At 45.6% G+C, this 72,089-nt stretch overlaps 1 protein-coding gene across 1 annotated transcript; it reads right to left on the minus strand.

Moving 5' to 3' along the window:
• Positions 1 to 8,003: 8,003 nt before the first annotated feature.
• On the minus strand, positions 8,004 to 49,103 carry LOC142578397 (uncharacterized). The gene is made up of 7 exons (XM_075687789.1): positions 48,926 to 49,103; positions 41,186 to 41,224; positions 34,921 to 35,004; positions 17,136 to 17,231; positions 13,554 to 13,592; positions 9,150 to 9,272; positions 8,004 to 8,242 (listed from the first exon to the last, which is right to left on the minus strand). The coding sequence occupies exons 1-7, from the start codon at positions 48,972 to 48,974 to the stop codon at positions 8,004 to 8,006; spliced, it is 669 nt and encodes a 222-aa protein (XP_075543904.1). The 5' UTR covers positions 48,975 to 49,103.
• Positions 49,104 to 72,089: the final 22,986 nt, after the last annotated feature.

Consider the following 72,089-nt stretch of genomic DNA (forward strand, 5'->3'; position numbering starts at 1 on the left):
TGCAGAACGAAGGGTAAGAAAGTGTCCAGAGGGCTTCGCGGTAACCTTGCATACAGGAGATAAAATGGGCTATAGTTCGTGGTTTCGTGCTTCGCCGTGTTGTATGCATAAGTGATGAAAGGCAGCACGTCGTCCCAGTTCTTATGATTGGAGGAGAGGTACATGGCAAGCATGTTAGTCAGCGTTCTGTTTGCCCTTTCAACGAGGCCATTGGTCTGTGGATGATACGGCGTGGAATGACTGAACTGTGAAGTGCACAAACGAAGTAACTCTTCAATGGCATCAGCCGTGAACTGGCGACCATGGTCGCTGATGATGACACGTGGTGGGTCATGACGAAGGACCACGGAATGGAGCAGGAAGGCCGCCACGCAAGCAGCGGTGGAAGACGGTATGGCTGCAGTTTCTGCATACCGTGTAAGATGGTCTACGCAGACAATTATCCAGTGGTTCCTGTTGTTAGATAACGGGAATGGACCCATAAGGTCAATGCCTACTTGCTCGAACGGCGTACTGGGCGGTGTCAATGGCCGAAGGGGACCCGGGGCTGCGGTGGTCGGTCGCTTGTGACGTTGGCACGTTTCACAACTAGCGACATAGCGCTTGGTTGTTTCGTACATCTTGGGCCAGTAAAAGCGCTCCTGCGTGCGGTGCAGCGTTCGTACGAAGCCGAAATGGCCGGATGTCACATCGTCCTGCATGGCGCGTAGAACGTCGGAGCGGAGACTCTCGGGGACAAGAAGCAGAAAACGCGCTCCATGCCCGGAGTAATTAGTTTTGTACAGCAATTTATCACAGGCAGTAAAGCGACCGCTGCCTTTAGAAGTACGGGCGGCGACAAAAAGCGGATCAAGGGTAACATCATTCCTTTGTTCTCGCTGAAAGTCTGCAGCGTCAGGGAACGTAGGAGTAACAGCAGCGAGACAGTCGTCAAAATTCTCAGCATTGCAGTCGGTAGTCGCAAGAGGAATCCGAGAGAGGCAGTCTGCGTCAGCGTGACGACGGCCACTCTTGTACGATACCACAAAGTCGTATTCCTGGAGGCGCAGCGCCCAACGTGCGAGGCGACCAGAGGGATCACGCAAACCGACCAGCCAGCATAAAGAATGATGGTCGTCGATAATCTTGAATGGTCTACCGTAAAGATAACATCGAAACTTTTGTACGGCGAAAACGGCTGCCAGGCATTCCTGTTCCGTAACCGTATAATTCCGTTCATATTTGCTCAGACAACGGCTGGCATATGCGACATGTTCTGCGCCACTGTGACGTTGTACAAGCACCGCTCCTATCCCGATTCTACTAGCATCAGTGTGAACTTCAGTCGGGCAAGATGGATCGAAGTGACGGAAGAGGAGTGCTGACGTTAGTATAAACTTCATTTGAGAGAATGATGCGTCACACTCTGGTGTCCAATTGAAGGATGCATTTTGTCGCAAAATACTTGTCAACGGGTAAACGATGTCGGCAAACCGGGGAAGAAAACGACGAAAATACGAACATACGCCAATGAATGACCGGAGTTCTCGTGCTGACTGCGGTGGCTTGAAGGGGCTCACTGCTTCAATCTTACGAGGATCGGGTCTGACGCCATCCTTGTCGACTAAGTGTCCCAGGACCAGTGTTTGACGTTCGCCGAACCGACACTTTTTTGAGTTTAGGACCTGTCCAGCTTTCTCAATGCAGTCGAGAACGAGGCTGAGGCGTTCGTTATGTTCTTCAAACGTGCGGCCAAAGATTACAACATCATCGAGGTAACACATGCATATCTCCCACTTTAGACCACGTAGTACTGTGTCCATGAATCCTTCAAAGGTTGCAGGAGCATTGAAAAGGCCAAAAGGCATAACATTAAATTCGAATAGGCCATCTGGAGTCACGAAAGCGATCTTTTCCTTGTCGGCAGGGTCCATAGGTATTTGCCAGTACCGCGATCGCAAATCAAGTGTTGAGAAGTAAGAAGCAGCGTGTAAGCAATCAATGACGTCATCGATTCGCGGTAGTGGATAGACATCCTTCTTCGTCACTGCGTTTAGATGTCTGTAATCCACGCAGAATATCCAGGAGCCATCTTTTTTTCGGACCAGGATTACTGGGGCTGCCCATGGACTAGATGACTCTTGAAGGACACCTTTGTTCATCATCTCCTTGACTTGCTCGGCAATAACTTTGCGGTCGGACGATGACACTCGGTAGGGCTTCTGGCGGATGGGGTGTGCTGAGCCGGTATCTATTCTGTGACGAGCGCAGGACGCGGTATGACGGTAAATGAAGGGGTGCATCTCCATGCGTGAAGTCGAATGCGGCCTCATGCCTGGCAAGGACTTGTACCAGTGCTTGCTGTTCCGATGTACCGAGAGCATTGCTGATCGTGCCAAGCATTAGCTCTTCAGAATGGCGATTATCGCAAGGAAAGCAAGCTGTAGAGACGTCCGTAGTTAGTGCCGCTCTTGAACTACATGCGGCATCATCGAAAAGAGCGATTTTCATACCGCGAGGAAGGACAACCGGCGTGGCGGAACAGTTCAGCGCCCACAATGTGGCGACTAATTTCGTCATTCACACGACAGAGCAGGGCACAAGTGTATATTTTTAGCACAGTTTATGCGGAGAGGCCTAACTACAAGGTCAACACAATCAGCATCAACAGTAGTTGTAGAAACACGAACGGGCGTCAGGCATCACGATGGTACAATCACTTCATCAAGAACACTGAGTGTGTCTGTGTCCCCGTCTTGACCACCCAAGCTTTGTTCGGAATGTGCTGATATAAATAACTTGTTCAATGAGATTTCGCCACAACCACAGTCCACGGAAGCGCCGCACTGTTCAAGAAAATCGATACCAAGAATAACGTCGTGCGAACAAAGACAAAGAACAAGGAATTCCGACACAAACACTTTCCCAGCCAACAAAACACTCACAGCACAAACACCAAGGGGATGAAGCCACTCGCCGCCTACTCCACGAAAGGTAGTACCGTCGTTCCAAAAAAACAACTTTATGGCCTAGCCGGTTTTTGAAAGCGAGGCTCATCACAGACACAGTCGCCCCAGTATCAACTAACGCCATGGTCGGTATTCCGTCAATCGAGACATTCACTGTGTTTTTGAACATCACAACAGGCAGAGGTATTTCTTGCAAAGACCGTCCGGCGACCACACATCCACTGGCCGCGGATGCTAGTTTCCCGGGGGCGGTGAGGAAGAACGGCGCCGAGGGGACGGAGAGCGACGGGGACGGTTATTTGGTGGCGTCAAACTCCGCTCACATGCTGGCGAATCGCTGCGTCTGGTCTCGTGTGAGAAGTGATCCCTTGGAAGCAAATCGGTCGTCCGCAGGTCATATGAAGTACGGGTTCTGAGTGGTGAGAACATCGATGGTGTCCTACGTGATTGACGGGCTTGGCGACAATACCGAGCTATATGGCCTGTGGAACCGCAGTTGTAGCACACGGGAGGGTCGCGGTTCACAGCGTCTTCCTCGAAACGAATGGTAGACGGCTGCGGGCGGCGAGAAAGTTCGTGGTCATGTGGATAACGTGTCTCTGCTGCTTGCTGAAATCCGTTATATCTTTCATAAGTCGCGTCGTGGTAGTAGGGTAGGTGCTGTTCTTGTCGTGGCCTGACAGAAGTCGCAGGGCCTCGGGGGTAAAAACGCGGCTGCTCTCGTTGTGGCCGAGGGTCGTAAGTAGCGCCTCTGTCGTAGAGACGTGGCTGCTGTCGGGGCGCGAGTTCATAATCCTCAGTGCCCCTTGCCGCAGGATACGGGGAGAAGGATGTCACGTTTGGCTCAAAATCTGGTGGTAGGCGGAAGCTATGAGTGCCTGGATGTGTCACTTGCGCGTGCAGGCTGAGCTCTTCCCGAACTATTTGTCGGATCGTTGATTCAAGATCAAGGGGCTGGTTGCTGTCCACGCTTGCACTGTCGTTACATTGGCTAGCCTGCCAAACTTCGGCGTTATGCGCCTCGTCTTTAGTTGCTCGAAAGTGCGACAGTGCCGAATGACGTCAGCGACGGAAGCCAGGCTGTCTTTTGCAATGAGGAAATTGTAAACATCCTCGGCAATTCCTTTTAAGATGTGCCCGACTTTGTCTTCCTCGGACATTCCAGAGTCGACCATCCTACACAGTGTTATTACTGCCTCAATGTAGGTCGTGCAGGTTTCGCCTGGTACTTGCGCACGTTGCAGTAGCGTCTGTTCTGCCCTTTTCTTTTTCGTCGTGGAGTCGCCGAATCGCTCTTTGATTTCCGAAACAAATCTTCCCCATGTTGTGAATGTTTCCTCATGGTTTTCGAACCACACCAACGCAGTATCCGTTAGAAAGAACACGACGTTCGAAAGCTGAGAAGCGCTGTTCCACCTGTTGGCGGCACTCACCCGGTGATAATGGATGAGCCATTCCTCGACGTCTTCGTCCGATCTTCCGGCGAAGGGACGCGCATCTCTCAGTTGCAGAACAGAACTCGTCGGGGCAGCAGTTGGAATGGGCCGTTGTTCTGCGTCGAGGGACATGTTGAGCTCCGGTGAATTCGGTGGGAGTCCAGCAAGGCGACGGCTCCGTCGAAGAACTTGTGGTTCAGCCTCCGTCTTCGGGTGTCGATTACGCAGCACCTTCCACCACAACTGTTACGAGGAGTTGCGAAGAAATGGTTCTATTTACAGGAGAATTGGACGATGATGGTAGCGTGATCGCAGCGCAGCCCGGCCTCTCTAACTCCTCGTTTTCTTCGTCCTCTCTTTCTTCTCTTCTTGTCCGTGCCTTTCGTATCTGCTAAAATATGTTGCGAGAACTGAAAAACAGTCGCTTCCTGTTTTCTTCATTCAGTAACCTGCCGCGTGCATCGGCACTGTGAAGCCCTTTCGTCGATACGTGGTGCCGGCCCGTACTGACACAACGACATGACCACGAAATGTAGTATCCTTATGCCATTTCTTAAAAAGATCACTATTCGTGTAAATCAGGGTTTTGGTTGAAACCAAGAAAACAAGAAAAAATATTCAATGGTAGGTATCATTTTTGTCCGGCATTTGAGTTCTAGCTGAAAAGAGTCGGTGAAAGCAAATTTACAATAAAGCTAAGGCGACCCATAATCTGCACAGAGCCGCAAGCCTACATGCGCTCCAATGAGAATAACCTGCCAAAGTTAAGGTCATGTGTCAGCTGGCCGCTCAAGCAATCTTTACTTTTTTTTCGTTTCTGCATACATTCTGCCTGCGTCTGCGGCAAAAACGTGAAGTGGGATGGTGGTGGTGGTGGTGGTGGTGAATTGTAGCAGCAGGCGGGTTTAGCCTGGCAAACAAGTCCGGCAATTGCTCCTGGCAGATAGATAAACAGAAATTGGTGGAGGCAGGTGGTAGCGTAATGGTTAGCGTGCCCATTTCCCAAATGCAAGATGGAGCATTTGGGAGATGGGCTCGAATCTCGGTGGTTTGTTTGTGAAGACAGCTTTCTGTGTTCTCTGGTGACTGCGAAGCTCAGAATGAGGGGGCATCCTGACGACAACGGTCGCCGTCAACGTAACAGAATAAGCGGGCGTGCAAGGTCACGCCTAAAGTCGAAAGCACATTCAGAGGAAATACACTATACTCTTGCCGACAAAAAAAAAAGAAACGTGATGAGTAACAAGCGGTGTTGTTGAGCGAGGCTGTAGACGGATAATGTCACCATAGACAGGACAACGCTCCAATCCCGGTGTTCAGCGGAAATATACGTCGACAGTGTGTCAACTAGCGTGTAATTGATACTTCATTAAGGTCGTTGCGTGTTTGTGTTGTGTCTAGCGGGAGCGAGTAGCGTAAGAGATGACACTGGAGAGAAGGCAGTGAGCGAAGTCCGCGAAAAGTAATTGGGGATAGCCATATTGAACGTCGACGCCATGTTGAATAAAGCCTGCGACTTCAGTTGCTCAGCCGCCAGAAAGGCTTGTGTCGTAGCATACCGCTGGGCGTATTTGGTAACCACAGCGATAAACACACATTTTGCGGAAGTAAACAGAGGTAAGGGACGTAGTTAGTTGGCCGCCCTTTTCAAGCTCTGGCATAGTTTGAAAAATGAATGTGGCGAAGTATGACGCACAAAATAGTATATGTCAACCCAAACGAATCAGCTTGGTTATACTTGCGCGACACGCCATGGTGGCCTGCCACCAATACATCATGAACTTGCAGCGATGAGAGTTTTCATTGCGTACTTGAGAATAAAAACGAGCACATCAGAGACGTCCGAGGGACATTTCTAGGGTACAAGAGCATAACCCCCCCCCCCAAAAAAAAAATCACGAATATAAGCTTACGAATATGGGCGTCGTAAGATCGAGCACTACGGCGCTTGTTGATCTTCTTTAGGATCACGTCAGCATTTCATTCAGCGTTTATTTCTGAGAAAAAGAGTTGAAGGCGCCCGTTTATTTGCATCACAATGACAGGCGTAATCAGGCAAACATTGACAGCATTTCATTAGAGAGTGCCTATCTACTCTGTGGAGATTACGCATGACAATGACAACAAACGCAGAAAACTGCTTACATCGATTCGCACATACATATGATTCGCATAATTTTTTCACTCATTGAATGCAGTGCATTCTACGGTGTCATTCTTCGACAGATGGTACCGATTTTCGCGCAATGAGGATTGGAACAAATTGTCTCACCTTCCGGCTGTCACCTTCCTCCTACTGCCAACATTCCTTCCCCTCCGTAGTTGCTTAGCTTTTATTGGGTTCGGCTGCTAATCACGAGGTCTCGAAATCGAACCCCAACCACGGCAGCGGTATTTCAATGGGTGTGAAATGCGAAAACCCGCGTACTTAGGGTTAGGCACACGTTAAAAAATCCCAAGTGGTCTAAATTATTCTCTAATCCTCCACTATGGCGTGCCTCATAATGAAATCGTGGTTTTGGCAAGTAAAACCTCATAATGTGTTATGTAACATTCGTTAAGGATGTCCTGGGCAGTCGCACAACTCTTGAATACAATTAAGCGTCAGGAGTTGTGCGCGAGGTCTTTGAGTATGTGGATAGCCTTTATGGCGCTACATTGCGGCTATATAATAAAGGCGGAACGGCAACATGATAGAGAATGTGGAGAACACACAAATCCCGCATATATTACTGCACAATAATTTTAAATATCGTTCTTGCTTCACGCACGTGGATAACCGCCATAGGAGACTACTTTGGAAACTAACTGCAAGTACTGTATATGTCGTACCCAATGGTGTACCTGGCCTGGTGGCCAGTAAATGGAGACATAATATTGCGAACAGCTTCGGCTATAGCATGCTAACGGACGGCGACACAAACTGAAGTGACTAGTGCACGAGTGGAAAAGGAACACTAAAGACGCTACAAGGACAAGCGCCCAGTTGGATGTTTGCGCTTATCCTTGTCGCCTCTAGTGTCCCGTGTCCACTCTTGCGCTAGTCACTTTAGCATGGAATACCAACTAGCGCGGTCTCACACCCTGCGACGACACAGGAACAGTTTGCTCAACTCTTGTATCGTGACTTTTGTGTTAAGGTGAAAAACCAACTTATCCATGTATATGTCTTAATGCTTAAGCACATCTAGATTTGCAGCTGCGGCGGTAGCCCATGAGTGCGCATTGTAATGTCGCCAGTGAAATAATTGTGTGCACCTTAACGAATTCGATAGTGGAAAATCAAAATCCGTCCACGACGGCGTCTCTAGTAGACGCTGTGCGATGTTCGGACGTTAACAATGTGTGCCGACTGAAGAAAGGCTGCCCCGAAGTAATTCTGACGATTAGGCTAGCTTCTTTACTCCGTAGAATGAAAAAAAGGAAAAAGAAAAGGAAAAGAAAATAAGAAAAAAAAAGAACTGCATCAAAAGCCCAGAATCAACCATTGCTCGTCGCGACTAAACACTCTTAGGATGACGAGTAATTTCTAGGCGACGAGCGAATACGCTTGATCAAGAACACTGATAACACCGGCGGGACAAGCATTGTGGCGAAGTTCAATGCCCAGGGATAGCTTTTATTTTTTGTTTGTTCGGTTGACATCATCACGCGTCACCGCGGGAAGTTTGGAAAGTTTAAGATTAGTACGCCACGTGGCACTCACGCGAACTAAACCCTCCTGTCCAGAAAGGTTGTTGACGGCCACGCAGCACTTCTTGAAGAAATTTGTGCATTTGACGTAACGATTCGGAACTTCATTTTTACGGCATTTTTTTCGGCATTCTCCTCCGATTTTGGTGCATGATCTAGTTTTACCTGCAATGTAGAAATACTCATTTAGTTAAAATCACACTTAACTATTTAGGATACAGATGCGTGGGTGTAACTCAGAGTCTGCAAGTCACTCGTAGTGTATAAAGGCTCTCACGAATTTGCCGAAAGCGGCGTGGAACTGCGGATTTTTCAAGATGTGTCAGGTAAGGCAGTGACATATCGTGTAAGCTTGCGGCACAGGAACGTTCCACAATTGTATTTTGGTTTCATTATTTGCTTAAATGAGTGACCCGTAGATGACATCAGCAAATTTCGAATGGTTTGTGTACCTCTGACGACCTTCAAAAACTGTGCGCTTAGAGTTGACTGCGGCTGCAGTTTAAAGGTGAGACAATTTCTCATACGCAGTCAGCGCGCGCCACGGTTTGATCTGCAGAAGTCTTAGGGAAGAAGTAAATGATGCGAAATTGTACTAACGCTAATCGCATATTATGCAGCCTAGAATCCTCAATACCGCGCTCTTAAGCTGATAAGCAACTTTTATATACTGAAAACAAATATATGTTTATATTGTAATAGTAATGTGTTTCTATGTTGGGGGGCATGACGATTCTTAAGATAAGCAAGTATATAAAAGGAGAAAATGTGGCGCCCTTGTCTCTTTGCAGCTATGTGAGTATTCAGCGATATCTCGCCCGAAAACTCCAGCGTCCGCTTTCTCTTCTGTTCCTTATCGCCATTGTAAAATACTGAATGACCCTCTAAATCAACACCTTGTTATGACGAAAGAAAGAGCGTCGGAAAGAAGAGGGTCGCCTGGCGGGAGTAGCAGAGTATTAGTGACGCAATAATGGCGAATTAAACAGTGATCGACTGGGCGCCTGGCTCAACGGGACGCGTTTTCGTACTATTCACTTAGTGTCTTGAGCGAAGAAGAACCTGGACTTACGGACGTTGCAGCATACATTACTGTCTTCGCAGCCACCGAGTCGGAGCCGATATTTTGGTTCACATTGATCGAACTTAATGCATTCATGCCCCAGGAACTGGCACCCTTTAGACACCCAGGCAGCTGTTAAGAGAGACAAGACGTCAATTAGAATATCAAACAAAAAAGGGCCGGATAATCCTGATTATTCTACTATTAAATCAGCCTAATGCATTTCTTTGTGACCTTAGCTGTCCATATTCATATTTTGGGAATCACTATATGTAGCTTTTATGGGTTACAAATTAGAACGAATAAAGATGCAACTTTTAAGCACTTCTTTAAAATTGCGTTAATGACAGTCAAGTGAGAACCAACGACTTTAATAGGTTTTTACCACAATAAACATGAAATTTCACACTCTAAGATTGTACTAAAAGCGCGCAGTCTGTTGGCCAAACTTGTGTAGTCTTCCGTCGTAGATGCTGAGCAAATGAACTTACTTAGATTAGCTTTCCAGTTCATTAGGCGAATACTGCGTTCAACGGTGTTTATTTTCGGTGGCCATTCTTGCAGAGGTTCGGTAGTTCACGCGTCGCATATGAGGGACAACGTTCTGTAGCGCTGGGCGTATTTAACAATAATTTACCGAGATGTTTTTGACTCAGAGTAAAAAAAAAATTCTATGCGGGATATCATAATCAAAGGCAACCAGTTAATATTGGTCACTACTTTGCGGCCGGCAAATTATGCACGTAAACTTGGACGTAATCTCCAAAACCAACACGTCGCATAGTGGTGCTGTCCTGATGATTCCGTCGTTGTCATCACGTCGCGTTCATTCATTGTGGTCAATGCTTCGTTCAAATGCAGTCGTCATCCTGCTCACGTATTGACGGTGTAGACGTCACTGTGTATAGGTGTCAACAATGGTCGTCAAGCAATCGTGCTCATACTGTTGTGATGCCGTCGTGGTCATTTCATATTCGTCATCGCAATGTCTTCACGACGCCATCGTTGCACGAGCGTCATCATTCAAGCATCTTAATGGCACAATCATCAAGCCGTTGTCACGCCGCCGTCAGCATGCCTTCATCGTCATTGCACTGTTGTACAGCCACAGCCATTATACAGTTGTCATTCTAATGCCCGCGTTTCTTGGTTATCATACACTCGTCGTCAAGCCGTCTGAGTCGTTCCTTTGTGATGGTGTCTTCGCCGTTCTATAATTTATAATCGCTCGTCGATTTCCAGATTTTTCATCGCAATGTGGTCAAGCCTTCGTCTACCTATAGTTTTCGCCATTCCAGCGCTGTCATCTCGTTGTAATCATTCTGCTATCGTCATACAATTATTGTCATTCTCTTGTCGGCAAGTCATCTTCGCCAGTGCGTCAACATCATAAATTCATTGTAATTGTAAGGACTGATGTGGAGGTAGTTGCCACGGCGCTAGAAGTGATTTCAGGCGCCATATAAGACACGGGCAGGCGCACTGTGCGCCAGTCCGCGTCTATTTGTAGTCCATGTCATATTTTGCGCCAAAAAGCATTTTTACTCATCGTCAATGTGTAGCAGTCATTCCGTCACCGTCATTCCACCGTGATTATTTATTCGTTGGCATAATGTGAATCTGCACGACCTACAGCTACAACTTTAGGTTGAGCGAGGGTTGTCCTAGTGAATATGATTGAGCGTGGTCTTGCATGTATAATTGCAAATGAATGTTAAACGAGAAAAGCATCAGACGTAAACAAGGCCGCTATTGTCTGGATACCTAGAAATTCTCGCGATACTTGTCTATGCGCTAGTATAGTAGCCCGAAAGCTCCCTAGCCCTACCCCATTTCACGGACGTCATAGGTGAACTTAGGTCACCGTATTAGGGTCATAGGTCACCGTAATGTTCAATAAGAAGTTTGAGGGCAATAACATCGTGCCAGCGCACGGTATGCTGTAGGTGCGAGCGAAGACTTCCGATGGTCTGCTGAGGACTGCGGCTTGCGGCGGTAGTGCCTTCTCGAGCTCAGCAGGAAGAAAGGTGGGGGGTTTCGCAGAACTATTACATCAAAATCTTGCCTTTCCATTGAGTTGGAAAATTCGACTTCGCCCGGCCATCTGCTAGCCGCCTGGTTAGCTGAGATGGTAGAGCGGCTGCACCGGAAAGGCGGTGGTGACGGGTTCGGGTCCCGGACCGGGACAAATTTTTCTTTGCTAGCGAGGCTTCTTTTTTGAGGAACCCGTATGGGTTTCCTTTGTAGCAATTGCTACGAACAGGTGCATGTTTGATTTCCCCTTTATTAGTTACTTCTTTCCACCTTGCAGGTTTCCGCTTAATTATTAGATATCATAACGTGGGTATGACGACGACAGTATGGCTACGATGGCGTTCCAGCGGCATAAGGATCGTGGCATGGCGACGAATGTATGAACACAGCAGCGCAAAGATAGCAGTACCATAAAACATGTATGAAGACAACGGCGCTACGACGACGGCAAGACTAGAGTCGGATGACAAAGCTGATGTAACGATGATTAGAAGGCTACGGAGGCATGACGATGACGGTCTTTCAACGGATGCATGATAGCGACTGTCTTACGACGACGGCATGAAAGAGTCGGCATTATCCTTATTGAATGACCTCCATATAATTACAATGGGAGGAAGAAGAAAGGCTGATGTCGGTCGAACGACGAAGGTATAACAGATATGAAAGGATGCTACTGAAGCGATGAAAATTATAAAACTACTGCCTGACGAAGACAGCTCGACTACGACTCTGTGATGACGATGGCGAGATGACCACAGCATTCACAGTCGGATGACAAATATGCTACCACTACGATGCGACGACCACAATGGCATCACATCTACTAAGAGATACCTAGCGGATCAAGCTATTATAAAAGTTGAACTGGGTCTGAGTTGAAAGTGTAATAATGACAGTATGCTGACAGTGATACTCCGAAGCTGGAATGACGATGACTGAACGGCCACGACGGCATGACTAAGGCGGTGTGACAAGGAATGCATGGCGACAGTATGGCGACGATGGCATGACGACGACGGCATGACGAGTGTCGGATGAAAAAGCTGTAATTACGAAGATGTAACGAGACTGACGGCATCACGACCACGTGCTCGTACCTAGTGGTCGAAGATGCTAGACAGCTCAGGCCACTGGGTTCGGGTGAAAGGCGTGACGATGACAGAATGCCGAAAGTAAGATCACGAAGAAGGAATGGTGCCGATTTAGCTACTACGACGGCGTCACGATGGCGATGTAAGAAAGAACGCGTGATGACTATATGACTGCCATCACCTGACAATGATGGCATTTTATCTAGCGGCCAAAGCAAGTAGACAACCTGGGTCAATGGTTCGGCGTGATAGATAGATAGATAGATAGATAGATAGATAGATAGATAGATAGATAGATAGATAGATAGATAGATAGATAGATAGATAGATAGATAGGCTCAAAATAGCTGATGTAGGAAAAGAATGCTATTCGCATTAAAACAGAAAATTAGACCTCTAAAATACTGCAGATGAAAACGGAAGCTTTTTTCTGAAAAAAAGAAATTTTGACATAAATCATCGTAGATGACTGTCGAGTCAGCCACAGTTTTCTAGCGTAACCAGCTAGATATCTATGTGCCATCAGCAGACAGACAATGTGGCCATCTCGCTGCCAACCATAATGCAACATGATACCAACACATAGTATATCGGGCTGTCTTCACTTCACTTGAAACCGCGGAGCAAATCCCACTACCTCGAGCGCGCTGGTTGCAAGTTCGTTACGTCAATCATGCGACCGCATTCGACAATGAAATGGGTGTGGGAGATGGGGCCCCATTGCTTTAATATATTTAAGGCTACATAAGACATCTGACATGGCGCGTTCATTCTCCGGGATCAGTCATCTATGAAAGCACACTATCAGACAACGTAGTGCCGAAATTATCTATCGACGCATACAGCCAATGCCACATACGCACTGCCGTAAGTTGTAATCTAGGCTACACACAAGCCAGCAAGACCTATATTCCAGCAATTCACAATCACACAATCGTCCATATTTTCTACTCGCCAAGACAGCGATCAGCAAATAGCTCGTGGCCGCAGCCGGTGAGATACATAGGTCGCTGAGGATGTAGCGCTGTCTGCTGTGCAAAATCATCCAACTATCCATTGTGACCAAACTAGCTAAGAAAAGTGAAAAGCCTACTCATTTAAAACTTACGTGTCACAATCGACAATTATTGTGGACGACAAAGCTCATCTGTCTCTAACCCTGAAAGCTACGGCATGCTGTAGCAATATATCGTATATGAAGTTTCAAGTGAAATGCCGCGAAAATTGTACATTGATTTTGCCATTGTAATCGCTGTCAAGTTGAATACAGGTCAATGTCACTCACGTGACGCAGGCTGCGGAACCTTCCAAGCTCCTTCTGTTCCTGCAAGTATGTTACATGAGAAGAATTTTAGCACCATGACCTTATTTGCATTTTCTTTCAGGTAAACAAGAAATAAAGAGTGGGTATAGACAAGGCATCTCTGTGCAGGCCCGCCGCAATTAGCAATCTAAGCGCTACAAAGTACGTGCAAATCTTACGCGATCGATAAAAGCCTGCATGCTGTTTGTTGCCGCTATTATGAACTCGCCTTGTGGTACTAGAAAATTCCTTTCATACTGGCAGCAACATGTGTCACTTAGTCAAAATTTCAAACGCATAAAACAACGGAAAGAGAACTAGTACAAGATGAATGAATGGCTTTTGGTGTGAATGACGCTTGTTGTTAGGTGAGTGGGTTCATAAAGCTTAAGAAAAGATGTGCTCGTCGGTGTCGATGCCCTATCGTCCTTGTGTTTCTGTGGCACAACATCTTAACATTTTGGTGCGCTAGGCCCCTCATATGTCACGCGGTATATTTAAGACTTTCAGATATTCAAACGAGATTAGAGCTATTTCGTATCTCTAGACACCGCAGGCTCTAACTGATTCCAGAACATCTGTGCTACATTGACCGTCATCAAGTACGACAAACCCTTTCATTTGGTGCACGTCGGCAGGACCCCCATGTCGGAAAGCCAGATTCACCCCAACCCCGGGACATGCCGTTTACGTAAGCTTGTTGCGCTACTTTTTACAGGTGCTAGGGAGCACAGGTAATAATACGGGAATAAACGTACTGCTAGAAAGGCGCGGTAAAGGTAATTATATAAATGACCACGCTGTGGAATAGATGTGACCATGATGTAGGCGTTCCAGTGGAAGTAAGGACGCGCAGCTTGTTGTAATTTGCCATTGTCCAGTCTAAGTGAGAAAAAAGATTTTTCCATGTCTAAAAAAGATGCTGCATGCAACAACAAAAAAAGCAGGTGCGACGGGGAATTCAACGCGAGACAACAATGTGACTAACAAAGGCGAACATGCAAGGCCGCCGCAGGAGCTTGCAAAAATGCTTCTCCAGATGGGATTGCCTACTTCCTGGAAACTGTTTGGGGGTGTGGCACATCATTTTTGGTGACACCTGCGTAGTGAAGGCCGATTCTCGCACAGTTTACGTACATTCTGCTCCAACGTGTGATGCTTAACGTATTTAACGCCTTGAGCTACTTCAAAACGCCTCATTCATTAGAATGACCAGCCCTCAGCCTCGCTAGCACTGATTTCCGTCGTTACAGCACGTTTGTTCTCCCTCAAGCTTGCGCAGAGTTCCACGTAGCACATTTGATAAAGGGAAGGTGTGCCTGCATGATAAAAAGCTATGAGCATATTCTCACCGCTGTATTCTGAAGGTGGCGCGGAAACTTGTGGAATTAGGTCGTGTAAGAGCTTTCTCTATGCAAATCCGCCATGTCTTGAAGAAGGCAAAGTAGATTGTGGTCTTCACAGAAACAACCAGTATATTCAGAAAAGCTTGTGTTAGTATATTTGCCGGGGGTTTCATTCTGTATTTTTTTTTCTCATTCAAGAGGTGCACATACACTGTGACACATCCCTAGTTACCCAAGTTGGTGCACCGGTTGGTTTAAGACACCCTTCCCACAGCACAGCAGCCTCGATGCTGTTAAGCAGTTACGGATGCAGAAAAATGTGCTCCTAAAAGCGCGTCAATTTCCCAAAGATTCCTAAACGCACTGAAAACATGACCTTTCTGGTGTCCGTGTCATGCATGTGAGGTATGCAAGGTTTCAGCGCCCTTGCTAGCCCTGCTTGCAGCGTTGATTCTTGTCGTTCTACATTAATCATTAATATGCGTTGAAGCTTTGGTAGTGGTCGTCGAGCACAATTGCATTCCCGATTTTCACTCTTGAGACGAGCTAGATTGTGCCGAACAAGCGACCAAAGCTGGGAATTTTTTGAATGTATAACTGCTCTAAACAACATGAAAATGCCGAATTCTGAATGTAGAATGTGGGCCAGACATTAAAAATTGTGGGTGAAAGTAATAAATACACTCACATTAGAAACCTAAACATAACGCTGAACAGCTGGTAAAAACCGTGCAAATGTTCACCCTTGAATGTAGTGCAATGTGTCCTCTGACATAATGCTCGTGTTTTCATTGCATCACAAATTTTTGTTTCTGCGCCTTATTCCCAAATGGCATGCTTCTATTTCTTTTTTTTAAGCGGTGACGTGCGGGGAACGCGAAACTATTTTTGCGCAACGTAGACGCCCTAGGCGGATGTACAGTGTACCAAAATGGGTGTCAAAAATCAGTTTTATCGCAGTTACAAGACGAAAGTGATTCTAAATGTCCTTGATTTTCGAGTGTTACCTAATAATTAACGCCATGTATCTAAAGAACTGTTTAAACGCACTGAACTTGACAAGAAGAAATCATCGCTCGCGGGTGAATAATTTACATATAAAGGTGTGTTCACAAAACAGTGAACCCGGAAATATATGTTTTGGTGAAGTTTGAATTTGTGGGCATTACCTCAGAGCGCTGCACCTTGGCATTCTCACGGCGTATGAGTAGCAGCGACTCAGTTTTTCTTCATGATGTTTTGTTATGACTTGATTTCTTGCTTTGTTTTTTGTGTCGATATCGTAGTTGTGAAATGTATGTACCTTGTTTAGAATGGGAATTTATTAGATTTTCCACTCCTGTAATAGCCTGAGAAAGGCTGACAGTATCAATAAATGAATGAATGAATGAATGAATGAATATACGCAGAAATTGCCTTTCATGGCCGGATTGATGGGCAGATATTTTCAATTTTTCTTTTCATGTTCGTGCTGTGAGTAATTTGGGGACGGATGGCATTAAATTACAATTCTTACGTGCTCGAAGGGATATGATTAGTTTAGAGAGCGTGGGTTTTTGAATTCTTTTATTTTGTTCTTCTGATACAACTTTTGTTAATGGCTTACCGATTGAGGCATTGCAAGTAAAAAAAAACGCGCAAATAAATTACCAAACCAATGCTCATTGCATCGAACAAAAATGGTCAACATCTATTTGAAGTGAACTTGGAACTTTCGCGTAACCAAAATGATTGAATACTATTCTTCAAAGTTGTCAGCATTTCTGGTGTCATGGTCAAGTCATAGATGAGTAAAAGTCCTGGTTTTGGTCTGAAGATTTCACAATTTGTTGTAATAAATATTTAAACAAGTACACGCCACATGGTATCGCAGAAAAAGTGGGGTTCCTTTATGTAGTAAATTAGAAAATTCACTTACTTTTATCAGCGTGAACACAGGAGGCAGAACAAATAAGAAATGTCATATATCGAATGCGGGGAATCTGTTTAGGTCCATGAATAGTGAAACCATGTTCGAATGCTCCAATCTACGATACGTGTACCGAGCTGAGCAAAGACATGTGGTAGAGCACATTACCATTTTGAAATCACGTCTCCATTCCCAGAATACACGGCCGTTAAGGATTCCGAATACAAGGTTCCGAAATAATAAATGCATTCACTGGTGGTAAGCTCGAAAATTGCTTCTCGAAGGAAATTATATAATGACGTCACTTACCAAATGAGGTCGTTGGTATTTCATTTGTTAATGTAGGTTGTCCCGATGCGGCGCCTCCACTTTGCTTTATTGGTGCACCTTGAGGTATTTCATTTCCTGCAGATATGACGACTCCAAATTCTCAGTAAAGCACGTATTTTTTCGAACGTCATAAATATAAGAACAATCCAGCTAAATCTATGTCGCTTCCCATTGCACTAAAGGGCGCTAACGGCGGCTAAATATTTTAGTATATATGAAATTTTTATTCTGTGATTGAAATCGTTGTGTTTACAAACATACCCCTTTGCGCACACACACACACACACACACACACACACACACACACACATATATATATATATATATATATATATATATATATATATATATATATATATATATATATATATATCAGTGTCTGCTTCAATGGGTTGGTAGGGTAAATGGGTCACGCCGCTTTGAGCATTTCCTTGGTTTATTACTACATATGGCATTTCTTAGTCTTGCACACTGTATAAGGATGATGTTTGGCCTAACATAAGGCATCATTCTCGACGCAGAACTGTAAATATATCTTGTAATTATCAACGAATTTTTACATTTCAATGTTGTTTCAGTTTTTTAAGTAAGTGCGCCTGTTCTCAGATATAACATAAAGGGGGATAATTTCATTTGGTGATTGTATTTCAAGTATTGCTGCCTTCAAACGGTAGGTAATAAATGTTTATTTGTGCAAAGATAACCCCAGGAAAAAATTTCTTCTGCCTGAATGGATGTTTAGTAACACTTTTTCCGCAAATGTGGATGGAAATGTGCTAATGGTTCACATTCATACTGTTCGCAATCCGATGCTCTACAGTCTTCAAAAGGTTCACTTTAATCTGGCGAGTAGTTTTCAGTAAAAAATATATCAAAATATTTAAACATGGAAAAATTTATATTGGAAAAACAAAATTTGAATTTTGCACGTTCACCACAGCCGTTAAAAGCGCTATAAACTCATGCACAGTTTGAGTTCTTTCTACTTCATTCCAGAACCTTTTCATGAAGTGTATTTTCCTTCGAAATTCAGTGCTGCCTATGGTGCTACAGAACTCTGCTTTGTCATTCCTGCCCTTACCAAGACAGGCGAGAAAGTTCTCATGGAATACACAATGTTCGATGTTACTTGCACGCGGAATTGCACATTAGGCCGCATTTTGGAAACTGCCCACTACACATAGAATTTCGGCAATATGTGTACACAAAAATAAATAAAACAGGAATAAGCAGTGAAAATACTACAAATATCAGTCAAGCAGTCACGTTGAAGCAGTAAAATGTAGCAGCCCACTTACAATAAATACTAGTAAACATATTAAAAATATTAGTAAAAAATATTAATGTAGCAGCCCACTTACAATAAATATTAGTAAATTTATTAAAAATATTAGTAAAAATATTAGTAAATAAGAAAATAAATAGTAAACTATCGCAGGAGACGAAAGATCTGATCAAGAAACGCCAATGTATGAAAGCCTCTAACCCTACAGCTAGAATAGAACTGAAAGAACTTTCGAAGTTAATCCACAAGCGCAAGACAGCTGACATAAGGAAATATAATATGGATGGAATTGAGCATGCTCTCAGGAACGGAGGAAGCCTAAAAGCAGTCAAGAAAAAACTAGGAATTGGCAAGAATGAGATGTATGCGTTACCAGACAAAGCCGGCAGTATCATTACTAATATGGATGAGATAATTCAAGTGGCTGAGGAGTTCTATAGAGATTTATACAGTACCAGTGGCACCCACGACGATAATGGAAGAGAGAATAGCCTAGAGGAATTCGAAATCCCAGAGGTAACGCCGGAAGAAGTAAAGAAAGCCTTGGGAGCTATGCAAAGGGGGAAGGCAGCTGGGGAGGATCAGGTAACAGCAGATTTGTTGAAGGATGGTGGGCAGATTGTACTAGAGAAACTGGCCACCCTGTATACGCAATGCCTCATGACTTCGAGCGTACCGGAATCTTGGAAACACGCTAACATAATTCTAATCCATAAGAAAGGGGACGCCAAATACTTGAAAAATTATAGACCGATCAGCTTACTGTCCGTTGCCTACAATGTATTTACTAAAATAATTGCAAATAGAATCAGGAACACCTTAGACTTCCGTCAACCAAAGGACCAGGCAGGATTCCCTAAAGGCTACTCAGCAATACACCATATTCACACTATCAATCAGGTGAAAGAAAAATGTGCGGAATATAACCAACCTTTATATATAGCTTTCATTGATTACTAGAAAGCGTGTGATTCACTCGAAACCTCAGCAGTCATGGAGGCATTGTGGAATCAGGGTGTAGACGAGCCGTATGTAAAAATACTGAAAGATATATATATATAGCGGCTCCACAGCCACCGTAGTCCTCTATAAAGAAATATTTGGAGTTACAACTAACAAAAAAAGTCAGAAAGTGAATGGTTTTTTCATATTATTAGTAGTAGTAGTGCCGACTTTATTGGGGTCCTGAGGAGCTAAGCGGGGGCCTGCAGGTCCCTACCCAGCCGTTGGCTAGTCCCATGTCGAAACAGAGAGGCCATGCCTCTCCGCTCGTTCACGGGCCGTCTGGACAGCCAGGAGCTGGACGTCTTCTTTCGGGTCTGTGATAGCCTTCGTCCAGTCTTCTTCTCGGTTAAAATCCTGTAACACAGGGCACTGCCAGAGCATGTGATTTAATAAGCTAAATACAGTGCCACAATCTGGGAAGAGTGCGTCAATGTCCGGTTGGAGCATGTTCAATAAGCCCCTAGAGGGGTAGGACCCCGTCGGGAGCATGCGGAGCGTACTAGCTTGTGGCCTGTTGAGCTTATGGCGGCGGAAAGGAAAGCTCTGCCTATTCCTTCTGAGATTCATGAGATGTGATTTCATGAAAAGTAACTAGTGGATCACTGTGGACGAGCTCTTCCGAACTCACCGGAGACACCATCCCGTCGAGGCATACTAAACCTCGCGCATGGTCGTGGGCTATCTCATTGGGGTTCAGGTGACCCGGTAATACGTCTGGTACCATGTGAGCTGGGAACCAGACTATGTGGTGAACAATGTCAGAGGGGTGTTAGCCGTTCAGAATCCTGGCTGCTTCTTTGGCTAACAATCCCGATGCAAAGGCTCTAACGGCTGCTCGGGACTCCGTGCACACCGTAGTGCGTTTCGAGTCAAGTAATGCGAGAGCTATAGCAGCCTGTTCCGCCACATGAGTCATTATTTCTCATATAACATGAAAAGATACAAACAAGAAAAGCTAAGCCGACTGGAGAGCACAAATAGCGTATTATGAGATAGCAGGATGCGCCGCTTTGGTGCAATTTTTAAACAGCTTAATGTGTTCGTCCACACGTGCGCCGTGTTTCTGAAGCTTTGCATAATCATATTATCCGGGAACCTAACAATAAACTTTTTGGTCGGCACCCCTTAGCGTTGACGCAGAGAACTTTAATTGTTGCTGAATACAGTCTAATTTTTCTTTCTACATGAAGAAAGACAATCAATAGCTTGTCACTGCTATTCACGTTCGAGATTACTGAAATAAGTACATCTTATTTTGTGTGGATCGAGAAGTAAGCTACTTGACCTGGTTTCTTCTTGCAGCATACAATTCTGACGTCATCATGAATTTGCTTGATTTTAGCAGTTTGCTTTTTAAAGCGTTAGCATTCTTAGCATGCTCCGAGAAAGTTACAGCGTGTAACCATCTATCCGCGTTTTTATGTATCTTTGTCTGTATGTAAACGTTCTCCCCCCTACCACGTTGCTGAGGGAGCAGATTTCAAGAAACCGTAGGATTAACCTCTGTGGCAGTGGTTGCATGTGAACTGCTATTCAGCGAGCATATTTCAATTTGACAAGGCTCTCTAGATGCGTAACTGGGTATGTGCCGCTGTCCGACAAGAGGTGTGTGCTGGTCTCCTACGAACTTCTCTGATTCTAACTTGGGTCACAGTTGACTTGACCAGTGGGTGTGTTCCGCTCTATAATGACGAAAAGAAATCTCTTAAATTTCTCGGATGCTGAGAGGGATCGAGCCTCCCACACAAGTTTTCCTCAAGGACAGCAAGTCGACGCTTTAGCAGGTTGCGGAGCGAATGCACAGGGTACGTACCACTTATCAATGAATGTCTTTCAGACTAGCACTTTAGCAAGTTGCGCCATGAAGGCAATGGGAACCTCTAGTCTACTTAGGCCACTTTGCGTGTGCCACAGGACCTGCGGTAAGCGAGAGATCAATTCTCAGCTTGCATACTTTCATGTGTTTAGTGGCGCATGGGCCCGCTGTAGCCATAGAGCGCCGTGCAAGTGGTGATGTGGTGCAAATGATGTGTGAGTGAAATGGACTCATGTATTGCGATAAGTAGATGTTACTTGGCTGTGAACGGTCCTTAATCCTAGCCGCTGTAAAGTGCGTAAAATGTGCAGGTATTAAAATAACCAACAAGAGAGTGACTTGTGCTATGACTGAAATATATATGCTATAAAATGATCTTTCAATAAAATTTAAGAGTATAGAACTAGCACTACCGCTCCTCGAAGGCACTTAAACGCAAATATACGGAGGCTTTTGCAACGCAATAACTACTATCGCAGGAGCAGCCTCTGATGGGAACGTGTGCCACGACATTCCTCGGATAATAACAAGTATCACTACATTTAGATAATTCAGAGCTGCTTTCACATTGACAAAATGGTTCTGAGCCCAAAAACAATGATGGATGCAGAAGGATACGGTAAGAATGCTATTTCGCAAAGTGCTTTTTCGTTTAAGTTTCTGCTTTCCTACGTTCCACCGCGGCGTGGGAGACAGTCAGCCTTTTACCACATCTTCCACATAGTGGAGCGTCGCCGCCAGTGAGGAGGTAATTGTGTGTGCCGAATGTGTGCCCTACACGCAGTCGACAAATCAAGACGTCAGTTTGTCTTGATTTTAATGTGGGTGGTGCAATGCCTAGCTATAGCGTTATCAGATAGAGCTTGTTAGTAGCTTCGGCATTCCACAAGCGTTGCAAACAGCACCTTAGTTTTCTACGAATCAAGGCCTTTATGTCTATAGCGGGTACGGCTATGGAAGTAGTAGAAGCTCTTGTTGCTGTGGATGTGGCGGCTTCGTTTCTTTCCCAATGTGCCGAGACGTGCTTGCTGCTCGTTTTTCTCAATAAATGAAGGCATTAATTCATTCATTCCTGCGTTGCTGCAGAAAATAAATAGTGTCCGAGAAAGGAGACTACGCTCCCTGGGCGGGAACCGACCTGGCACCCTGCAGGAGTGGCTCGACCCACCATCCCACATCGGGCTCAAGGACTCAGTCTAGCTTTGGAGAGCTTTTTTGGACTTTTTCAGGGACAAGGAAGGGCCTGGCCGCCTCTTTGCAGAGCCGACTTCGGGACCACTCCACCTCAAGGAAGAAGAGAGCACTGGTCCCCCTCCCCCATAGAACGCCCCTTTTCTGCCGCAAGGCTTGGCCTATTCAACGCAGAAATAAAGACGTATTAAAAGAAATAGCGTGTCTTCATCTCCATAACTACCGTGTCTCTCACCTGGACTCTCCCATCACAAAACAATGTTGCTCTGTTGGAAATTGCTGGGCGTCACATATACAATTTTCTAGGAATGGCCAGCAGTGCCGCATGCAATTTTGGGTGGGTGTCGAGACAGTATATAAAGGGCCATCTCTGCCACATCCACACTTAGCGCTCTGCTCCGTGAGCTACTATATAGCCTCTAGCGCACAGTACGAAATGAAAGAAACCTATCTGGGCTGGTCGGGGGCAGCTGATTTCGGATTCGTGATGCGTCGATTTAAAATATGTATTTCTTATCTAAGCCTAAATGACAGCGATTTCGGCGATGTGAGTTACGGTAGCTCGTTGGTTTCGACTAACGACGCTCTTCATGCAACACTTTCGTCTTACGCCTGTTTTCGAACGGGAATGAAAGACAGGAGGGTAACACGCCTTCCTGAAATGAAACATTCGGAATAACTCTTTGTTTGACGGTTGGACATATGTTAAGAGCCCGCGATATGAACCACCTGTAAGTCGGTATGAGCTTGCAAAGGGGAACTCAGATGAAACGTTGTCAAGCGGATAGGCTTTTAATTTTCACAAGAATATCTTTATTGAAATTCCTCGACATGTGGTGAAAGCTGACTAATGAGCATTTCAATTTCCTGTGCGATTAAGTCCGTTTCCCAGTATTCCCTCAATGAATATAGAGAACGTCTATACTCTCACAGATTGTAGTGCTGTGAAGAGCAAAACACTTCCAAAAGAGGGAGTCACGAATACAACATATTATAAAAGGTGAGCTTGCGCTGGAAAACACTCAAAGCACAACGATGGCAGCGCGCATAGTAGTGCTCCTCTGTATCTCATCTACGGATCAAGACATCGGTTTGTCAGATTGGAATGCCCGTACATTGCAGCGCAATCTCGGGTCCTCAAATGTGATCGACAATGCGCGTCAGTATTCGCTTCACGCGCGCAATCTGATAAGATAACGCTCTTTCACTATTGAATCCGTGACAACATACTGAATATTAGAAACACATGTATGTGCGTCTTGATCTAACCCACAAATTTGCAACAGTGGTTAGACGCTAAAAATAGCTCCCCCCCCCCACTAGAAAGAAAGAATAGATTACAGTTGCTTTTAATATTAGCTGAAGCAAAGTGCTCGTGGTAAAAAGGGCCCCCAAGCGGCGCCGACATGCAGAAAATTCAAGAGCTAAACACTTTCCAATTACTGGTATTTATCAAACCAGCATATTGTGGTTCAATGTAGCCTTGTATTCCAGGGGCCAATTCCACCCCGGGTACCGGTCAGGGATAGCTCTATTTCCTGACAGCATTAATTGTCACAAAATCACAGCATTTTTTTAGATCTGAACATTAGACAGCCAAAATAGATGCAGCGAAACCGTCTTCATATTACTTCAGTACTTTTCGTTTTAACGTACATGTCCGCAATGCTCCATATGTTACTAATTACTGGAAATGTTTCCAATGCTTTCCCCTAGGCAGCCGTTTTTATTCCTGAAGACGGCACGAAAGCGAGCCTGATGCCACCAGCGCTCAGAAATCTAAACAGGAGCGTGGACAAAGTTCTCGCACACCCTGTGTGATGTACAGTAGCGCTGACAATAGTCCATTGTAAAGGCAGAAGTGCATGGTTGGGCACATGTGCTTAAGAGGAAGCTTTAGCTTGGATGCTCCTATCTAAATACATGTAAAAGTAGAATTCCTTTTTTTCGGCAACCACTGCGCCAAATTTGACAAGGTCTATTGTATTTAAAGGAAGACTTATTTTCTAGTGACTGGTGGTTTCAAATTTTAATTTGATTGATGCCAACAATTGTTTATTAAAAATTGGCAAAGTCTAGAATTTTCAGACAACGAGGCTGTCAATTTCCAACTCCGTAACTCAGCAAATGAAACATACCACAATTCTCTGAATTGCATCAAATAGTATATCTAAAGCGGAGAAAATTGATATGTTACACATGAATCTCAAAAAATTCAGTAATATGGAAATACACCTCTTGCAGAATCCTCACACATAACGTAACAAATTCACGTAAGATATAAATTGACCTAGAAAACTTGTGTGCTCTGAATTATCTAATGGATGCTGTTTACAGAACCGCGATATCTGTTCTTGATGCAGAGCTATTAATTTATAAACTTCGTGCGTCTATTATTTGCGAAATTTTGAATTTCTAAGAATTCTTTCCACAATATTCAGACCCTAAATCGAAATTCCGCTTCCAGCCGTCGCTAGAATTGAACTTACTGTCTCAAATGCAACAAATTGCATTATAATTGGTCCAAGGGTAATCTCAGAAAAACGTTTTTGTGTTTTTCATGTACATGAATAGGCCGCGCCGAAGTTGGGCCCGAGCTAAAGCTTCCTCTTGAATTCATAAAGTTGATTTGCGCCAAGATAACCTGTGCATACTTTCATACTTATAAGAAGCCTACCGCACCACCAATATGCCGGCTGCTTCTAATTGCACTAAACAAAACTATTAACCCAATACAAGCAATGGTGACATTTTATCATGCGCGTGCTCTGACTAGTAACCTTTGGATGCGAAGTAAGTTGAGAAATTGTGTGGATAATTAACAAAGCAACGTTAACTAACTTTTCACTAATTGGTCTAACTTGGCTAAAGGAAATGAGCAGCTTGGAGCCCGTCCTCCAGATTACGCAGCCACGCGAAGAAATTTTGATTAAACATACTTCTGTCAGAGGCATGCGTACAAAAATTTTCCGAGTAAACGCTCTTGGAAGGGGTAACTGACGCAGAAAATGAACATATGTGAAGTCGCAGAACAACACTTTAAGACGGGACACAAAGGAGGAACCACACACAATCTGCGCTAACAACTTTAAGCGCTGTTCTTTCTGTGATAATGAAGCAACTAGCCCGTCAGTCATTACCTGCAAACCTATAAAGTCAACCTGACGGCACCTGGCCTTTCGTGACACTGTCATCAATAGTATGGCCCGTGAGCATGTTCTTTGTGGCCGGCCTGTCCGCTTTCTATTTTTATTCACGCGGTTGCTTCGAAGACAAGCAGTTTAAATTCTTATTGTCAATATAGCAGCGAACGTCTGCCGCCGAAAGCTTGCTTAGTCGCAGAAGCGATGTATGCCGCAACGATGGTGCAGATATTGCGCGTCGCTGGCATCAAAACAATGCGCTGCCGCCGAGGATCGAAAGGAAGTTAACAAAAGTGAACAGCTTGGTAGCTGCTCACGGAGCCGTGCCGATGGTGACGGTGCCATCGTGACGAAGTCTGGGGCGGCGGTATTGACAGCTGAGGCATTTATTTTCTTCATTTCCTTTTTTTATATAGCGAAGCCGTTAAGAGGAAGTTATAACTCGGGCCCAACTCCGGCGCGGCCTATTCAAATAGATCTAAAACGCCAAAACGCTTTTCGCAGATAACCCCTGGACCGATTTTACTGAAGTTTGCTGGATTCTAGAGAGAAAGGTAAATTCTCGTGACTTTTGGAAGCGTCTTTGCATTTAGTGCCTGAATGTTGCTAGAAGAATTTTAGAGATCCGAGAGTGCGATAAAGATAAAAGCGCGAAGTTTGCAAACTAATAGCTGCGCTTCAAGAATAGATATCACGGTTCTGTATACGCATTCATTAGATCGTTCAAAGCGGACAAATTCGATATGTCGATTTATATCTTGCGGGAATTCGTTACGTTGTGTACAAGGGTTCCGCAAAAGCTGTATTTCGGTATTTATAATTTTCTTCTGAGATTCATGTGGAATATAATTTTGTCCGTTTAGATGTGCTGTAAGATGCAATGCACAGAATTGTGATATCATTTTTCATTGCCGGAAGACTGAGTTGTAAACTTGGCTTTGTTTTCCGAAAATTTGCTATTTTTGACAATTTTCAATAAACAAATGATTACCTAAATCAAAAATTCGAAACTAACAGTCACTAGATTTTACGTTTTTCTTGAAACTGCTACAAACCTTGCCAAATTTGGTGCAGTGGTTGCCGAGAAAAACGAATTCTCCTTTTACATATATTTAAAGCAAATCACCCGAGCTAAAGCTTCCTCTTAAGGGCTACTTTCTCCACTATCGTGTCCGCGTATAGAACAAAATCCCGAAGATAGTGCAATGCCGACCCGACTCGCGGCGGCAGTGAAGCAGGCGTTAAGCACTCGCCATGCGTGGGCCGATCCCGAAGACAGTGCAAAATCGACCCGACCCGTGGCGGCGGTGAAGCAGGCGTTAAGCTCTCCCCATACGTGGGCCGATCCGAAAGATAGTGCAATGGCGGGCCCACCCGCGGCGGAGGTGCAGTTCGCCATTAAGGGGCCCACATACGCAGCTTTGCTGATCGTCCTTCTTCACAGAGTGGAAGGGCACTGAGATTTTTTTCTTATCCGCGTTTCTCCTGCATGCGTCTGCGATGAAAACAAGAAGCAGGCATACATGGAAAATCTAAGGTGGCGGCGTCAGGTGGTAGCGCACAAGTTATCATGCCCAGCCCCTGCACGTACTTATATCTGCATTCACATGGGTTCATGGTAGTGATAGCGACCAAAGCTCCTCTTTTTCTGCGCGCTCTAGCGATTGTGAAAATAAGGATGTGGTTAGCATGTCCAGCCACTGAATGCAAATTGCAGCAGTTACACGAGTGATGGAATCCAGCTAGGGCCGATAGTGAAGAACGTTTCCTTTCTCTGTCCGCTCTCGCGATAGTGAAGATAAAGATGAGGGAGAGGCCTGACGGACACAACGTTGATTGTCACCATAACATAATAGATGGACGAGCAGCGGAAAGGGCAAGGTTTCTAGCACTTCACTTCTCCTACAGTAAAGCTCTACAATGGCTAGTATGCCCTCATGGGTATGGTCGACCGAACTGCTTCTCACTGCTAACACTGGACTGATACTAAGAAAAAGCTCCGCTCGCAGACACCTCGCTACACTGAAATTAGCAAAACAATATCAGTTTATAAAAGTGCGCGTGCAAATTATTTGGTGTCCTTCTTGTGTGTGTGGAGGGCATAAAGGTCCTCGCAATGAAACGGTAGTATCGACGTTTTTGCTGCGGTTGCACACAAACAAAATTCGTTGAAGTGATCGGACAGCGATCTTGCAGGCGAGAAGACTAACCCGCAAATTAAAAACATATCTGGTTTCCATCTTCCAACTTACTTTGCGCTTAGCTATCAACTGTAATATTTTTCTTTCTATGGTCTTATGAAGAGGAAAATTCCACATTACTACAATATCAACAACAGTACACAAAATAGACTGGCTTTGAAGCTGTGACCACGCACCGCGCGTTTATACACTTAGCCCATGTAGTATTGGGGCAACACGTTTGAACAAAATGGTTAGGTTTTCGGTCAAAGCACTGTGACCGGCTCGAATAAACTGTTCTCATGCCCGGTCGAAACAATACCATCTAAAATCTTATTTGCTTATATTTTTTCTTGAAAGATCACTATAACCGTTTATACATTTGCTTCGTATGAGTTATATACAAGCTTGCCTCGTCAATCTAAAAAAATGTATTCTCTTTGCGGGAGAAGGCTTTCGTGAAAAACGACGCAACATAACAGTAAAACATCCAGCAAGGTTCCTATCCAGATGATTGGCCAAATTGTGCACTGAGAGCGTGTTGACTAGTGCGCGATTGAATGTTGAATTATGATCGTTGTAAGCTTGTGTTGCGTCTAGCACAAGCGAGTAGTGTTAGCGATGAGATGGTGTGAGAATGGTGAGCTCGGTCTGCGATGAGTTCTAGTGGATTCCCACACTGAACGTCGCAGTCGTCACGATGAGAGCACTCCTGTGACATTATTAGCCGAGTGGGCTGGGAAGGCTCGAGTGGTAGCTCACCTTCAGGGGTATTGACTAACAATTATTAATATACGTACTTTGCGACCATGAAAAGGATGCAGAAACACCACTGGTGTTGCCTAACTATTCGTAAACAGGCCACCAAATTTCAATTAGCCCACCTCCAAACATTATTTAGGCCCACCCCCAAATTGCAAGTCGGCCACGCCCGATTTTCATTTCGCCCAGCCTTAAACTTCAAGTTGGCCCAATCCAAAATTTCAATTGGGCCACCCCTAATCTCGCGTGCAAGAGGTCCGTGGTTCGAATCCCGGTGCCGGCAATTTTCCACCAGATTAAAAAAAATCCGCGTGTTGATAAAATTGCACAAACAGGCCTGGAGTGTGGCCTGATCCCGGTGACCAGAACCGGTAACGCACTCCCTCACCAGAGCAGGATTGGCCACCCTGGTGCAGTACTTGGCCACAACCTCCTATATGAACACAACAATCAAACCCCGGCCCTCAGTCCCCAGCAGCTGCGAAGCAACTGACCACGGCGGCGGTCAGACCTGCGACGCAGCAGAGGGTGCTAAGAATCACTGGCTCCGGACAGGCCGCCATTGGAATATGAACCTGGCAACGCTTAACGCTAGAACGTTATCTAGTGAGGCGAGTCTAGCAGTGCTATTGGAGGAATTAGAGGGCAGTAAATGGGATATAATTTGGCTCAGTGAAGTTAGGAGGCCAAAAGAAGCCTATACAGTGCTAAAAAGCGGGCACGTCCTGTGCTACCGGGGCTTAGCGGAGAGAAGAGAACTAGGAGTCGGATTCCCGATAAATAAGAATGTAGCTGGTAACATACAGGAATTCTATAGCATTAACGAGAGGGTGGCAGGTCTTGTTGTGAAACTTAATAAGAGGTACAAAATGAAGATTGTACAGGTCTACGCCCGTACATCCAGTCATGATGACCAGGAAGTCGAAAGCTTCTATGAAGACGTGGAATCGGCGATGGGTAGAGTGAAAACTAAATACACTATACTAATGGGCGACTTTAATGCCAAGGTAGGCAAGTAGCAGGCTGGAGACAAGGCAGTGGGGGAATATGGCATAGGCACTAGGAATAGCAGGGGAGAGTTATTAGTAGAGTTTGCGGAACAGAATAATATGAGGATAAGGAATACCTTCTTCCGCAAGCGGGATAGCCGACAGTGGACCTGGAGGAGCACGAACGGCGAGACTAGAAATGAAATAGACTTAATACTCTGCGCTAACAGTGGCATCATATAAGATGTGGACGTGCTCGGCAAGGTGCGCTGCAGTGACCACAGGATGGTAAGAACTCGAATTAGCCTAGACCTGAGGAGGGAACGGAAGAAACTGGTACATAGGAAGCCGATTAATGAGTTAGCAGTAAGAGGGCAAATAGAGGAATTCCAGATCATGCAACGGAACAGGTATTCGGCTTTAACTCCGGAACAGGACCGTAGTGTTGAAGCAATGGACGACAATCTTGTGGGCATCATTGAGGAGTGTGCAATGGAAGTCGGTGGTAACTCCGTTAGGCAGGATACCAGCAAACTATCGCAGGAGACGAAAGATCTGATCAAGAAACGCCACTGTATGAAAGCATCTAACCCTAAAGCTAGAATTGAACTGGCAGAACTTTCGAAGTTCATCAACAAGCGTAAGACAGCTGACATAAGGAAGTATCATGTGGATAGAATTGAACATGCTCTCAGGAACGTAGGAAGCCTAAAAACAATGAAGAAGAAACTAGGAATTGGCAAGAATCAGATGTATGCGTTAAGAGACAAAGCCGGCAATATCATTACTAATATGGATGAGATAGTTCAAGTGGCTGAGGAGTTCTATAGAGATTTATACAGTACCAGTGGCACCCACGACGATAATGAAAGAGAAATTAGTCCAGAGGAATTCGAAATCCCGAAGGTAACGCCGGAAGAAGTAAAGAAAGCCTTGGGAGATATGCAAAGGGGGAAGGCAGCTGGGGAGGATCAGGTAACAACAGATTTGTGGAAGGATGGTGGACAGATTGTTCTAGAGAAACTGGCCACCCTGTATACGCAATGCCTCATGACTTCGAGCGTACCGGAATCTTGGAAGAACGCTAACATAATCCTAATCCATAAGAAAGGGGACGCCAAAGACTTGGAAAATTATAGACCGATCAGCTTACTGTCCGTTGCCTACAACCTATTTACTTAGGTAATCGCAAATAGAATCAGGAACACCTTAGACTTCTGTCAAGCAAAGGACCAGGCAGGATTCCGTAAAGGCTACTCAACAATAGATCATACTCACACTGTCAATCAGGTGATAGAGAAATGTGCGGAATATAACCAACCCTTATATGTAGCTATCATTGATTACGAGAAAGCGTTTGATTCCATCGAAACATCAGCAGTCATAGAGGCATTACGGAATCAGGGTGTAGACGAGCCATATGTAAAAATACTGAAAGATATCTATAGCGGCTCCACAGCCACCGTAGTCCTCCACAAAGCAAGCAACAAAATCCCAATAAAGAAAGGCGTCAGGCAGGGAAATGCGATATCTCCAATGCTATTCACAGCGTGTTTACAGGAGGTATTCAGAGACCTGGATTGGGAAGAATTGGGGATAAAAGTTAATGGAGAATACCTTAGCAACTTGCGATTTGCTGATGATATTGCCTTGCTTAGTAACTCAGGAGACCAAATGCAATGCATGCTCACTGACCTGGAGAGGCAAAGCAGAAGGGTGGGTCTGAAAATTAATCTGCAGAAAACTAAAGTATTGTTTAACAGTCTCGGAAGAGAAGAGCAGTTTACGATAGGTAGCGAAGCACTGGAAGTGGTAAGGGAATACATCTACTTAGGGCAGGTAGTGACCACGGATCCGGATCATGAGACTGAAATAACGAGAAGAATAAGAATGGGCTGGGGTGCGTTTGGCAGGCATTCTCAAATCATGAACAGCAGGTTGCCACTATCCCTCAAAAGGAAACTGTATAACAGCTGTGTGTTACCAGTACTCACATATGGGGCAGAAACCTGGAGGCTTACGAAAAGGGTTCTGCTGAAATTGAGGACGACGCAACGAGCTATGGAAAGAAGAATGATGGGTGTGACGTTAAGGGATAAGAAAAGAGCAGATTGGGTGAGGCAACAAACGCGGGTAAACGACATCTTAGTTGAAATCAAGAAAAAGAAATGGGCATGGGCCGGACATGTAATGAGGAGGGAAGATAACCGATGGTCACTAAGGGTTACGGACTGGATTCCAAGGGAAGGGATGCGTAGCAGGGGGCGGCAGAAAGTTAGGTGGGCGGATGACATTAAGACGTTTGCAGGGACAACATGGCCACAATTAGTACATGACCGGGGTAGTTGGAGAAGTATGGGAGAGGCCTTTGCCCTGCAGTGGGCGTAACTAGGCTGGTGATGATGATGATGATGATGATGATGATGATGATTTATATGGGAAATGCGTCAAGTTTTTTGACGTTACAGACACGATCCTGCACGATTTCGCAACCAAATTGCCGGGGCACTCGCCAAAGAATGCTGTGCATTTAAAGCAAACGCACCGATCGAGGGGCGCCATATGTTGATCGTAAATGCTGACGGCTAGCCAAGCCAGCTTCTGTGTAGAGCTACCGTGGCAGACACAGCACCGGACATTTATTCAAATGTTTTCTTTTACAGCGACACCTACGGATTCATACCACTTAGCTGTAGAGAACACATTAACAGTAGCTAGCAATCCAGACGCTGCACATGTTCTACTAGTTGGTGCATTTCTTATTTGGATGCATCTTTAGAAATAATTAACGTTCGGGCAGTGACTCAGCCTAACAGACCCTTTGTTCCACACGAATGTTGCATAGGAATGGCACTAGCCGCCAGGTGGTATTGTGGCCAAGGTGGAACTGATTCGCTCAGAGTGTGTGCCATTAAGGACAGAAGAAAACGGACCTTACAGAAGAACGCAATAAGAATAGCCATTTTGTTATACCAGGTTCCACGCTACAAAGCACGAAATTTTTTTTTGCATAACACAAAGCCATGCGCAAGCTTCTAGTTATGATGTAAAATCAATAGAATCTTCATAAAAACGATGACTTAACCAATGAGCACGACACTGCTACGTTTTAGGAAGCAAAAATACAAAACGTAATATTTCAAGAGCACCACTGGAAAACCAGAACCGAAAGCAAATCGTGAATTTTGTGTTTCTGCCATCTGGTAGGAGACTATAAAGCTAAGCCCTATGTGGCTTTAAAATGCTGCGCTGCTGTAAACTAGAAGCGAAAGTAAATCTTGGGTTTTGTGTTTCTGCCATCAAGTGAGAGACTACAAAACTAATTCCTGTGTGGCTTAAAAAAAAGTTCGGAGCGGGAATCGAACCGTGGCCGCCCTGACGCGAGACTGTAGGTGCGCACGAGTCTACCACTCGGCCAGGACTTCCGAGAGTTCGGCGAACGGTAGGCTCATGGTTTTACAGAAACGACGTGAATTTTCACGACAATGTTACAAAAATATCTTTTGGGAACAGTGTTACGCCATGTGTGGAGAGTCGAGATAGGCATCAATCGAAAGCTGAATCTCCGGAATACATACACTGCATTGGGTATTACGATAGACGCCGTAGTTTTATCACAGGCATCGTTGGTGCCTCGAAAATCGAGTACAAGTATTCGTCGTTTCCTTAGGCTTCCATTGCTAAAACTTTAACCGCTGTGGGAACAAAATTCTTAAGTGCCATAGCGTGATCACTGCATTAGGCTCCTGCGGATTGTTTTACAGAACACGTCTGCCACCTGCCTTTTTCAATGATCGACCTGGAGCTTCTGGTATTAGCGAAAAACCCGCTTGCTCGATTGAAAACACGCGAGTTTCGTACCGGGCCCGCTTGGGGCGCTAGTTGGTACGTGTCCATAGAAGCTGGATATAGACAGGGATAGATCAAGATAGAGGCGGAAGAAAGAGGAATCTGAAATCTCTAATGTAGTATCAAAGTTTTTTTCTGGGCGTAATGCTGAAACGGGGGGTTATAGATTCCTATTTCTATGCATGTAATGATATCCTAAGACATAAAAGGTGTTCCTGGTCAGTCAGTGGGAAATCCTTAAAAGATACACTGATAAACGGTGACTGGGCTGCACATATTTAAATCATCGCAATAAAGATCCCTTGCAATAATTTGTGAGACAGCACAACAATTGTTGAAAGCTTGATGTTGGGCTTTCCCTTAATCACTGTTGTTACTGCTGGTATCATCACTATTTCTGTGCACGTAACAGTGCACTTGAAAAGGATGTATGCTCGCAGTGTGGCAGCCGGAAACTGTGTCGCTGGTTCACATAGCGCCAATAAGTTGTATTCTTCGTTAACACTTTGCAAGAACATGAGTTGTCTCGTCGAAATATCACCCCTATTAAAAGCCACTTTTGATTTATGTGACCTCCTAGCGCCATAACGTTCCATGACATGCATATTTAGAGGGATGGTTACATATTCTTTAGGTCATCGAAAATAATTTTTTCACGCGCAAGCGTCCGTGTCTCCTCTTCTTCTGTGAAATCGGCGAGATAAAGGTAGACCGCCAAAGAAGGAGAGTGAAGCGAGAAACGAAGGAGGAGGACACCTGGAGCTGGAGAGGGGGAGTGCATGCTGGGAAAGGTAAGAAGGAGCGCGCAGCAGAAGGGTGAGGACAAAGGAGGTGGGGCGTCGCAGAGGCGTATGGCACGCGGAGGAACGCTGGGTTCACCTCGTCTGCCACTTGCTACGGACTCTATGGGCTACGAATTTACCGGGTTTTTCGGGCGGTCGACAGCCTGATCGCTGAACGGGAAGGATGGAGCAGCAATGCAAGCGGCAGCAGGCCGTGCACGAGTCGACCAACCCCGATGTTCTTGGCAGGCGCCAGGCACAAACTCAAGAAGACCAGCGAAATATGCGGACTAGGCTTGCCCAATAGACTCCCGAAGAACCTGCTAAACGGCTTGCGACAATGCGGGTGTGTCAGGCAAGACAGCATAGGTTAGAATCTTCGGAACAGCATCCATGCGCCATATATTTTCATATATTTTTTTATTATTTCTTGGGAAATTATTTAATACAGTGTTAATCCGGAAACAGTACGTATTAGGAATTTCACATATGGTGCAATAACGGACGGCCTGCGTTCAAAATGATCTTACACATCTGAATTTACACAACCACATTAACTACGTACCTAATGTTAAGCTAATTCAACTGCTTTTGCCTATTTATTGAAATAAGGGTGTGAGGCAGCAGAGGAAATTGTGTCGCAAACACTAAGAACACTGTGCATCTTCCACATAATGTAATATAGCTCTCCCCTCTATCATCTAACTCGAAATTCATCAGCCAAATTTTATTTATATAATACTCCTAGAGTGACAAACTTACCATGTTGGGGCATTCCGATTCCAGGTGTTGGTGAAGTTGCTGTAGGAGTTTCTCCTGAAGGTGGGGGTATTTGTGCGGCAGATGCTGTAGACATGAAGCGTTGAAACCTAATTAGGACTGTTCGCACATGTTTTTTTTTATTCATGGACTGATCAAACTTCGATTTTGATAAAGTGATCATAGCACTACCTCTTTTGCAAGTGAACCGATGCGCTCATAAAGTTATGCAGAAACCATCGACAGGTATTATCGATGCAGACAATGCATGAATGATTGAACCAGTGGGCGAACAAACGAATAAGAGAACGAGCAACCGAACGAACGAACAAGCTGTCGAGCGACTTTGTAAGCGAAAAGAAGAACTTCAGGTTGGCCTTGTTGGTGTTTGCTGCCTATCATACTGACCACAAATTAAGACTGGGACAGTGGAAGAGAACACAAACACAACACGGGCGCTAAGCGAGCTAGTGAGCGATTGAACAAGTTATTTGCATGTCGACTCCAACCACCCACTATGGATACATCGTTCAGTTCCCGGCTTCTTTTGTTGCACATTCCTCAACAAAAATTTCTAGCCAAATTTCCACTGATATTGCCTTCGCAATATGGTTACGAAAAGGTAAGTCTATGAAACTAACCTTATTGCCAAGGAAAAAATTCATATTAGTCTACTAGAAAATAATGAAGGTAGCAGTACGTATATATCTTGATTTTACAAAATAATCAATTTTGTGCACAATGAGATTTTGTCATGATTTAACAAGATATCTCGTGCGTGCAAGGGAAAATGACATGTTATTCTCGAACCTACATTACAGGCCCCCAAATAACTATACCTCAAACTTTAACGAAAACACTTCAGGTGTCCGAAAAAGTAGCATAGTGGGCCTGATTTTATTGATCGTTTAAAGGAGATATATTTTCTCCCTTATGAATTGCAATCAATGGACAGGTTACGCTATGACACCACAATGCTATAAACAGGTAAGGTTGTATTTGTTGCCAATAATTCAAGGCAACAAAGAAATGGTCTGAAGATAACGATATGAGGATTTCTTCGAAGAAAACTCAACCTCTCCTTTTTTTCTACTAAACGTATTACGTTGTTTTCAAAACTAAATGTAGGGTAACCAAGAGGTAAGTATAGTAACTAATATTAAAGCTACGGGGGAAACTTTTTAAAAGAAGCCTGATTTGGACCCAGAATACTGAATACGCTTTGAAGAACCAAGTTGCGCCTTGAAAAAGAGAACCACAGGAACTTGGTTCTTCAAAGCAATGCACCAACTAGCCCAGAACGATGTTCTAAAGTACAGAATACGTTTGCGGCAAATTGGCTAAATATCAGAACAGTTCCCGCCGACATATTTTACCAAATTGGATATGTGCCTAATATAATATTATTGTTTTTAATCTGTGTGGTACTACTGACTTATGATATGCTGAAGTACATCTATAAAAAAAATTCGTCTTCATTCTACCTTTGGAACGTATATGTATAGCTATGCTATTGCCAACCTTAGACAAGTACCCCATCCCAACTGACGTTAGACGACGTTAGGTAAGCACAACCACCCCAAACGACGTACGTCACTGGCGCGAGCATGTGTGCGGAAGTGTAGCATACGTCCTCATTCTTCTAGGCCCTCCGCCAAGCACAAGTGGCTTATTGAATGGTTCAATATTTCAAAGCAAATTACGTCCAAAAGTTCGTAAATTGTGACTTGAGCACAAGCTTCAGGCATCATAGCTTCGGATTGTAGTTCAAACGTACAACAAAACTTAATTAGATTACGCGGAAGCTCAAAGCCGAAGCCCTGTCCCAAGTGCCGTTTGATGTATGCCTGAGTGGCTCAGGCCGCTAGTTGGCGGTACTGTTTCATTCGCAAGCGCAAGTGGCCACCTCTCGAAATAGGCGGTGCGTGTCTGAAGCCGTGAAGCAAGCGAAGGAGGGAGATGCGGGGTCTCCATGCTGGCTTTGGTTTGTTTACAGTTTTCGTCTGTACATTTAATTAGCCCTATCGGCAACGACAACGCAGAAATTTGAGGATAAAAGATCGCCTAGCGTCTTTTTTACTCTTTAAACCAATACTCTGAACACAGTATGACGCGCATACGCATTAAATTGCGCTGCTGAATTGTTTGCTATTAATGGATAACGAAACAGATATTCAAGAATTCATTGAGCATTCATTTGGAGGTGGTTATTCCCGCCACTATATTACACTCTGGTATGGGGGGTGGGGGGTGTTGCCCCTTAGCACCGTGCCTTACGCGTACACGAAAGCCAACCGGTACTTCGAAGGCCACTTCCTGAATCAACGCGTTCGGAACCCGGAGCATTGTTCGGCATTGCCTCTGACCGTAGAAGCTGCGACCGAAGATGCAGCAGCTAAATGACAGCGGCTCAAAGCGGTAGCTGTCACGACGGATGAATGCGAGGACGCTCCCATTACTATCGTGCAACCGTGCGCAAGCTGGCCGTGTACCAGAAGCGTGCCTTTCGTGCCACTGCAAATATACACTATGAGGTTATTGCATACCATTATTTCTCTGACTATAGAAATAGCTCCCGTTGAAACCATATACCCTTTCTGTGTAGCTTGTACATGACTATCAGGTAGCATTACATGCAATAGCAAAGCAGAAAATTGTTTATGCTGACGCGGGACCAGTATGTCTACAATACGTGTTATAATGATCTATGCGTGGTACGTTTATGTTATACCGACCCCGATCGACGGTCAGATTTCTTCCGCACTGCAAATATACACTATGAGGTTATTGCATACCATTATTTCTCTGACTATAAAAATAGCTCCCGTTGAAACCATATACCTTTTCTGTGTAGCTCGTACATGCCTATCAGGTAGCATTACATGCAATAGCGAAGCAGAAAATTGTTTATGCTGACGCGGGACCAGTATGTTTACAATACGTGTTATAATGATCTATGCGTGGTACGTTTATGTTATACCGACCCCGATCGACGGTCAGATTTCTTCCGCACTGCAACTATATAAAGCAGCTTCAATTACAATGGTCTAAATCTAAATGTGATATCCATGTGCCCCCTCTGTGTGCAATTTCTAGTCCAAAAGTTTTGTTTCTGGTAACCCTGTCGTTATTTCTCGTTTTGTTTCGTTCATGAATGTTCGTGCACCAACTTGTCTTTCTTACGCGTGCGCTCCCTCTGTGTTCTTCGGCGTTTTATAGCCACACGGCTATACAGTTAATCTAGCCTGTGAGATCATGTATAGTTGTCCGCGCCTAGGAAATAAAGTGTACTTCATTCGCTGTCATTTTCTTGCCCCTAGTTTTCATCGCAAGGTTTATTAGCGGCAATCCTCAAGCCGTATTGACTGCGTTCTCTTCTGTAACAGCTTGGAAAAACGGTACAAGTGCCCTCCTCTTTTTTTATGCCTATTCTAATCAGGGAAGGAGCGATTGCCGCTGTTTTCTCCTTCTTCTTTTAAACTTTAGTAACCGCATAATCACATACCCGTGCTCTGCGTTTGTTCCCATACTGCGTTTTCGGTTATTTTTTGTGCTTGTTACCAAAAGCACTTTTGATTTTATGTGCAAAGTGCACTACGTCTTCTATTCATGCCATTTTTGCCAGCGCAGCAATTGCTGTCGGCCTGCTTGACCATATTGTTTTGCACTTGCGCTGTAGTAGTTTCAATGCGGTCAAACTGTAGAAAGGGGCAATGCGCTTTGTAAAAGCGTTTCTGTGCAGCTTTTGCCCGACTATCGTTTTCTCCTTGGCAGATCAAAGGAAGACTGATTTCGTTCGATCTTACCTTTTTCGTGCAAAGTACCTATTTACTTGTGCTCACCGCACACATGTCCTTTAGAAGCTATATTTTTCCACAACTTCCAGCTTTTCCGTAAACCAGTTATTGAGCAAGTAGAATATTGTTTATAATGAATGAATGTGTGGTGTTTATTGGCGCAAGGGTCAGGTATGGCCAAAGAACGCCAAGCCACAGATTGTTCATAAGTAAATATATCGAAGTAAATATGCGTACTCTAAATATATGCTTCTACGTTTGGCTATTCGTTATTCGATGAAATAGTTGGCCCTTACCATTTCTATTCGGTTTGTTCGCAAAACTTGATGCTCGCCCGCCTTCAGTTTATCTTTAATCTGTACGTCGTTACTCATCTATGCGATAATGCTAATGTTAACACAGATGATACGATCACGGACCATGGTCTCGAAGACGAAGGCAATCTATGATGCTTGTTGAAGGAACGATGATAAAGGAATGTGTACACATATATTAATAAGCGCGCATAAATACTGTTACGAAGACAACGCCCGATGCACGAATGTATGCACTATATACATAGGGAAAGTTAGTAGTAATTGTGCGAGCAGGTGCAAATGTCAAAACTCCAAGAGACAGTCTAACGCTTCCTTTTCGTCTCTCTCTTGCACGCACGATCCTGCCCAAATGCAGCTTAACATAACCCCCTGGGGCTTCAGTGCCGTCCCTGCGCTTCTTAGAACGATAGCGAACAAGATGAACAGTATGACTTTAAAGGAGACACGTAGACGACGTCACTTCGTAGGTGGGACCAGGACCGCCTGTCATCAACAAGGCGAATTTATATTTTAAGAGACCTAATCTTCGCAATACAGGGGAGGGCCCGGTATAGGGCGACATGGAGACAGAAGAACGAGATTTGCGGGATAAAACTGGTGTTCCGGTTGCTACTGTAGTAGCGCATCTTTCATGATGCCTTAGCCGCTGTAGGTCGATCATAGGCAATCTGGCGAGTTTAAAGAGCCCGACGAACGGCGCCATGGGCGCATTCCGTGGGATAATTTGTTGTTGTCGTTGTCCTAAGCGGCTGTGGCATATACCCACACTGGGGGATTTTCCACGAACGGGTGGGAAATTACGTGTACGAAACAAAGGAGTTAACAATTTGAACGTTGGCGCTTAAAAAGTGAACGTTTTCTGCGTGGAGAAATAAAAATCAGATTAATACTGTGTATAAAGATATCTAATAGATAAGAAATAAAAGCTATGGTGGGGTGGGCGAACGATCAATCTAACATGGTAATCGATTGGTTTCGATTTGGTAATTTTGGATTGCCAAGCAAACATTTCTGTGACTGAACCCAATAATGGAGGCCTCAAGGATAGGATCGCCAGCATTGATAAATTTAGCCCAATTTCTCGTAGGGGGGTTTCGAGTAGTCGTTTTCTTATAATGGAGAAACGCCTGCGAGACGACAAGAAATGGTCTACTGTCTCCGATTGGCAACAGAATGAGCATCACTTGTACTTGCTACCATTTCCTCTTCGTCTCTCTCTTGCGTCACAGTCCTACCCAAATGCACCGTAACAATATATACAATGGGTTCCTTTAGTTCGACCAGGTGTTTTAAAGAATGCCTGCCATATGGTTGTAGTGCCTGTATAAGTAAAGATATGAAAGAGACAACTACCCCGGCACCTATTTCCAATACTCATATTACCATATACTCATATAGGCATATATTACCTAGTTAAATAAACACTAATTACATTTATAGTTCGTTACTTTTGGGCAGATGTTGGGAATGAGAAATAAAAGGCAAGCAGTAGTAACGTGATGCCTGCTTACAAGAAATCTTAAAAAGTGCACTACTTCAGAAATAATCGGCTTTCAAAGGCAGTACTAAATACATTGTCATTCTATTTACATATTTTGGAAAAAAAGTAATAGACGGGCATATTGGAGTTCACGATAATGCGATAGCTGATGCAGTTTCAAAAAAATTTGCACACGGATATACTGAAAGTGGTTCAATTCCAGCTTAGCAGGCATGATTTCATTGCTCGCATGTTCCAAATTTTTAATCAACACATGTGCCTTGACTTAATGATTTAACGATATTTCTTGAACGTATTTATAGAACTATCTCGCAAGTGCCGATTTCGCCGTGTAGATATTATCCGCGCTTGAAATAATAACGCTGTACCAACCAATATGCTACATAAGATTTTCCTAGTCAGAAGAGTTGTTGGAAGCATATATTGCCACACAAGCACACACACACACACACACACACACACACACACACACACACACACACACACACACACACACACACACACACACACACACACACACATATATATATATATATATATATATATATATATATATATATATATATATGTGTGTGTACTTGGTTCCGAGCCTTAGAACCTTGGCGTTAAAGTTCCACAAAACATTCTGTAAAAAAACACATGTATGTGCTTACCAGGCGGAGATGTTGCGCTTTGTCCAACAACTGCATTTGCTGCAAGTATTTGACGATAAATGTAGACATGCGAAAAAGGAAGCACACAACGTCTTCGAGAAACCCGCAAATGTTAGGTCGTATACACTAAGATATCGATTTTTTGGAGAACCGAAGTGAAAATAATGAAATCATACATTATTTCTCCAGACAAAATTCAGGGTGTCTCACGTGAATTCAGCCAAACATTAAATATATACAGTGTCCCGTAGCTGCACCAAAGCAAGGTAAGATTGTTCGCCGTCTCTTGGATTTACACATTTTTTCGCACTCGGCCTGATTAGATAACTAGTCTTAATTATTATTCAACTTCTCAATTATTATAATTAGAGCAAACGTGCTCATGAGAAAATTGCAGAGCAACAAAAAAAAAAGAAACTGCCGGTAAAGATTTCGGCTGCCCAATACGTACTACTTAAATGTGTTTTTCCGAGCTTCAAAGAAGCCCGCGAATACGCGCAAAATTGCCGCGCGATCGGCCGCTTGAGGTGCATTGCGTGTATTGGCTGGCGCGGACAATCTGTCTCATGCGGCACGTTGCAAAGGGAGCCACATGTGACGCGACCGCCTCACTAATCGGGAGATCGCGAGAGGTGGCGCGTAGGCCACGCGTGGGCGCGATCCCAGCAGTCGCCGCAGAGAGGCCGCCTCTCATGCAGCGCTTTGTTTCCATACAGAAGATGCACGCTACTCGGGCGCCATCTCGCAGCCATCGTCGCCGCAAAGCCCGTGTGGCCGCTGTACTACGCTTTCCTTCTCAAGCTTTCGCCCTACCCTCCTTCGCTTTTTTCCTTATCGTTACGCCACAACCTCCTCCTCCACTTTGCTGTTCCCGCTCTCTTGGCTATCACTGTCTTTCATCTCCTACTGCTCTCCGCTTTCCCTTTCATCCTTCGCTGTGCTCGTTCGCTCGGTTAAGAGACAAGGCCGACGCTCGGCGTAGGAACGCGCACATAAGTGCTGCGCTCTAAAAAAATTACCGAAGTAAACAATGGGTTTCGCGAAAAATTGTTCACATGAAGCCTCATCTGAAGACTCAGAAGCGTTTGGGTGCGAGCTAGTTGGTACGGTTCATTCATATTTAAAACAGCGCCAAAAACACGGGCAAGGGAGGACACATGACGAGCGCTGACTGCCAACAACACCTTTGTTGAAGCCTGCGCAAGTATATACAATTCGCAACGAGCATCATCATCATGAGCCTGGTTACGCCCACTGCAGGGCAAAGGCCTCTCCCATACTTCTCCAACAACCCCGGTCATGTACTAATTGCGGCCTTGTCGTCCCTGCAAACTTCTTAGCCTCATCCGCCCTCCTAACTTTCTGCCGACCACTGCTACACTTCCCTTTCCCTGGAATCCAGTCCGTTACCCTTAATGGCCATGGCGTATCTTCCCTCCTCATTACATGTCCTGCCCATGCCCCCACTTCTTTTTCTTGATTTCAACTAAGATGTTATTAACTGGCATTTGTTCCCTCACCCAATCCGCTCTTTTCTTATCCCTTATCGTTACACTCATCATTCTGCTTTCCATAGCTCGTTGCGTCGTCCTCAATTTAAGTAGAACCCTTTTCGTAATCCTCCAGGTTTCTGCCCCGTAGGTGAGTACTGGTAAGACACAGCTATTATACAATTTTCTCTTGAGGGATAATGGCGAGCTGCTGTTCATGATCTGAGAATGCCTGCCAAACGCACCTCAGCCCATTCTTATTCTTCTGATTATTTCCGTTTCATGATCCAGATCCGCCGACACTACCTGCCCTAAGTAGATGCATTCCCTTACCACTTCCAGTGTCTCACTACCTATTGTAAATTGCTGTTCTCTTCCGAGACTGTTAACCATTACTTAGGTTTTCTGCAGATTAATTTTAGACCCACTCTCCTGCTTTGCCTCTCCAGGTCAGTGAGCACGTATTGCATTTGGTCCCCTGAGTTACTAAGCCAGGCAATATCGTCAGCGAACCGCAAGTTACTGAGGTATTCTCCATTAACTTTTATCCCCAATTCTTCCCACTCCAGGATTATGAATACGTCCTGTAAACACTCTGTGAATAGCATGGGAGAGATTGTATCTCCCTGCCTAACGCCTTTCTTTATTAGGATCTTGTTGCTTTCTTTATGGAGGACTACGGTGGCTGTGGAGCCGCTATAGATATCTTTCAGTATTTTTACATGCGGCTCGTCTACACCCTGGTTTCGTAATGCCTCCGTGACTGCTGAGGTTCCGACAGAATCAAACGCTTTCTCGTAATCAATGAAAGTTATATATAAGGGTTGGTTATATTCCGCATATTTCTCTATCACCTGATTGATAGTGTGAATACGGTCTATTGTTGAGTAGCCTTTACGAAATCCTGCCTGGTCCTTCGCTTGACAGAAGTCTAAGGTCTTCCTGATTCTATTTGCCATTACCTTAGTAAATAGTTTGTAGGCAACTGACAGTATGCTGATCGGTCTATATATTTTTCAAGTTTTTGGCGTTCCCTTTCTTATGGATTAGGATTATGTTAGCGTTCCTCCAACATTCCGGTACGCTCGAGGTCACGAGGCATTGCGTATACAGGGTGGCCAGTTTCTCTAGAACAATCTGCCCACCATCCTTCAACAAATCTGCCGTTACCTGATCCTCGCCAGCTGCCTTCCCCCTTTGCATAGCTCCCAAGGCTTTTTTTACTTCTTCCGGCGTGAGCTGTGGGATTTCGAAATCCTCTAGACTATTATCTCTTCCATTATTGTCGTGAGCGCCACTCGTACTGTATTAATCTCTATAGAACTCCGCAGCCACTTGAACTATCTCATCCATATTAGTAATGATATTGCCGGCTTTGTCTCTTAACGCATACATCTGATTCTTGCCAATTCCTAGTTTCTTCTTCACTGCTTTTAGGCTTCCTCCGTTCCTGAGAGCATGTTCAATTCTATCCATATTATACCTCCTTATGTCAGCTGTCTTACGCTTGTTGATGAACTTCGAAAGTTCTGCCAGTTCTATTCTAGCTGTAGGGTTAGAGGCTTTCATACATTGGCGTTTCTTTATCAGATCTTTCGTCTCCTGCGATAGCTTACTGGAATCCTGTCTAACGGAGTTTTTCCCTCTTACCACTAACTCATTGATCGGCTTCTTATGTACCAGTTTCTTCACTTCCCTTCTCAGGTCTAGGCTAATTCGAGTTCGTCCGATCCTATGGTCACTGCAGCGCATCTTGCCGAGCACGTCCACATCTTGTATGATGCCAGGGTTAGCGCAGAGTATGAAGTCTATTTCATGTCTAGTCTCGCCGCTCGGGCTCCTCCACGTCCACTTTCGGCTATCCCGCTTGCAGAAGAAGGTATTCATTATCCGCATATAATTCTGTTCCGCAAACTCTACTAATAACTCTCCTCTGCTATTCTTAGTGCCTATGCCATATTGCCCCACTGTCTTGTCTCCAGTCTGCTTCTTGCCTACCTTGGCACTGAAGTCGCCCATCGGTATAGTATATTTTGTTTTCACTCTACCCATCGCCGATTCCACGTCTTCATAGAAGCTTTGGACTTGCTGGTTATCATGACTGGATGTAGGGGCGTAGACCTGTACAACCTTCATATTGTACCTCTTAAGTTTCACAACAAGACCGGCCACCCTCTCGTTAATGCTATAGAATTCCTGTATGTTATCAGCTATATTCTTAATTATCAGGAATCCGGCTCCTAGTTCTCGTTTCTGCGCAAAGCCCCGGTAGCACAAGACGTGCCCGCTCTTTAGCACTGTATATGCTTCTTTTGGCCTCCTAAGTTCACTGAGCCCTTTTATATACCATTTACTGCCCTCTAGTTCCTCCAATAGCACTGCTAGACTCTCCTCACTAGATAACGTTCTAGCGTTAAACGCTGCCAGGTTCATATTCCAATGGCGGCCTGTCATTGCAGGAGTTGATCGAAAATGACTCGTCTTCCCTTTCTTCATTCACTCCTTTTACGCCCGTTCCGAATTGTATATATTTGCGCAGGCTTCAATAAAGTTGTTGTTGGCAGTCGGTGCTCGTCTGTGCCCTCCGTTTTCCGTGTTTTTTGGCGCTGCTTTAAATATGAATGAGTCGTCCGAAGCGCATGCCTGTGAATCATAATAACAGTAGAGGAAGTGAGAAAAATCACGATGTCACGATGCTCTCTGTGATCCATTCAAAGTTGAATTGGCTGGTGCAAGAGAACGATATATGATTGAGTCGCTAACGAGTTTTATTAAAACAACACCGCAGGAATTTTGGCGCTATCTGTCCGCTCAAAAAGTTAGCAATCTTTATTTAACAAGAGATAATTGCCCTGTCACCGGTTGTTGCCAATGTTTCCAATTGTCTGTAAGTTTAGGAATTATATGGTAACAGTGTTTACGAATGATGATGACGCTCTACCGCATTAGAGACTTTTCTGGGCTCGTTTCAACCTACTTCTAAATCCAGATGATAATGAATCAGCCGGCTACGACGAAATCCGGAATGCTTTTTAAAAAGATATAATGAGTGGTGCTCTTAATGCGGTAAGGTTATAGCGATGTATAAAGATGGTGCTAAAGATAAAGTAAATAAGTGCAGAACTGTAATTATTCACTTTGTTTATTTTATTTATTTATAGCATTTATAGCAGCTAACTTTCGCCCAGTCAATAGGCACCTTTTACAAGTCAGTAGGCTATTAGGAGTCCCACTCGGCATCTCTTTTTAGAAAAGCATTCGCAATTTCTCCAAGCTGGCTGATTCTTTATCATCTAGATTTACAAGTAGATTGAAAGTAGGACCTGTATATTTGAAAAGTACACAATGTAAAACGATAGAGCATTTACTAACTAAACGCTTTACTGAATTTCTTGAAGAGCGCAAACTAATTGGCAGTCACCAACATGGTTTCAGACAACGTTTTTCAACCGCAAGTGTTCTTACTAGAGTAATATGGTAAAGTAAGCAATGCTAGACACTAGAAGGCAAGTGGATATTATTTTCTTGATTTTAGAAAGCCATTAGACAAAGTTACGGACCCCAAATTTTTATATAAACTGAACCTGAGTTTGCCAAACGATATGCGCATAAACTGGATGGCAGCTCATTTGTCATAGAGAAAGGAGGTTGTTTTCTACAGCGACGCCACAAGTACGAGACGAGCAGTCGGCTCAGGAGTTCCCCAGGGCTCCATCAAAGAGCTACGCTCTTCTCACTTTGTACTAATGACAAATGTAATGGTTTCTCGCCTGATGTTTTATTAGGCCTTACGCAGAAGAAACAGTTATTTACTTAATGGTAGAATCCATATGTGATCAGAAAATAAGCATAATAATCGTTTGGACAAAATAGGTGGAAGGAACGGCAAATGAAACTGAATCCTAGCGAATTAGCTTTATGAGAATTACACGAAAAAGCATGACCCTTTTATCTCAAGATGACACTGATAACAAACCTCTCAAACAAGTGTCCGAATACAAATACGCTGCTGTCAGCATGATGAACACCTTAAACTGGACTCGACGCGTTGACTTTGGTTGTGATACGCCACAAAAATTATATATGCTCCACCGAAAAACAGCGCGGTAAAGTACTTTTGCGCGCGTACGTGTTGGAGACTCCTCTACACGTTTGGCTTTTGTAATATGTCTTATAAATGAACTATTGAGCCATGCCAAGTGAACAACTCTTTTGTAAAAAAGGTGTTTAAATTGGAAGCGTTTACGCAGATATCGCCTATTCCCGCATTGAGACTTTGAAGCGAAGAGTTCTGTGTGGGCAAGATAACTTAAGCACAAGGTAATCATCGCTGAAGAATCGAGTTGTTCTCTTTTAATGTAAATGCAAGAATTCCTCTTTCACTCAAGACACAGCACACTCAACGTAGAAGAGAAAGTGATCATTAAAATGAACTGGAGTGGAGATGCGTTTAGCCTTTTTCCGTGATGACACCTGAAATTCTGCCAAGCACTTAGTATTGCAGACGCCTCAAATCTCATATTGAATATAATGCACGAATTCAATATCTGTTTGTGATATGTGAAAATTGTGTTCTAAATGCCAATAATTAGGGGTCTCCTGGCTAATCTTCCAGAGTCTAGCGCTGGTGCACAGGATGTTGGACAAAACTATTGCACGATCATACTAAATATTTTTGAATGAAGGTGAGGGTGTGGGTTTATTTCTGAGCATAAAGCTACAAAAGCCTGACAAAATATTTTCATCGAAATAAGATGTTATAAAATAGATGTATCCCACCCTGTTGGCAAATAGCTTCGCGAATTGAGCATGACGAAGGCGATTAGTATTCCGTACATCGAGAGAGCAAAAAAATCACACGCTAGAACTTCCTGTTGCTCACGCGGACACATGCCCTTTGAATATTTTCTTGACTTCGGGTTGTTTTTCACGAGAAACTCAATGTTACGAATAAATACGCCTCAGGCGGCCCATTGCGAAAATATGTCAGTTTGGCTAGGAATTCGGGCGCAACTGCAGCCGTCGCTAAGGAAACCGAATTTGTCACAAACAAGTTAAGTACATTGCGATATATCGCCGGCATGTCTGTGCGACTCATTATGTGGCCAACCGAATAACCAAATATTCTGACATATTGCCTTATACTCTAATATTTTCGAAAGATGGCAGGGTAGAAGTGAACATTATTGGCCACAAAAGGGCTCGGCAGACATTTTGGAAGCACAAACAGTTTCGAAAAGTTTCGTCGTTTCTTTAGTTGACAAGCCGTGTAATATTACTGAGATGAATGGCTGTAATGGATTGTTTTTCTTCTTTGACTGCATTGAAGCACGTCCGTACTTGCTCATCACGTAAAGTACAAAGTAAAACACAGAGCAGTTTGTTGCACCTGCAATACGGCTACTGTTGTCTAAATCAAGACTACAAATAAAGCTTTCCGTATATATCTACTACCTCTGCCTTATCAATGAGCCCAACATCCTCGCTTAATTATAGAACTTTCTTAATTTATTCCTTTGATGGCTGAAATGCCACGTCATCATGTCATGGTGCTACATATGAGCTCCGATTTATAAAACAAACCCATCCTCCCTCGCTATAACCACATTTTTCTTGCCGTTAAATTACGATGTACATATATTTTTACATTGTATTGGAAAGAAGTATAGTCCATACAGAGCGCCAGTGCGATTACTAATAAATGTTTTTGGAACTTCTGAATAACATCGTGCCTAAAGTATACTAACTCATTCGGTCCTTGTTAAGTTATTTCTTCGTTTAGTCAGTCCCTTTTCTTGCTATATCTGCGTGCATGTTCAAATAAGACCGCACAAAGGAAAATATTTGCGTCCTACGTTATAGCCCTTCGCATTTGTGCGTATTTTAATGTTGTTAAGGACATAACCATGAGGGAACAAAATTCAAATTACGTTTTGCATTGCTTTCTATTGAAAACACAGTGGCACCACCTTATGCAATTATGAAACTTGAACAAAGCGTAAATTTCGGCAAAATGTTTCACGTAAGTATGTGCATACCCGTTTCTCTTAAATATAAGGCAATATTTCAAGCATACACACACACCAACTGGTACTCTGAAGCTACCATGTTACAGTGCAATCGTCAAAAAAAAAACTGCAGAGAACAAATTACACTGACGTCAAGGGATACAGTGACGCCACCATATCTCACAGGCGTCTCTAACCTGGCATATCCAGACGAGGTTTTTCGAAGACGGACTCTTACTTACGAAAAACGTTTGATGCAAGGTATGCGAGAGACAAGAGAATTGATTTCATGATAAGTGGTATACTATGTTTGCTTAACTGAGTTTAGACAAAGGCGATGGTGTATGTCATTATCGAGCACTAATACTTTGCTGGTTATCAATAGGGTACACCTTGCCGCAAAACAGATGGGGAAGAGAGTGGCATTCGAAACTACGTAGCAGCGTACTTAAGTGGATCTGGTTTCACAGCTATGTAAACGAAGCTGCTGGAAGCTTTGCACAAACATGAAACAATACTCTAATCTGTCATGTTAGAAAACAGTTCCTGGTTGATCAGCAGCTGTTTCCGTGCACTTTCTTCGAAAATAAGCGCCTGACAATGCAACAGGAAGTCCAGCTGCAAGCTTTCCTTCGAAAATATCCTCTTTTGAATCCTCGCGTACCTTCTAGGACACCTGATTTGCTTTCGCCAAAATATGCGTCCCATTATTCAAAAGTTGAGGAAGCTTTCCAGGGACAAAGCCAACTTCGTGTGACGGCTTCGCAGAAACATCAATTTCTTCGTTGCAGCTGCGCACGCCAGTATTATGAAAACGTGATTCGCACAGTTTTTACCTAACACTTGGTTGTTACATTGAAATCGTTTATTTTATTGGAAAGCTGGCTTGTATGTAACCTATTTGCCTGTTATGATATGTAGGCTTTCCTCTCAACACTCCTTTTCAGGCCAGTTGTTTCATCGAGAAAGTTATTTTTGCTTGAGTAGTCTTTTGAGGGCAGCTGAACTCACGTATCTTCACTAGAATGCCACACTATAGTATGGTATAGCTTACAGCACTGGTCAAGCTGTTTGTCTTTTATTTTAAGCACTACCGATGACAGTGGCGTGTGGAACGTTATGGTGGCGGATGAGAAGGCATGGAAGTGTTGCTACGCTAGTTGCAGTACTAAGCACGTAGCTAGTTACTGGGGCAAGTATGAAGATTTAGAAGTTAAATGTATGTGAAACAAAGGTAATCAAAGGTGCTTGTTTGCAATACGAAAAATACACCTTCTTCAAGTGCCTAGGTTATTGTGATGACGATGACTATAATCATATTATTAGGCGCAAAAATAGGTTTTGTTCATTTTCATAGAATACGAGAAGGGGCTAGCCACAATGGCTTGCAGATCCGCGCTCGGCAGCTAATGTTGTCGCGGTTTCAGAAATGTACTTATTAGTCTTTTTTTTTCTATGTGCTACAGTGCTGAGAAATTCGTACTTTTGTTCTCCTTCGCGAACAAAGAGCATACTCTGTCGCAGTAGGCACTACCACGTAAAAAAGGTCAAAATTTCGTCTGGAAGGCTAATCATTCAATGCGATAACAAAGTGTTGGATCTAAAGACGCAAGCTTTTATTTTATCTGCCTTCAACATTGCAGCAAAAATTCGCTTACTTAACTAACAAGCGTGTTGTCTCGCCTGCACAGGCAAAGATAAACAGTTCACACTCGATGACCCCGATCATTTGCTGTCACAATGCTTGCATGAAAGAGATTGCCTGCCGCTGGTAGCGAACCCTTAGTGCTGCTTCTGACTTCACCACATCTTCGAAATTCATTTATGTGACCTCCAACGGTTGGCGCGCAGGCAGACAGTGCGCATGAGACACCAGGTAGTGCGGCGAGGTACTACGTGGTGTTTGCGTTTGCCGCCGTGTTTGCTCCCGCCGCGGATTACTTCCTACACGTAGCAAGCGGGTCGCGGATCTTCTACGCCGTGCGGACAGGCGTACGCAACCACGACAGTGTTTGAGGATACGCTCTCTAGGAAGGCGCTGCTCCTCAAGACAACATCCTTCTCGGCTTACCATCGCACACTTCTTTTTTTACTCAGCGGACACGGAAAGTGATCCTACTGCACTAGGATTTTATACGGAACATGACGGTGACAAGGACAATAATTCTGCTAAAATGCTCATATAATCGATGCGCATTAAGAAGTATATTGCTTACCGAAGTGAATTGAAATTTTTCGACACACCTCGGCGAATTGAACCTAAATTAGTTGTCATGTGCACGGCTGCCTTCTCTCATTGTGAGTACTCACTTCTTCTGCAATGACATGACTGAACCGTCTGACACAAGGCGTGAACAAAGGACCCTTTCCATGTGCAAAGACGTGACAATGTACCACCGAGAATGTACCGTCAACAGAAATTAAAACGTTGACAGACACCGCCTTACCACACCAGATTTCCCGCATGATTACATGAAAAGGCAAGGAATAAAAGGTCCTTAGCTCGTTTCAAAGCATAAAATGCTCACCCAACTACGTACAGAAAGCGTAATCATGTCGCTATTACATAAGAAGGAAACTGGATATGCTTGTTAGCTTAAGGCGCGCGTATTGCGGAGGTTGTGTTTTTGGCTCCTACTAGCGACACGTTATCGTTTCGTCCATTTTCATTTTTCTCTTTCACGTATCATTTGCTATATTAAAATTTCAAACATAGTTAATATCCTGGGTGCTTTCCTTGGCTTCATTGCCTGTTGTGAACATATATTGATGATTAACAAAATCGAGGCCCTCGGCTTCCCTTAATCTCTCGTTGACATAGATTGTTACGATGGTGTGCGTTTATTTAAAGATCAAGTGATGAAAAGGGTTGCCGCACTAACACTGAGCCGCTCCAAACATGAGCGCACTTCAACCTCTTCTTCCGTCTTTGCAGTCACCCTAGTGTAACATTCCCCCATTGCCAGACGAAGCCCGCACGGCTAGTAAGTGTTACGTGCACTAAGAATCATGGGATATCAGCCCTTCAGGTGGGCGACGTAAACAAGCTGCGTCTTCTTAGAATGGTTGCCATGAGACAAGAGACCAGCAATCGATTAGGTCATATCCCTTAGGTGATCGGTAATGACGAAGTGCCCGTTGTAACGAACGAGAAACTACTGGCAGAGACCGCGCTTGCGTAGTGTTGTCCAAAGTCATAATACGTCCCCTTTGTCGTAAGACGCATTCTTACGCCATGAATCGTAAATAAGCTTAGATCGCTCCTGGGACGCCAACGTACGGATCTGAGATAAGCGACGTCCTTCCTCAGCGCGGCAGAGAGCCTGGGTGATAGAAGAGTCCACATTAATAAAACGCAGAATGGTGTCAAGGAAGGTGCGGCGGGGTCTAACATAAAGAAAGAAGAGGCTGCAGCCGGTGGTTTCATGCATCGTGATGTTGTAGGCGTATGAAATATGTTGCTGGAATTGACGAAAATCGAAGGCATACCCGCCGTGGTTGCTTAGTGGCTCTGGTGTTGGGCTGCTAAGCACGAGGTCACGGTATCCAAATCCGACCAAGATGGCTCCATTTCGATGAGGGCAAATGCAAAAACACCAGTGTACTTAGATTTAGGTGCACGTTAAAGAACACCAGGTGGTCGAAATTTCCGGAGTCCTACACTACGGCGTGCCTCATAATGAGAATTTTGTTTTGGCACGTAAAGCGCCATAATTTTCTTTATTAGAAGGCATGTCAGTCAAGGATCTGTTGGACTGCTCGACAAGATGATTTATCTGCAGATGACGTGAGGTCACGTGGCGCGGTCGGCAAGGAAATAAGCGCAGCTCTTTAATTTTTACGTCGGTCGTGAGTTGGGGACCACGATGCGTCACAATAATTCGAGGGGCTCCATACGCAGTATAACAGAATACAGGAGGAATCCCAAAATATCGATAGCCGCGACCATGGGCATCCCTGCGGTTTCAGCATAACCTGTCAGATAGTCGATGCAGACCATAATCTAACGGCGGTCGTTTGTTCAGCGCGGGAATAAGCTGAGAAGATGCACTTCCACCATTTCGAAAGGGGGTGATAGTGGTGCCACAGGGTGAAGGAGTCTCGCCGGAGTAGTGTTAGAGCGCTTCAATTTTTTGTATTTTTCACAGCTGCCCACCTATTTTTTACATTCCGTCGCATAATAGGCGAGTATAGGGTATCAATGCGATGACATTTTCTGGTGAAATCCATGTGCTTAGCGTTCGGGTCATCGTGTTTAGCGCGGAGAATGCGAGTTCTCAAATTGACAGGGACCACGAAGAGGAGGCCCACACCGTCAGCCCCGTATTTTTTGTAGAGCAGTCCATCTTGGATAGTGTGGTATAATGTCGCCCTCTGAGAAAGCTCGTGTGAACTGTTCAAACATGTTGGGGTCTAGTTTGGCTAGATGGCACATCCCTTTTGGTCACGTGTTTGGGTTCGACCAATCAGGTCATGACGCCTGGCCGGGAAGTCTTCGTGGATTAAACGTCCGCTTGTCGGTCCTGTCTTTCAGTGGTTGGCACAAGAGCGGACGTCTCTCCGCCTCCCTCTTTCTTGTCGGCGTTGCCAGCGCTCCCTCGCGCTTTCTGGACGCCGGGTCCCCACCACCTGCCGTTACCGACACAACAGATGGCAAAGCAATTGTTACCTGCAGGCTGAGCAGGTAAGCCAAAGAGGACATCCAAGCTGGGGTAGTCGAACTGCTGTTTGCGGAAGGTGGCCAGGTAGCAAAAATGAGTGTCTTCGATGGCAGCCATAAAGTCTTCGAAATTATCTGCGTTGCATGCAGATTCCGGTAGAGGAAGCCTCGAAAAACTGTGGGCGTCCACATAATGGCGGCCCCTCTTATGAAGGGCTCCATATTTAAATTGCCGCAAACGTACCGCATATTGAGCAAAACGGCAAGACAGGTCGCGGAGACGATCCAACAAGCATAGTGAATGGTGATCAGTAATGATAGCAAAGCGGCACCCGTAGATATATGTACACAACTTATGGACGACAAATATGACAGCTACCCACTCTTGGTCCGTCACGATATAAATCTCTTCGAACTTTCTGAATGAAAGGCTGGCATGTAGGCAGCGACATGCTCGGCGTCACCAAAATTCTAGACGAAGATTGCGCCGAGGCTGGTTCCAGTCGCGTTCATGTCGAATTGTGTTGTGACAGAGGGGTCAAAATGACAAATTTTGTTTCCGGAAGGGAGCAGGAACTTCAGTTGAGGTAACGAGTAAACGCAATCTCTATCCAGGTGAAGGGCTTATCCTTGCGCAGCAATGAAATTAGAGGCTGGGCAGTATCGACAAATTTGGGCACTAAACTAGGGAAGTAGGAGCTGGCTCAATAAATTTCTCAGCTCACGTTGCCATTCCGGTTGCTTGAAGTCACTAACTGCAGCAGCCTTTTTTGGTCTGGTTGCACACCGCGCTTGCCCACGAGATGTATTAGTGCCTCTAGTTGGCTAAAGTGACATTTCTTTGAGCTGAGGGTGAGGGAACCTTGGGAAACGCGCGTCAAAGCAGCATCCAGTCGATGACTATGCTCTGCAAAGACCGTCCAAAAATAACTTCGTCGTCAAGGTAACGTGAACAAATCTCCCATTTCAGGCCGCGCAGTACTGTGTCCATGAGCCTCGGAAATGTCGCAAGCACGTTGTCGCGCCTCATTTCAATGAAGCCATCTGTTGCAGCGTTGCTGCCGCCGTGTCGGGGCAAACGGCACTGAAGAACACAACACACAATCGGCCAAGCCAAACCAAGGACCCTGCCGAAACCAAGAAGACCTCGCGTTTATTGTAATGAATCAATGTGCTGTAGTTTAGCGGTGCAAGGGGCCGGTATGGCCAAAAAGGGCTATGCCAGTGTTCGTGACTTCACAGTGATGAGTTCTATGAAGTGGATGTGACGTGTCTGTAAGGCGGCCTAAAAATAGTGGCTGTAACGTGCCTAAAATCTGCGTGTAATATTATTCTGGCGAGGAATAATGGCGTGTATTATTAAAATTCACACTGAAAAAATCATACGATATAAAAATATGTCAAGTGCAAAAATTGGCTCGAGCGCTACTGCCTCACGTGAGCCCTTGAAACACGAGGGCGATGTATGCATGTGCTATACATATCTACTTTCACAGCTGCATCCTGTGAATAAAGGATGCGCTGCAAATTTATTGGGCTAATAACATGTAAGCCATCTTCCAGGAAACCTAGGAATGTATTGGTATAAGAAAACGGTTCTGGGCCGAGAAACTATGTCCTGTCATTATGCTTGGGAGAAATGTCTGTTTCTCTCCGATTCAGCTTCCCGGCAGTCCAGGAGGACGTGGAGGACGGTGAGCCTCTCCCCACATCTACCACAGGTTGGAGGTTTATTTCCAGTAACTAGAGAAAACGGGTACCAAATGTGTGTCCTATTCGAGACAACCAAATAGGACAACTGCTCGGCGTGATTTTGTTGCAGATGGTGATAAGCCTAGCTGTCGCTTTATTAAGTGCAGCATATTACTTGTTCGCGCTTCGAACAAGCGCTGCCAGTGACTTTATAGTTTTTTTCTAAGAAATGTCTCAGATCTGTGACAGGGACAGCAGCGGTATGATTAATGGGTTGCGATGCAACTGACATGGTCATTTGGCGCGCCAGAACATTACCATCGATATCCCTAAGGCCAGGCACCCAGCATATATTGACATGCTCAGTAGATATATAAGCTTTACACAGGACGGAGAACAGTTCAATAAGTACGGCATTTCGTTCTTACAGAGTGACATCAAGTTCCCTCACGATGCTTAGGGAGTATATATAGAATTTTTGGAGCTGTGATTCCCTCATATGCGTTACAGCCCATAATAAGGCACAGGCCTGAGCCATAAAGATTCTTGTTTCCGGATACAGTACATCGCATTCCGATAGAGAGAAAGAGAGAAAACATTTATTTATCATGAGATTGGGCGACTTCCTCGCAAGGCGGAGCCCTTAGTTCAGGGCTCCATTGGCTTGCGCCACCCCGAGTGCCCGCCGGATCAGCCGTCACTGCTATTGCGGATCTGAGCTGGTCAGCGCAGTCTCCCAGGAGGAAGGTGAAGTTGAAGGAATAGGGGAGTAGCCTGGAGGGTGTGGGCACTCCCAGGTTCAATGATATACTGTGGGCTTTCCTCCACAATAGGGACAGTATGAGAGATATTGTCTGAGGTGGAAGAGGTGAAGATAAAAGAGGCAGGGAAATGAATTAGTTTGAAGCTGTCGCCACGCGACGGCATCTTCTCAATTAAGGGAATTATGTGGTGGAGGAAAGTGTCTCCTGGTATCTCTGTAATATTGTAGAGTTCCTGTGTAGTTCAGTGCCTCTGTCGGTGCGTAGTCTGGGTTGGACAGCTCGTCCAATGGCGCCCAGTTAGCGAGCTCTCGGGCTACCGCATTAGCGCGTTTATTACCATGGAGGGAGGCGCGTCCAGGTGTCCAGACGATAGGCACCCTGTCTAACGCTGTGTGGTGTAATGATGTAAGGATGCGGTGTGTGTAGGGTGTCAGCCTCCCTTGTGCCAAACTCCTGCAGGCGGTCTGTGAATCAGTGACTACTGTGATGGGTCCATCCGGTGCGGGCATAGTTGAAGTGTGTACGATGGCTAGGGCCATCGCCCTAGCCATCGCCGTGCCACTGTCCAGAGGTGAGCGCGGCCGAAGCCCTCAGAATATCTGCACTATCTAGTACGAATAGACATAAGGCAGGTTTCTATGGGCAGCGGGCCACGTCGGTGTATAGGAACGGCGTGTTCGATGTGTCATCGCCAAACAGACGAGCCAGGGCTTGTGCTCTTGCCGTTATTCGGCCTTTATGGCGGTCAGGGTGCATATTCCTGGGAATTGGGGTCACGTGAATTCTGTTGCGAATGCTAAGCGGAGAAGTGTGCGGTCTTCCTGTTGTGGTTTTCTTGGTGTTTGGTATCCTAGCCAGGATAGAATGTGGCACACTTGTATTGTTCGTTGCAGACGTTGCAATTGGCCGTGAAGGTGACTTTCAACTAGTTCGCGGATGGTGTTGTGCACCCCCAGTCGTAGTAGGAGCTGTGCAGACGCATGTTGGGGTAGTCCCAGCACTGCCTTTAGTGCCGTATGGAAAAGGGTGTCCGTCTCGTGCATCTCAGTCTGAGCCAGATTATGATAGGGGAGGGGGTAGGTTAATCGGCTAATTATGAGGGCTTGCACAATTCGGAGTACGTATTTTTCTTGGAGTCCTTGTCAGCGGTTTGTAATGTCCTTTATCATGCGCGTCATTTGGGTAAGTTCTTGGCGGAGCACGTGTAGGGCATGTCTGGCCTTCCCGTTGTCTTGTATGTGAAGGCCTAGTACACGTAGTCTGTCTACTCTTGGAATAACGTTGCCATTGAGATGCGACGTGATGGCTGGTGGAATATCGGCCTTTTTGCACTTATTGAATACAAGCAGGAGCTACGACTTCTCAGCTACGCATGTGAGTCCCCCGGCTGTTGCATACTCGTAATATATTTACGGCTTCCTGTAGTGCGTCTTGAATGGCGCCGTCTGACCTTGCGGTCACCCTGATTGCAACATCATCGGTGTACAGGGCGTGCTGCACGTTCGGAAGTTTGTCGAGGCGCGGTGGTAGCTTTGCCATCGCCACGTTGAACAGGGCGGGTGAGAGAACCGAACCCTGGAGTGTCTCTCTGCCGGAAAGGTTTATGATATCCGACCGAATATCACCTAGACCGATGGCGGCAGTGCGGTCAGATAAAAAGGCTCGGACATAGACATAGATGCGTTTTCCGCATCGGGAGAATGCAAGATGGTTTAGAATGAGGCCATGTGAGACGTTATCGAAGCCCCCTTTGAGATCCAACGCCAGAATGGGTCTTGTTTGAGCTTTACATAGACTATCCACAACATCCCCTAAGTTGCAGGAGTATGTCCTGCGCAGTCAGACGTAGTCGATAGCCGAATAATGTATTCGGGAAGAATTAGTTCGGTTCGAGGTGAGGGTAAAGGCGATTTAGAACTACGTGCTAGAAAAGTTTGCCAATACACGAAGTCAGGGAAATGGGTCTGAGATTTTGGAGGTACAGCGGTTTGCGGGTTTAGGAATTAACGTGATATCGGCGTGTCGTCATTCCTGTGGAAGCGTTCCGTTTTTCCAATTGTCGTAGTAGTACGCAGTGAGTTACTGCGTGGCCTGGTCGTCGAGGTTGCGCAGCAGTGCATAGTGAATGCCGCCTGCTCCGGGCGCCGTGTTACGTCTTATGCCGTGTACGGCTGCCCTCACTTCTGTCTCTATAACATCGCCATCCAATTGGGTTTCTTCCTCGTGTGGATAGTCTTTGTACTCCGGTCTGTGACCTGTAGCAATGTATCTCTGTTGCAGTGTCTATAGTAGCGCGTTATCTTCCATTTGTTCTTTGTGGATGATAGTGCGGACGGTGTTCGTTGTGTGCATTCTTGTGTGCGTTGAGTTGATTAGTGCTTTCAGGAGCGACAGCGCTTGGTAACTACTTAGTGTGCCATTAAGGCGGTTGCAGAGGTTGTGCCAATTGCTATTGGTGAGGCTGGTGCCGTATTCTTCAGCTTCTGCTGTGATCCGGGCGATTCTTTGTTTCAGCCTACGGTTGTGCCCATGCCTCTTCCATCGTTTGGTCCGGCCTCTTCAAGCTTCCCAGAGATGGAGCAGATGTCTGTCCGCATCCGGTGTCTCCGTTGTTGCAGTAAGTTGCTTAGTGGCTGCTTTAAAATTTGCTTGTAGTGGTTGTCTCCAATTGTGTAAAGATGGCGCATCTTGTTTTTGGTTCGGTTGCGCCGGAAAGCATCCCAGTTTGTTATCTTAATTGGACGTTCTGCGGTGCTTATGGCCTCCAGTTGGACTTCTGTGGCTAAAATGCTGTGGTCACTGCCCAAATTCTCCATTAGGTTTTTCAAGAGGATTCAGTCAACCCATTGACCATTGTTAGGTCAGGGCAGGTATCCCTGCTTATGCTGTTGCCCGTTCTGGTTGGTGTGTCAGGTTCTGTCAGCAGAATGAATTGATGAATGTTCATGGCGTGGGATAGACGGCGGCCTATTAGAGTTTCTGTTTGGCACCCCCAGGCTGGGTGGGACGCATTGAAATCTCCCAGAATATTCATTTTTTTGGCTTGTTTACTGGCGGCCGAAAAAATTCCGTAGTCGTCTCGTCGCGATTTGAGTGCACTGTAGATAATAAGTAAAAACAAGCTGGTTTCATATCGATACCTAGGTACAACTTGTAAGAGCGCATGCGGAATATGGGAGCAGTCGAGCGTGTGCTCGAACACTGTGATTTGTTTTGGGCACAAGGGTGGCAGCTAGGGTTGGTTTGGTGGTGTCATGCTTGTCGGCGCATGTATTGTAGCCAGTGCGTGTGGGACTGCAATGTACTTCTTGAAGTGCTGTGACGTCTGGTGGGGGAGGCTGTGTGGCTACGAACTATGTGAGGGAACCTCTCTTACTTCGGTACCCTCTACAATTCCATGTACACACCCGGAAGGTGGTGTTAGTGTGCCTCTTAGGTTTGCTGGCCATGATCGGTTGATACCGCCTCGCTGGTGAGGGCACGTGCTGTACGAGCCCGACGGGTATAAGGGTGTTACCTTCTAGGTTCTCGAGTGGCGTTAGTGCCATGTTGAAGTGAGTCGTTTTGATGGCTGAAAGTTGAGCTAAATGTCCCACTGATGAATTGTCAGTCATGACTTGTCGTATGACCTGTTGTAGCATGTGCTTGACATCAGCCATGATCTCTTCCTTCATTTTTTGCATCTCCGCTCTCAAAACAGCCGTCATTTCCTCTATCATTTCGCACGCCTCTTGTTTGCTGAAGGAATTGTGAGGGCGTTTCTCAGGTGCGAATGTGGGTGTCTCGGTGAGCGAAAGCGTCGTTGTGCACAATGAGATTTTTGTCAAAATTTAACAAAATATCTCGTGCGTCCAAGAGAAAATAGCTAGTTGTTTTCGCACCTACATTACAGGCCCGCATTATGCTATAACTAAAACTTTAACAAGAACAATTCAGGTGTAAAAATTTCAAACATGAAAACATTTCAGCGTGCAATCATGTCCTTCGGACACGTTGAAAGTTCCGCTCGCAGCACACCGGGCTTTATCCGGCGTTGGGCAAACATCCGCTCGATGACCCGTGGAGGGGCATACGCTGCGCAGCTGCTGTCGGGGTTTATGAATGTAGCACCGGTATTCTGCTCCGAAATAGTAGATGTACCGCGGAACCCGAATCCCAGAGAACGTGATGATGGCCGTGACGCTGAATTTTCCATCATTATGGAATGCAGGACCTGAGCCATCGGTGATCGGATATTTGTCATCAGCGTTGTTGGCGTTGTGTTCTTTTCTATGCCCTTGATGACTCCTTTGCAGGAAGCATCCGGAGCAGCCACATAGGCCTGAACCTCGTAAGGCTTGTTTTCCAGACATATAGAATTGATAAGCTGCAGTCTTGCCGCCAGTTCTACGTCCGGTATGCGGACCACTGCGCCGTTCTGCTCTCGGCGTATGGGGATACTTACTTGATGGAGCGTGCTCTCGTTTAAATGAGCCGCCATGTCTACAGCTCGGGCTATAGAGTGCTGCGGCCTCGCAACGACGGCTGTATAGGACACCTCGACATGTGACTTCGAAGCGTCTGTCTAGAACTCTGTGAAGGGGTGCTTGGACTGGAGTTTTAGAAAATTAATTCTGATTTTGAGCTCTGGAGCGTGCTTTGTAAGCACAAGAAAAGATATGTCACATTCTACCTCCTGGCCCTCACAATGCGGTAACAGCTTGGTTGGATACGTTAAGTGATGTTAGAGGACGGCGACGTACATTTCATAGCTAAGCTCCCCACAAGCAGCGAGAAAGGCTGCAGCACACGTCATATCGCTTACGGTATTTGAACATGAATGTTGGTGATTAGAGTGTGTTTTGAGAAAATATGTGAGTCTGATCGATGTTCTCTGCAGATGGAGTGACCACTAACTTGATTCTACGCATAAGCTTTGAATAGGGCTTGTTAGGAAAGCGCCAGTGGCTCATCGAATACCTAAACGGTGGACAGGATCTAGCGTCCTTAGTGAGCTCGGGGCAGCAGAGTTATATACGACGACACCAGAGTCCAAGCATGATCGAATTTAGCTCTTGTAAACATTCGTTAAACACTTCATCTCGCTACCCCATGTTGTGTGGGATAGAAGTTTCAGTAAGTTCATTATTTTACACATCGCGCTTTAAGATATTGTCGCTTAGTAGCGACGGTGCAGATGACTGCAAAAATGTAATAGACGTAACTATCATTTTATTGGGCGCACCTATCCCCTCAAAAAGACTGTGACACTCAAAGAAGAACAGCAGCTGCGGACACAGACGGCGATCGTCGAAATCTCTGATCTGGACGTCAAAAGCGTCGACTTTTATATACGATTTATCGAACATTCCATAGTAATCGGTGGTGCCCGCGTGTTTTCCTGAAGGTTCTATACCATTCGCGTCGCGCATACATGCAATCAGATTACAAAGGTTCCGTGAAAACAGACAGCAGACAGAACCATCGATAACGTTCCAGAAACTTCCGCTACATATAGGCGCGTCCCGCGTTGAGCGATAACATTTGTTAGATTGTTGAAAGTGCTCGCCCGAAGAAGGCAAAGTCCACGTAGCAATATTCTATGTTTGGAATAAAGGTAAGCTTGGAGTCAAGAATAATACCTAGAAATTTAGACTCTTTGTTGACAAGTATTTGTTATCCTCACAGTTCTACACAAGGATCTGGGAGTATGCCTCTCTTGCAAAAGAAAGGCAAGTACTTTCTTTTTACAGGATTACAGGATTTGAAGCCTATTCGAATGAAGTTCATGAAGACCAAATAAAAATGGCCGGTGGTAATGAAGCACAGAGTGTGGTAATCTTAACAATAAAGAGTGTGCAGCTGAGCATTCTTGAGTAGCATCGCCAGTCTCCCCACAGCGTGCTTCGCGCAGTAAAATCACCCACGAGCATGTAATGTTCTGGAAGATGATCTATTAGTTTATAGAAATCTTCTTTTGTGAGACGATAATTTGGTGGTATATATATGGAACAAAGAGTTACCACCTTGCTGAAAAGAACCCCTCTAACTGACACTGCCTCAAGGGGTGTCTGTAAGGCCACATGGCGATAAGACACAGATTTTTGTGCAAGGAATGCTGCACCGCCACACTAGGCGTGAGTCTCGTCACGGTCTTTTCGGAAGATAGCTCAAGATCAAGAAAGACTGTGTGTGTTTTAGATGTTTCTCTTGAACACACAGCATTTTTCGACTATGTTTATGTAAGAGTTCTTTAACATTATCCAGATTACAAAGAAGTCCCCTAATATTCCAACATAATATTTGTGTATCCACAGTGAAAGTGATTTTTGCTGTGTCTCTTAGAGTAAAAGCTGTTAGCCCACCAGCGCCTTACCAGACCCCGTAAAGTGGAGCTTGTCTTTTTTGGCGCGCTCCTGAGAGCTGTGCCGATCCTTTGCGATCCTTTGGCGTCTGGGACGCCCGTGGACTTGACGATGGATCCATCACCTCCGCTGAGTTACTGGATGCTCGCTCGCGGTGCACCCTCGCGGGTGTTTCGGGCTTGTCTGTCCGAGCAGATGCCTTAGATGTTTTAAAGCCCGCAGGCACGGAGGACTGCGGCTCACCTTGTTGGGTGGCAAACAGTGCTGGCTGCTATCTCCTAGGGGGCTGACGGGGTGACTCGTGCCAAACTTGGTGTCACTCAAACAGCGCTGAAGAATGTGACACTGCCCCGCAGCGTCACATCAACGTAATACCGATTAAATAAATTGTGAGGCATGAAAGACGTCTGCGTGTTTAATGGAAAGAGATGTTCAATTTGACCTTTAGTTGAATGACTTCCTTCTTTTTTTCATGACAGACACGATCGCGAGTAAGCGGGATGATCTCCGTCAACGTTGACACAATGGGTAGCAGAGGTGCTGATGTCAGAGGTGTGGTAATTTGAGGCGCATTTTGCACCAGTAGAATGCCCTCAGCAGGTTTCAGACTCATGTCCGAACCATTTACACTAGAAGCATCGGCGCGGGTTTAGGATGCGCGGTCGTACGCGAATCATGCAGTTTCATGGTTCGATGTACTCAGGCAGGTTGCTAGTTCCAACGATGATAATCAAACGCTTAGCTGGGATTTCCTTCTCGTCGCGCCTTAGTTTATCTTTTTGTACATTTACAACGTTCTCACCTTTCCACCCTTCGAACAGTTCAGTTTCAGTCAATTCAAGCATTTAATTTTCCGAAACAACACCACACACAGTATTCGTTGACCTATGTAGACATAGAGATGGGAATGTCCCCGAATGCAGAAAGGTTGGTCACTTTGGTGTGTTGCAGTTATTCAGGAACCTCTAGCCGGAAGTCGCAGCTTGCCATCTTCGTTACTTAATAGCCAGGGCCTATGGTGTCAGTCGAGCCTTTAGATACTTCGAAAGCGGATGTCCTTCGGACAGTCTTTCTTCCATGCTCACTATGTATCGCAGTATACACAAGAAATGCTTCTTTCTGTTGGATAAAGAACTTGAAAGTTTTATCGGTGCGCCCCCTCTTGAGGGAGAGATCCGGGAGTGCAGGAAAATTATTAGCCATAAAATATCATAGTATTCGGCAGGCATGCCAGCCGCCCAAATCGGAGCCCAACTAGGGGACGCGACAGGAATTGAAATATTCACTTGTAATAACGCACGCGGTATATGCCTGATTTACCCAATATGAATAGCCTAGCTTGGTTACGTCACATAAGGTTAACCCTCGCTGCCTGGCAAATCAAAAGTGATACAGAAGAAGCGGAAAGGAAAGGAAGTCAGAGGGAGAGACTAAGATTGAAGAAGACTACAGCAAAATGTAATTTCCGATTTCCCCGAGTGGGTAAGCCCGAAGGTGCCGTCTATCTGAACTAGAGGTCAAAGAGGTGTGTTGCCTCCGCTGCAGGCCCTTAGATGTTCGCGATCCTTGAAGGTTCATGACCGTCAGGATCCCACTTTCACCAGAGACGGCTAAGCCGCGCACGGTGCGACGCGGGAGGGTCCTACTCTCGCGTGCTCGGGTACGTTGTGCCGCAACACACCGAACGACTGCTGGCGCAGATGCCCCTGGGGGGCCCGTTTAATGTCAACGAGCCCTCTATATAACCTGGCGGGTGGTGACGTAACCGGCGAGAGCAGACGCCGCAGCCGGCTAAAAACCCGAGCGTCGCTCGGTGGCACGCCTGAGCGCAGTGATGCGTTATGGTACTTGTTAATCGGAGCTCTGATTGCGTTCGATGCAAATCTACATCTTCCTTTTTTGTGTTGGAGCCATCCTGCAATATCGCACCACTGGAACAAAACAAAACAATCATGGTGGTCACACAACATAGCACTTCAGACGCTTCGACACGCTACAAGCACACTTTAACCGCGACACCAAAATTTTGACTGATCGTATTCTTGACGTTACGGTACAATCACTCTTCTTCGCGAGCGTGTCACGTAAGCACCCCGTTGATCCGCAAGCAACGGAACAAGTTGTCTTTCTTTACCATCATCTGACCCGGAAGTCTGGGCACTTGGCAGAAGGACCAAATTTCTGGCTGCACGACAGCTACGCGAGAGCCCATCGATTTCTTTCAATTTGCACTGCAGGGTCCGTTCTAATCACGGAGGACCTTGGTCTCTTGGCGTTCCGTAGAACAACATCTGGTGCTTTTGTGCTCCCAAAACTTAAAATGTTTTTGATCAAATTCACCACTCCTGGCATGACAGTCAAGGTTTGAGAGAGCGTAAACTTTTATGTCAAATCAACAAGACTTGAGTCCGGCGTCTTTTTAGTGGGTCTGGGCACCCGCCGCGGACGCGGTTCCGAGACCTTGTCTCGAAGCGGCTTCCTCGGCTCGCTGGACGGCCCAGAGTTGTGCTGTCAGGTCAGAGCTGAGCAGTGCGGTCATCCAGCGTGACTGGAGGCTGGCGGTGGAAGAGACGGAGGAGTCGGCACTGCCCGACTTGTTTGTTAGGTCCCGACACTCCCATAACATATGATTTAGTGTGGCTACCTCGCCACACGATGTGCATCTGTTTGTAGTGTACATGTCTGGATACATGGCGTGCATGAGTCTGGGGTTTCTGTAAGAGTCTGTTTGTAATTGTCTGAAGTGTACTGCTTGCGTCCTGTCTAACCTAGCGTGAGGGATTCGGTATATGCGTCTTTGTAATTGGTAGTGTGCCATGATGTCGTGAAAAGTGGTCATACGGTCCTCCCATGCCCAGACATTTGCAGTACACCCCGGGGGCTCGTCCTCCGATGCTGCTCGGTGAGTCAGGCCTCGAGCAACGCCGTGAGCCGCTTCGTTGGAGGTGCTCATTCCAGTGTCTGCCGGGATCCATAGCAAATGCCTTCGGTTATCAACGTCGGCCTCTCCCTGGTGTATGGGATGTCGCTGGAGTATCTGATACGCCTCTTGTGAGATGCGCCCATTTGCAAAATTGCGAATTGCCGTTTGCGAGTCGCAGATCACGTAAGTAGCTGTGGTTTGTGTGAGGGCCAGTGCTATGGCCGCTTCCTCTACCGCTTCGGCATGTGCCGTGTTCACGGTGACGCTCGTGAGGTGGTTGCCTCGGTGGCTAGTAACTGCCGCCACGAAACTCTTCCTTTCTCGATAGCGGGCTGCGTCGGTGAAGACCGCCTCCTTGTCGTTAGAGTAACTTTTGTTCATTTGTTGTGCCCTGGCTTTACGCCTCTCCGTGTGGTGTTGGGGGTGCATGTTGCGAGGCAATGGGGGTACGTATAGTTGCTCGCGTATGGGTCTTGGAATGTCTACTTTGACGCCGTGTTGCGAGTGGTATGTGATGCCGAGATTTTCAAGTACGTGTCTGCCCGGGCGGGTCTTGGATAGGCGTTCAAGTTGGGACACTTGTTGCGCCTCCACGAGTTCTTCGAGCGTATTGTGTAGGCCTAGTTCCAAGAGCTTGGTGGTGCTAACTCCAGGCGCAAGTCCCAACGCACATTTGTACGCCTTGCGTATGAGCGCGTTGAGCTTGTTTTTTTCCGCAACCGTCCAGTTGTGAAACGCTGCCGTGTACCTTATCTGAGAAATGACGAAGGCTTGTATGAGTCGGATGACGCTCCCTTCGCGCATGCCCGCGTGTTTGTTGGTGATGCGTCAAATGAGCTGCATCGTGCTGGCGGCCTTTGCCGTTATCTTACGAAGTGCTTCGCCATTGCCACCCTTATGCTCTATCATCATTCCTAGTACCCGGATTTTCTCTACTATCGGGACGGGTAGGCCATTTGATGCCGTTAATTGGATCTTTTGCTTTTCCAGGGGGGTGTAGCATTTAGGTGGGCGCCCCTTTCTGAGTCAAGGTTTGAGACATTTTTTTTTTCAGAAAGTACTCAGGCACCGATGTGATACCAAAAGGCAGCCTTTGAAAGCACTACCTTTCGTGCGGCGTTATCAAAGTGGTCAATAGCTGACTCTCAATGGACAACTTAATCTGGTAGCAACCAAAGCTCGCGACTGGCTTTGAAAATTGTTTCACCACTTAAGAACAATACTGTCACATCCACAGTGGACAGAGCATAACGTTCCATAAGTACACGGTAATTAGGGTGAGTGAAATCAACAGAAATTCGTACTGCGCCTGATGATTTCTACACAGGGACCGCTCCAGCGCACGATTTTGAAAGCCCGTCTACTCTTCGTGTTAAGCCCTGTCTCATGCTTATGTTTTACCGCATCTCTCTTGATGGAACGTGGCCTGCCACATAAACCCCATAGTGCACAGAGTTTGGCTTCATGGGGATGGCATACTCTCCCGATAGCGCACCAAACCCTTGAAACAGGTGAGAGTACCGATGCTCCTCAAGTCCTGAACACGCTACGCCGGCTACAAATTTAACCACCCCGAGTCATTCTGAGGCGTCTGTACCAAGCAGAACGAACCGCAACGAAGCAACGGCGACTACTGTGTGTTTGACAGTTGCCTGCCTCCAACTAATAACCGCAGTGAACTTTCCCAAAACCTTTAGTTGATTCCCGCTTCGTCCCGTTACAACTATGCGTTTCGTATCTAATTATCACGGTATCCCAGGGAAAGTTGAAGGTACCACAGATATTTCAGCGACCTTGTCTACTCTTACGAAAACTGGCGTTCAGTTAACATACACTTCTGTGAACTTGGCACTCACAGAGTGGTTGTCAGCAGTACCGAGAAAGTCCAGTGCATTGTCTTTCTCAAGTAAAGACAATGTAAAGACAAGTAAAGTCTTTTCTTGCGGATGTGGAGCCCTTCTTGGGACAGATTGTGCTAAAGTGTCGCTGGACGTGCAGTGGTAACACTTTTCTGCCTTCGCCGGGCACGCTAGCCTTCGATACTACGCCTACCCGCAGAACGGTACCGCTGAGCTTTGCCTTGAGGTGTCATGCCCACTACGCGATGTATGAGATGCTCCTTTCGAAGAGGTTGCGAAGACGCGCCCCTCTTTTCGATAGTATCCACGACCGTTTCCATTCTCGTAACAGATGCATCGTGGTTGTTTGGCAACTGTTGTTGTTGCTCGTGTACTGTTTCTTTGAAACAGGCCTTGGCGATGGCGCTGGCCATCGTGGGGTCCGCACCCATTTGCAGTGTTTTAAAGAGCGTCGCGTCTTTCTTTAAAGGTGCCGAAGTCATACCTGTTTCCAAGTGTGTGCGGAGTGTGTGACGAAGTTGTCCCCGGACTTGCCTTGATTCTTGCTTCTGCGGTGAAAGCAAGCGCTTTCGTAAACGACGTTGAACGGAGGTACGAAGTGCTTGTCCAACTTGTCTTGGACGACCTCACATTTCTTCGCGTCGTCTTCCGGCAAGCCGAAAGTTCGCAATATAGTGTTCGCTTGTTTTCCCATTGTCTAAAGCAAGTCCGGACTTGAGCTTCCTCGATGCACTCGTTTAATCCTGACACAAACCGTTAGTCGTTTTATTGTACCGACCATGCTGCCCATTCTGAGGTTCTCTTAAGGTTGAGGTTTGGTAGCGGCTGAATGGCGAACATTCATGAGAACGGAGTTAACTCATTACGAGGCATTCTGGTGTTGTCGTGCCCCTATGTAGAGAGATTCACGGCGAACAACAAGCACAGCGTGACGCTATTTTGCTGACATTAGTCGGAAACTTCTGACACTATGTCGCGTTGCTGCCGCCATGGGAGGTCAGACACACTGAATGAAGAACACGCCAAACAACCGACCAAGCCCCAGAGCAAGCAGCACCTCCTTTTATTGTCCGCAGGCCATTTATACAAGAGCGATAGCTCTCCTACTCCAAGTGCAAATCCATAAACGCCTGGCTCCATAAACATAACCTTCAAGTTTAGCCAAAGTATAAGTGGGACTTAGCCTGCCACTATCGGCGGATGCTGTGTACGCCGCAAGGGCACCCATTTATTGAAACCGATCTGCGATGCGGACTAAGTGCGCGGTTGCACGGGCCCCATCTTCAAAGTGATTTGCGATGCGTACAAAGTGCGCCGAATATTGGTAGCTTCGTATGCACTGTGCTGTCGAGGCTTAGTTCGCGTTCAACGAACTAAGCCTCGCGTTGAAGCAGCATGTAGGCCAATTAGCTCGCTGCTGCTGCCACCCCGAGGAGCGTCTCTGTGTTGTCGTGTGTTGCAACTGTACACGCGGTATTTGCTTACGGTGTCGAGCAGCATTTCTGTCTTCGCTCAAAGCAAGCAACACTGTGCTATCGCTCGAGAAATTTGGTTGAACTGCACACAACCACGGCAATTTTCTGGCGGGTGGTGACGTCGCCGGTGAGCTCGGACGTTGCAACCCTCTTGGAAGCCTCGGTGGAATGCCGGAGCACTGTGATTCGTTACGGTGCTTGCTATTCCGTGCGCTGGTTGTATTCTATGCAATGCTACAGGTGTCACAAAAGCAGTTTTCTCTTTGTAGGCTTAATACATGGGTATTTGCCACTAGCCCTCGGAGATCCTCAGCTGGAAATTGGGATGCGCAAGGAAGAGAATCGAAACATTATGAATAAGGGAAGTGAATACACATTCGCTTTTTCCACAGAGTTAAGACGTCGGTACCTGACGCTAAGCCTACAGAACTCGTGTTACTTTTTCATGAGCATGACCGTCGCAGACCAAGGGCTAGATGAATCTTGGATGACGCCCATCGCTAGGATGTCATCAACCTGTTGAGCGATAATCTTGCGCTCTGACGGGGACACGCGGTAAGGCTTCTGCCTTGGGGGATGTGCGGATCCTGGGTCCCTTTTGGGGCGAGCCTGCATAGTGCAAACGCAAGCTCCTTTAGTGTTCTGAGCGAAACCAAACGTCGCAGCTTGTTTGCTAAGGACGTGACCAGGGCTTGATGTCTCTCTGATCACAGTGACTTGCTTATCATTTTATAACGCAGCTCTTAGTCGCCTGTTCCTGCATTGAGCGCCGGTGTCCCTCTTCGTTCTTGGCTTAACCTAAATAATTAATTAAACTATAGCATTTGCGTGCCAGAACCACGATTAAATTAGGAGGCATGCCGTAGCGGGGAACTCTGTTAATTTGGATCGCCTGGGGGTCATTATTGTGCGCCTAAATCTACGTACACAGTTGTTTTCGTGCATCGGCTGGGATTCTATTCCGTGACCTCGTACTCAGCAGCCGAACACCAAAGCCACTAAGCAACCACGGCGGGTTGGTTAGCCTAGTCAACAAGCATAGCGACGTATGAAGTAGGGAAAGCGAAGCGCAGCAGCGGAAAGAGAGAGTGTGATTGTGAAGAAGAAGAAGTGCTCTTTTGTGCAGTGCTTTAGGAACAGGACTCAACGAGTAATGAAATACGGCGATAGCGAAGAGAGTGTGAGGAGGAAAGCGGGGAAGAAGAATATAGGAAAAGTGTGAAAAGGAACGCGTAGTGCCGCACAAGACAGGCTCCGCGGCACGGTGGCTACAAGATGGCGCCAGAGTAGCGCGCGTCGTCTGTTCACCGATGACGCGACAGATACCATATATAGAAATAAAGCGCTGCATAAGCGGAAGTCCGTGTGGGGCTGCTGCTGTGAGTCGCGCCCACGCACTGACAATAACAATTACAATTAAGTTTATTTTCGCATCAGTACAGTGTAATGGTACGATCGAATCATTACACTGTACTGATGCGAAAATCAATGTCATTACCATTGTCATTGTCACCGTGTGTCTGTTTCTTTCTACGTTCTCGTTGAATCACGCTTGCTTCTTGTTAATTTAGTTAGTTAGCCAATGTTTACAAGTGTGTACGGCCGACAAAACTACTATCCTTACTGCGTACAGCAGTCTACAAATTTACAATTTCAATCGCTGCTTCGCTTTTCAGGAGGAACTTCGAATTTTCTTTCTCCAACAACCACTCGCACAGCGTCTGTTCACTCACCTTCGTGAGTTCCGCTGTCCTCTTGACCAGAAAATACATGGTTGCTCCTTCGTCATACTCATTGCGAAGTGATTCAAAGACGTTTGCAGCTAACCTCTTCGCCTCTTTTGTAAAGCATTGCACTTCGGTAGGACGCGGTACGCGATAGGCGACTGCTTCGGGGAACGCAATGTTTGCTCATGACGGTGCACTATTTCGCAGGAAGCCTCTGCTTCGTCTTTTTAGTGTGTGCTTCCTACTTTTCTTTAATGGCATGCAAAAAACATCTCACTACATCTGAACAATGGGCTCAAACCCGTGCTCAACTGATTGATTTATTTCCGGCGTAATTGAAGCATAATATTCCAATGTGCGTGCTTCTATTCTTGCAATGGTTTTGGCAGTAAGCAAAAAAAAACGAATTGCAACACAATTCCACACATTATATTGAGCCAAAGGGCTCAATTTAATCAACATGAAGGCCTCTCTGTGGGTCTTAAAATATACCCAATACGCTCAAAAATACCGTACTAAAGTGGCTAACCAAGAAACAGAACGTGCAATGACCGCACTACATGGCGCTGCGCCGGGTCACCGCCACCCCGCTTAGTAGCTTCCATCCTAGCAACCAGCTTGTGAGATGGAGTATAGTCCTTTTCAAGATTATGTAACGTAACAAATGACTTAAAAAATCGGATGATCCCACGCACAATGAGAATGGATGTAAGCGAAAGCTTCACATGCTGCTTGCTTGAATAAAGGTAATTAGCGGTGATGTTGTTGGCAAACGTGTAATTTCTTCAGCGTTTAGTCGAGCACGCGAGTAGCGACTTGATGTTACATGTTGCCACTTGTGCGCCGCTGCTATTGGTCTGCGTAGCCCACAGAACACACAGGAAGTCCTGTTTGCTTGAGGCGTTGTGCGTCATTGTTCATAATATCCCAGAGGGCTGATCATTATCATCGCCTCACACGGCACATTGCATCGTGGCAGAAGTTTTAAACGATAATTGAAATATGAGGCTGCGCGTAATTCAATTATTATAATTGTACATATTGAATACAAACATTCATACTATGCGGCGAAGAAGGTCCTGTTCAGCGCGAGGCTTTCTTCGGGCATAGATGTCCTCGACGCTGAGTGCACGCTTTGGAGCCATTTTGCTGGCGCATGGTCACTGCTCCTTCTGTATACGTGGCCAGCATGCTGTTGAGACGCTGGCTTCAAGAAGTCTTTTCGGGCTATGGGCAATTGTGATGTTTACACTATCACAGCCGAGCACGCGACCTCCTCCGCACAGCACCTCCAGTTTTGTCGCAAAGGAAAGAAAACATAGCACCGGCCATACTCATAAACTGCGCAACGCTGCCACGGCGGTGCCGGCTGCAATGCGCGGAGGCGAGCGCCATCTTGTTGTGGTGCAAGAAACACAGCGGCAAGTGCTGCAAGACCACCATAGCAACAGTGCCTGGAAAGTTGGGAAAAGCGGCAAAGAAGGCTTCGCTGTACTAACCAGTATTAATATTGTCCTACGGTAATATTCGAACACAGGTTCTCTAGAGCAGAAGCCAGATGTTGAAGCCATTTCGGAGGAGATGCATGTGTCGACGAGCGGCATAAAAGAGTGGAGGATGCTTGAGCTTCGCCTTTAAACGGACACTAAAGGCAAATACTTAGTCGAAGTGGACTGTTTAAATACTTTCCAGAAACTTCGCTACGCTTGTTTCGTGCCGAGAAAAGACTTCTTTTACGAGGGGATTGCATCTGAAAGGTCCTAGGAATTTTTCCACATTCAAATCTTCCGACACCCAAACAGAGGGGTGGTGACATTGCATACATCATCACCGCTCTTTGGCTGCCCTCGGTGAGTAAAACGGCGCCCGACACACCGCGGCACCGAGACAAGACAGGGCGGCGGATTCACCGCTGCAGCTGCTTTTTAGTCAAATTGCGTAGACCGTTCGGGCATTCCGCGA

This window comes from Dermacentor variabilis, chromosome 4 (assembly GCF_050947875.1).
Source record: "Dermacentor variabilis isolate Ectoservices chromosome 4, ASM5094787v1, whole genome shotgun sequence".
In the NCBI taxonomy this organism is placed as follows: Eukaryota; Metazoa; Arthropoda; class Arachnida; order Ixodida; family Ixodidae; genus Dermacentor; species Dermacentor variabilis.

Excerpts from the sequence above, each read along its gene's own strand:
- LOC142578397 (XM_075687789.1), bottom strand. The coding sequence starts at position 48,974 with ATGAAATCAATTCTCTTGTCTCTCGCATACCTTGCATCAAACGTTTTT. Across the intron at positions 13,593-17,135 it reads AATACCAACGACCTCATTTG|GAACAGAAGGAGCTTGGAAG; the intron begins GTAAGTGACGTC and ends ACATACTTGCAG. Across the intron at positions 8,243-9,149 it reads TAATGTATGCTGCAACGTCC|GTAAAACTAGATCATGCACC; the intron begins GTAAGTCCAGGT and ends TCTACATTGCAG.